Source organism: Heterodontus francisci, chromosome 10 (assembly GCF_036365525.1).
Source record: "Heterodontus francisci isolate sHetFra1 chromosome 10, sHetFra1.hap1, whole genome shotgun sequence".
NCBI lineage: Eukaryota > Metazoa > Chordata > Chondrichthyes > Heterodontiformes > Heterodontidae > Heterodontus > Heterodontus francisci.
The window spans coordinates 56072602-56144690 of record NC_090380.1 but is presented as its reverse complement, the minus strand read 5'-3'; positions in this window follow the sequence as shown (position 1 = coordinate 56144690).

The following is a 72089-nucleotide window of genomic DNA, read 5'->3' as shown; positions in this document are numbered from 1 at the left end:
ATATAAGTACTGTATTAAATTTGTAGCTTGACCAGTTAAACTACTGAAATTAAATACAAATTATCATTCAGTGATATTTCTAAAGTTGAAACCTAATTAGTTAAATTAAACACAATAAAGATGCCAGGGCAGATGATGTGTTGCGGTTACAGGGTGATCCACAGCAACTGCATCTGCTGTAAGTGTCTGCAGCACGAGAAACATCGGCTCAGAGTTGATGAGCTGGAGTTCGAGATTCGGACACTGCGATGCATCACCCCCAAAGTTCACAAACTTTAATCTTTAACCCTTCCCACAACCCCCGAGACCAATTAAATTAATTTTACCCCGCTCCCGCCCCCCCACACTGAAAGATTTACCAGTTCCCCCCTCCCCACCAGTGTTCCGCCTTACATCAATGGTCAGAGACCCGACAGTGCAGGAGTGCGGTCTGCTGGCTCCAATATGGCACCGGAATGGGTGGCCGGAGCGGTTAAGTATTTAATTCGTTAATTAGCATTTTTTAAATTATGTAAATTCGGCTCCCACTGCAAAGTGGAGCGGGGTGGGGGGGGGGGGGGGGTGTGGCCACAAGATCTCGCCACTGCCAATACAGGGCCGGGCCTTCCTGGTGTTGAGGCCCATTCCGGGCGTCTCCCAAAGCCATTTTCCGGGCCCCCCCCCCCCCTCCCTGCCACAGCCCCCGATGTCGGGTGGGTGGGTGGGGGGGTCAGTAAAATCCAGCCCGATAAGGCAATAGTGCAGGGTGGCGATACGTGTAATGATATCCAGAGTGTGACAGGAAGGGACAGAGCGTACAAACATAAGGGTACACCAGCAAATAAGGTCAGAGTAGGGAAAAATGATAAAAAGACATGAATCACAAAAAGCTATCATGCAGGTACAGCAAGTAATTAGGAAGGCAAATGGAATGTTGGCATTTATTGCAAGACAGATGGAGTATAAAAGTAGGGAAGTCTTGCTACAACTGTACAGGGCATTGGTGAGACCACACCTGGAGTACTGTGCATGGTTTTGGTCTCCATACTGAAGGAGGGATATACTTGCATTGGAAGCAGTTCAGAGCAGGATCACTAGACTGATTCCTGGGATGACAGGGTTGTCTTATGAGATAAGTTTGAGCAGGTTTGGCCTATACCCATTGCAGTTTAGAATAATGAGAGGTGATCTTATTGAAACATATGAGATTCTAAGGGGGTTTGACAGGGTAGTTGCTGAGAGGATGTTACCCCTCATGTGGGAACTTAGAACTAGGGAGCACAGTTTCAAACTAAGGGGTCTCCATTTTAAAATGGAGATGAGGAGGAATTTCTTCTCTCAGAGGGTTGTTAATTTTCGGAATTCTCTTTCCCAGAGAGCAGTGGAGGTTGGGTCATTGATTTTTGATGTACAAGAGAGTCAAGGGTTATGGGGGGGGGGGGGAAACAGGCAGGACAGTGGAGTTAAGGGCACAATCAGATCAGCCATGATCATATTGAATGGTGGAGCAGCCTCGAGGGACAGAATGGCCTACTCCTTCCTGCTCCTATTTCTTATGATCTTATGCACCAAAATGAACAATTGATAGGTGAAAGACTGCAACTTCATCTTATCATGACAAGTGAAAAGTTGATTTTTCATTAAAATTTCCAACCCACTAATAAAATCAAACTAACAAGTGGTTTACAGCTGTGTCATTCCTATGTTCGTAAGAATGAAAATCAATCATAAAATGCATGCAATACCATCATATTCAAATAGTGAACAAGTATAAATTTTAGAAAGTTTTTCATCCCCCGACAATGTGCAAAACTTATGGACCAAAGGCAAAGATGAAAAATCCATTATATGGATGAGGTTAGTACTCTAATGGAGACACTCAAGAAGATTTTGTTGGAGGAGGATGACGCCAACAACGCAAGAGGCAAATAGGATGGATACTATTGAATAAAGCATAAAAAAGATCCTGCATTTGTGGAGTTGATTTCCCATCCTTTGGTAGTTCCAAAATGCACCGCAGCCATTGAAATACTTTTGAATTGCAGCTGTAATGCAAAGAAATGTGGCAGCCGATTTACATGCAGCAAAGTCTCAATAGTCAGAAGTTAAATTAAAATAATCTCTATTTTTGTTGTTGGTAATCGAGGGATAATTGTTGGCCATGATACTGTGAGAACTCTCCTCCTCTTCAAATAGTGTCATCATATATTTTACATCCAAAGGGTAGACAGGGTTTAGCATTTCATCCAAAAGACAGCACCTCTGGCAATGCAGCATTCCTTCAGTACTGTACTGACGAATTAGCCTCGAGTATGTGTTCAAGTCTCAGAACCAGCTTGGACCCCCGACTTTTGATTCAGAGGCAAGAGTACAACCATTCAGTCAAGGTTGACACTTGATAATATAGCCTAATGTTTACTGATTCTGCTGCAGCATTCTTGTCAGTAGGTTTCACATGCTGTTTAATAATATAGCTAAATAGAACAGTTTAAATGTTCCCGCTATATATTCCGAATATCAACTGTGCTGTCAGAGAGACCTGAGGACATCTCTGGACTGATAAATTGCTGGATAAAGATCAATAGAAGCTAAATGTTCCCCCATAGAAAGGGCTGGAAAAATCAGAAGAGGTACTCTGGACCAAACTCATTGGGGCTGCTTGTACAACACTTGCAAAAGGCAAGAAACACATCATTTACTCACTCTTTCCTGCTGAAAACTCTGCTTAAAATACTGAGACAACCAAAACTGAGGAGAAACAATAGAACTGAACAAAAATAGAATTAAATCAATGAAGCGTCCCATCAATTCCCTCCTGTGCATTAGCAGTTTATAAGTACAGTAGTATACTCCGCTAATTTGCTCAACATTTGTCAACCACTCTACATTTGCAAGTACAGGAAGCTGGGATACAGAATCCATCAGAAACCCATGGGAGGCAGTGTGGAACTGCTGGCAGTAATGAAATTCAGGGCTGGTTAGCAACTCTGGTAGGGAAGTGTGAGTACTATGAAAGGCCTGGTATTTTGTAGCATCACAACAGCACATGAGATTTGGCAGCAGTCTGGGAAGGATCTTAGTTTAGAAGAGGTAGATGTAGGGATAAATCAAAGGTGGGCAGTGGTGGTGAGGGAACAAGGCTGCACACTGCACGGCTTCACCAAGTGGTGACTACAGCGCATCAGCAATGCTGATAAATTGCTGTGGCAACACCAGAGAATACACAGTGACCGTGACCATGGTAGCAAGAATGATAACTGCCACAGCCACACTAAAACATCACAAGGCCACCACAGTCACATTGGCTTAAAGTGGCTGCTGAGATAGCAACTACTGCACATACTGCCAAACCAGAACAACAGAAAGCACACAGCACTGCTGAATATAAGTTCAGAGGAGTAGCAACATTCTAGCCTGTGATATTTTTGAGAGGTTAAACCTTTGAGAGCAAACTTATTGAACAGATTTGTAGCAATACTTGGAGAATTCTGGGTAAGAAAACAATAATGTGGCTGAAAGTGATTGGAAATAAAGCCTGGCTACCTGACCTGAACCCGACCAAACCCGACTACGTGTCGGGCTCAGATGGGGTCGGGTCTATAATTCTGTACCCAGCATTCGGGCTCGGGTCAGGTCGGGATGGACTGTACTGTTTTGTTTTGTATGTTTTCTTTGTAAATTACGTTTTGATGCAATTTTTTTCTGTTTCAATAACATGTTTGATATTTTCGGGTCGGGCATGAAAAAAAATTAAAGGACTCAGGCTCCAGTCGGGTTTGGTTTGGCTGTGGTCGGGTCGGGCCCACGTCAGGTTTTAATTTTACACCCGAGCAGGCCTTAAATTGGATACTACTTTTGTGTGTATAGCTTGTTTTATGCACTTGCAATTTCCTCATTGGTGCATCTGAAAAAAAATTGACTTAATTGGTTGGTTCAATGTGGGTTGGTGTCATGTAATTGCTAGTTTTCCTCCTGTTCCTGATTGATAAATTAATCACGCTAATTCAGAAAATCTAACAGTTGGTGCTATTTCAGCCAGCCCTTTAATTATGATGTCCTTACTGTCGTAGTACAAGGGCACATGACTCACACTGAAGTATTAGAGACAAGGCAATATTTTTTGCAAGATCAAAGTAAATTCACAAGCTATTCATTGAAAAAAAATTGGACACATTATGTTTTTCTTGTACAATTAACATTAATTCAATACTTCTGCCACCATCACTTCAGCTACAGATGCCCTATTTATATAAATGTGTCACCTATTTCATCACAGCGTCTGATGTGTCTATTGGTAACAACATTTCAAGAAATATTTTGTTTTTGTCAACATTTGTTACAAAAAACTTTTATTGAGTATATACTGTCAAATCATATCAATATATATTGGCTGTGGAGTTGCTGAAAGCAACTGAAAATATTTTCTTATTAAACTTGTAGCAATCGTGTCACCAAAGTTAATTCATTGGCATAAAAATCAAACAGTAAAAACTCAAAGCCCACTGACAGTTGGCGTCTGAAGTAGTGCTCACTCTTGGGATAAAACTGCAAAAATAAAATCTGCCCTTAAATGCATGTATATACCAAAAATGAACATAGCACGTAATGGATTTAAGAAATAATTTTCAGAGTTCAAATGATTGTTGTAGCAAAATATATTAGTCTTTTATTTTCATTGTTCTTGTCACCTAAACCTCTCAATCTAATCACTGCTATGATCATTTCAAGCTATTATCCTCTGTTTTGTAATTTAATATCAAATTATCCTGAAAATCCTTCACTCTTGGACACAATTATTTGGCATGGGACGATGCAAGGTGACATTAGGTAAAACTACAAACCTTTAAATTGATTTTTCTACCTAACTGCTTAGCAAATATAATGGGAATAATGTCATCTTCTGCTGTGTAGTTTGGTGGCTACATTGCTCAATTTGCAAATAATGTGGTCATTATCAGTACATTCAAACAAATCTTCAATTTTAGTCAATTAAAAAACAGGAAACTACCCAACCAATTTCAAACGATAAAAATAATTTTCCAGTACATCCACATAACGCAGGCACAGAGCAAAGTGCAGCACTTAATCTGCCAAGCTTTTGTTTTAACCCAATTAAGTCGATTCGACAAATTACAAAGCTAATGAAACATGCAACCCAGAACACATGTGAAAAACACATTTTACCTAGCAACTAGGAAAACCTAGCATATGACGTAAGCAAGCATCAGCAGACATGCAGGATTCAGGAAGATTTCACTGTGTCATTTTACTGACATTCTTATCCAGCACCTTTTATGAAATTCAAATTATGATAGCCAAGCAGCAATTAGTTGATGGTATAATTAGTTGGTACATCAAATATCATATCAGAAATGTTGGGGAACACAGGGCTTAGTGAGAGAGAAGAACTGAAGGAAATCAGTATTAGTTTTAGTATTAGCATTACTGGTTAAGGAGAATATCACAGCTGTACTGCGGGAGGACACCTCGGAGGGGTCATGCAGCGAGGCAATATAGGTAGAGCTCAGGAATAGGAAGGGTGCAGTGACGATGTTGAGGGTTTACTACAGGCCTCCCAACAGCCAGCAGGAGGTAGAGGAGCAGATTTGTAGACAGATTTTGGAAAGATGTAAAAGCAACAGGGTTGTAGTGGTGGGTGATTTTAACTTCCCCTATATTGACTGGGACTCACTTAGTGCTCGGGGCTTGGATGGGGCAGAATTTGTAAGGAGCATTCAGGAGGGCTTCTTGAAACAATATGTAGATAGTCCAACTAGGGAAGGGGCCATACTGGACCTGGTATTGGGGAATGAGCCCGGCCAGGTGGTTGAAGTCTCAGTAGGGGTGCTTTTCGGGAAGATGACCATAAGTTTTAAGGTACTTGTGGATAAGGATAAGCGTAGTCCTCGGGTGAACATGCTAAATTGGGGGAAGGCTAATTATAACAATATTAGGCAGGAATGAAGAATTTAGATTGGGGGCGGCTGTTTGAGGGTAAATCAACATCTGACATGTGGGAGTCTTTCAAACGTCAGTTGATCAGAATCCAGGACAGGCATGTTCCTGTGAGGAAGAAGGATAAGTTTGGCAAGTTTCAGGAACTTTGGATAACGAGGGATATTGTGAGCCTAGTCAAAAAGAAAACGAAAGCATTCGTAAGGGCTAGAAGGCTGGGAACAGACGAAGCCCTTGAGGAATATAAAGAAAGTAGGAAGAAACTTAAGCAAGGAGTCAGGAGGGCTAAAAGGGGCCATGAAATGTCATTGACAAACAGGATTAAGGAGAATCCCAAGGCTTTTTATACGTATATAAAGAGCAAGAGGGTAGCCAGGGAAAGGGTTGGCCCACTCAAGAACAGAGGAGGGAATCTATGCGTGGAGCCAGAGGAAATGGGTGAGGTACTAAATGAGTACTTTGCATCAGTATTCACCAAAGAGAAGGACTTGGTGGATGATGAGTCTAGGGAACGGAGTGTAGATAGTCTGGGTCATGTCGTTATCAAAAAGGAGGAGGTGTTGGGAGTCTTACAAAGTATTAAGGTAGATAAGTCCCCAGGGCCTGATGGGATCTACCCCAGAATACTGAGGGAGGCAAAGCAAGAAATTGCTGGGGCCTTGACAGAAATCTTTGTATCCTCATTGGCTACAGGTGAGGTCCCAGAGGACTGGAGAATAGCCAATGTTGTTCCTTTGTTTAAGAAGGGTAGCAAGGATAATCCAGGAAATTATAGGCTGGTGAGCCTTACATCAGTGGTAGGGAAATTATTGGAGAGGATTCTTCGGGACAGGATTTACTCCCATTTGGAAACAAACAAACTTATTAGCGAAAGGCAGCATGGTTTTGTGAAGAGCAGGTCGTGTCTCACTAACTTGATTGAGTTTTTTGAGGAAGTGACGAAGATGATTGATGAAGGAAGGGCAGTGGATGTTGTCCACATGGACTTCAGTAAAGTCTTCGACAAGGTCCCTCATGACAGACTGGTACAAAAGGTGAAGTCACATGGGATCAGAGGTGAGCTGGCAATATGGATACAGAATTGGCTCGGTCATAGAAGACAGAGGGTAGCAGTGGAAGGGTGCTTTTCTGAATGGAGGGCTGTGACTAGTGGTGTTCCGCAGGGATCAGTGCTGGGACCTTTGCTGTTTGGAGTATATATAAATGATTTGGAGGAAAATGTAGCTGGTCTGATTAAGTTTGCGGACGATACAAAGGTTGGTGGAGTTGCGGATAGTGATGAGGATTGTCAGAGGATACAGCAGGATACAGATTGTTTGGAGACTTGGGCGGAGAAATGGCAGATGGAGTTTAATCCAGACAAATGTGAGGTAATGCACTTTGAAAGATCTAATACAGGTGGGAAGTATACAGTAAATGGCAGAACCCTCAGGAGTATTGACAGGCAGAGAGATCTGGGCGTACAGGTCCACAGGTCACTGAAAGTGGCAACACAGGTGGATAAGGTAGTCAAGAAGGCATACGGCTTGCTTGCCTTCATTGGTCAGGGCATCGAGTATAAAACTTGGCAAGTCATGCTGCAGCTGTACAGAACCTTAGTTCGGCCACACTTCGAATTTTGCGTGCAATTCTGGGCGCCACACTGCCAGAAGGACGTGGAGGCTTTGGAGAGGGTACAGAAGCGGTTTACCAGGATGTTGCCTGGTCTGGAGGGTATTAGCTATGAGGAGAGGTTGGATAAACTCGGATTGTTTTCACTGGAGCGACGGAGGTGGAGGGGCGACATGATAGAGGTTTACAAAGTTATGAGTGGCATGGACAGAGTGGATAGTCAGAAGCTTTTTCCCAGGGTGGAAGAGTCAGTTACTAGGGGACATAGGTTTAAGGTGCGAGGGGCAAAGTTTAGAGGGGACATGCGAGGCAAGTTGTTTACATAGAGGGTAGAAGCAGGTATGATAGTGACGTTTAAGAGGCATCTTGACAAATACATGAATAGGATGGGAATAGAGGGATACGGACCCCGGAAGTGCAGAAGGTTTTAGTTTAGATAGGCATCAAGATCGGCGCAGGCTTGGAGGGCCGAATGGCCTGTTCCTGTGCTGTACTGTTCTTTCTTCTTTTCATAGAGAAATGTTGTTGGGGAAATTGATGGGATTGGAAAAAGGCCAATAAATCCCCAGGGCCTGATGATATGCATCCCAGAGTACTTAAGGAAGTGGCCCTAGAAATATTGGATTCATTGGTGGTCATCTTCCAGGATTCTATAGATTTTGCAACAGTTCCTACAGATTGGAGGGTCGCTAATGTAACCCCACTATTTAAAAAGGGAGGCAGAGAGAAAGAAGGGAAGCCTGACGTCAGTAGTGGGCAAAATTCTGGAGTCCATTATCAAAGATTTTATAGCAGAGGACTTAGAGAACAGTGGTAGAATTGGGCAGAGTCAGCATGGATTTACAAAAGGGAAATCATGCTTCACAAATCTACTAGAATTCTTCGAGGATGTAACGAGTGGAGTTGATGATGGGGAGCCAGTGGATGTGGTTTATTTGGACATTGAGGCTTTCGACAAAGTCCCACATAAGAGATTAGCATGTAAAATTAAAGCGCATGGGATTGGGAGTAGTATATTGCGATGGATAGAAAATTGGTTGGTAGACAGGAAACAAAAATTAGGAATAAATTGGTCTTTTTCCGATTGGCAGGCAGTGACTAGTGGGGTACCACAGGGATCGGTGCTAGGACCCCAGCTATTCACAATATATATTAATGATTTCGATGAGGGAACTAAATGCAATATCTCCAAATTTGCGGATGACACAAAACTGGGTGGAAGGGTGAGTTGTGCTGAGAGGCTTCAGGGTAATTTGGACAAGTTGAGTGAGTGCGCTAATGCATGGCAGATGCAGTATAATGTGGATAAATGTAAGGTTATCCACTTTGGTCGCAAAAACAGGAAGGCAGATTATCTGAACGGCTATAAACTGAGAGGGGGGAATATGCAGCGAGACCTGGGTGTTCTCATACACCAGTCACTGGAGGTAAGCATGCAGGTCCAACAGATGGTAAAAAAGGCAAATGGTATGTTGGCCTTCATAGCGAGAGGATTAGAGTACAGGGGCTTGGATGTCTTGCTGCAATTATACATGGCCTTGGTGAGGCCACACATGGAATATTGTTCTTGCTATAGAGGGAGTGCAGCCAAGGTTTATCAGATTGATTCCTGGGATGGTGGGACCGACATATGAGGAGAGATTGAGTCGGTTAGGATTATATTCGCTGGAGTTCAGAAGAGGGAAGGGGGATCTCATAGAAATGTATAAAATTTTAACAGAACTTGACAAAGTAGATAAAAGCAAAATACTGCGGATGCTGGAAATCTGAAACAAAAACAAGAAATGCTGGATTCACTCAGCAGGTCTGGCAGCATCTGTGGAAAGAGAAGCAGAGTTAACGTTTCGGGTCAGTGACCCTTCTTCGGAACAAAATCTACTTCTCACTCTGTGATCTATTTGTGTGGGTGTGTGATTCTTGTGTGAATATGTGCATGAATGCTGAGTGAATCCAGCATTTCTTGGTGTTGACAAAGTAGATGCAGGAAGGATGTTCCCAATGGTGGGGGAGTCCAGAACCAGGGGTCATAGTCTAAGGATACAGGGTAAACCTTTCAGGACAGAGATGAGGAGAAATGTCTTCACCCAGAGAGCGGTGAGCCTGTGGAATTCGCTACCACAGAAAGCAGTTGAGGCCAAAACATTGTATGTTTTCAAGAAGGAGTTAGATATAGCTGTTGGGTCTAAAGGGATCAAAGGGTATGGGGCGAAAGCAGGAACAGGTTCCTGAGTTGGATGATCAGCCCTGATCATAATGAATGGTGGAGCAAGCTCAAAGGGCCGAATGGCCTACTCCTGCTCCTATTTTCTATGTCTCTGTCTATTTGCTGTGGCAGGAAGAGATAAAAGGGAATCACCAGCAGTTTCCAATCTTGGTTGTAACATGTCGGCATATGTAAAGGTCCAGGTGTTTTCCCACTGGGTAGGAAAATAGATACAGCTGTGAGGGGCAGGTCATGCCTCACAAGCCTTGTTGAATTCTTTGAGGATGTGACAAAACACATTGATGAAGGAAGAGCAGTGGATGTGGTGTATGTGGATTTTAGCAAGGTGTTTGATAAGGTTCCCCGTAGTAGGCTCATTCAGAAAGTAAGGAGGCATGGGATACAGGAAAAGTTGGCTGTCTGGATACAGAATTGGCTGGCCCATAGAAGACAGAGGGTGGTAGTAGATGGAAAGTATTCAGCATGGAGCTCGGTGACCAGTCGTGTTCTGCAGGGATCTGCTCTGGGACCTCTGCTCTTTGTGATTTTTATAAATGACTTGGATGAGGAAGTGGAAGGCTGGGTTAGTAAGTTTGCCGATGACACAAAGGTTGCTGGAGTTGTGGATAGTGTGGAGGGCTGTTGTAGGTTGCAACGGGACATTGACGGGATGCAGAGCTGGGCTGAGAAGTGGCAGATGGAGTTCAACCTGGAAAAGTGTGAAGTGATTAATCTTGGAAGGTCGAATTTGAATGCAGAATACAGACTTAAAGACAGGATTCTTGGCAGTGTGTAAGAACAGAGGGATCTTGGGGTACACGTCCATAGATCCCTCAGAGTTGCCACCCAAGTTGATAGGGTTGTTAAGAAGGCGTATGGGGTGTTGGCTTTCATTAACAGGGGGATTGAGTTTCAGAGCCGCGAGGTTATGCTGCAGCTCTATAAAGCCCTGGTTAGACCACACTTGGAATATTGTGTTCAGTTCTGGTCGCCTCGTTATCGGAAGGATGTGGCAGCTTTAGAGAGGGTGCAGAGGATATTTACCAGGATGCTGCCTGGACTGGAGGGCATGTCTTATGAAGATAGGTTGAGGGAGCTAGGGCTTTTCTCATTGGAGCGAAGAAGGATGAGAGGTGACTTGATAGAGGTGTACAAGATGATGAGAGGCATAGATAGAGTGGATAGCCAAAGACTCTTTCCCAGGGCAGAAAGGGCTATCACCAGGGGGCATAATTTTAAGGTGATTGGAGGAAGGTTTCGGGGAGATGTCAGAGGTAGGTTCTTTACACAGAGAGTGGTGGGTGCATGGAATGCACTGCCAGCGGTGGTAGTAGAAGCAGATACATTTGGGACATTTAAACGACTCCTGGATAGGTACATGGATGATAGTAGAATGAAGGGTATGCAGGTAGTTTGATCTTAGAGTAGGTTAAAGGGTCAGCACAACATCGTGGGCTGTACTGTTCTATGTTCTATGCATGCAAATGGTTCCAGAAAACAGGGAAGCAGTCACCTGGCTATTATTTCAGTCTTGGAATGGTACATGTGGCAATAGATGAACTAAAGAGGCAGGAGGGAATAGCTTAGAAACGGATAGCATCAGAGTATTTAAGTATGTAATGCAAAATTACAATATTTATTAAAATTGATAATGAAGATAGATAAGAAATGTCATAAAATTGAACAGTGATTATAAAAGACTTTGGGAATTTTAATGAGCCTTATCCACGCATGGCAGGAGAGGGTCACAGGTGGTGGGTGTTGCATTGGTAAAAATGTGAAACCTGACCCTAACCTCCATAAACGCACCTGTTTGCTGTTTCGCTCGAGTGGGTTTGGGGGCATTCGAGTAACTCAAAGTGGAGAGGTGGGTAGATTATAATATTTGAATGAGGTTTGAATTTAACAGTTACAGACCAGGTTTGCCAGAACAAGGTAAACAAGCAGCTGAAGGGAGATAGGAGGTGCCAGATCCAGAAGCTAAGCACTTTTCCAGCACTGTCTGTGGGCCAACAAGAGAAACAGTGCTTCCTCCAGTCCATCAAGCTAATCTTCTACCAAGATCTCTCCCTCCACTTGATTAGTCAATCATTCCCCCGCAATCTCTCCTTTGTAAACTAGCCTCCCCTGCCCCTTCCCACTCGACTGTTCCCAACTGTGGCCTTCTACCCTTGGCTTCCCCACCTCGTAGCCGATCAGCTTTCAATCTGCTCGCTGGCCAGTTAGGAAACGGAGTTTCAAAAAATTCTAATAATGTCTTGTTCTCAAATTTGGCAAGACTCCACCTTCCCATTGTTTCTGAGTTGCTCAGTCGCAGACACATGTGAAACTGAGACCCATTGATGACTAAATCCTATGTGTAATAGTGTGTACATTCACCTCAGGGGCAGTGTAAATATCTCCAAAGAATCTTCCAATGGGCTTCCTCTGATGGATATCAGCAGACTGCAAACATGGACCCAAAGTAAAACTTCAGGATTACCACACCCTGCCTCTGCTTTCAACAAAATAGTCATGCTTTTCTTGTGCTATTTTGAAATACATTTTATATGTTTTCTGTCCTTGCACTGGAATTACTATTCATTGCCCATAATAGTTTAGACACTTTATGATTAAAAATAAATATGTGTGTGCATCTGAGAGCGCAGGACGATTTTCACTTCAGATGAAATCATTAGTGGAGATGGCAAACAAGATCAGGAATTCACCTTGAAAGGACTTTTCTCAAAGCGATAATTCAAATCTCAATTGTTTGCTTATATTTAGCACTAAACTGCAACAGTAATAATATCAGCAAGACAGGAAATTGTCACTAAATCCTATCTTAGAATTATGTTGCTGGGGAACAGCAGCACACAGGTTTGCTGGATATGTCACCTTGCAGGCAGATGCACGGATGGATTTTGAGGTCCAGAATTGTGTTATAAATACTGCAGATATAACAGCTGTAACTTTAGTGAAACTACTAGGTTAATAGAAAACCATATTCCCTTTGCCAATAAAAACAGTAATTTTACAAACTCTGGCTGGGAACTTGTTGAGCTCCTGACGTTGGGTTCTGTGGCGGGAGTGGCCGAAAGACTGCAGCGGGAGCGCCCCGCCACAGAGCCCGACACTGGGATTGCCAGGCTCGATTTTCCTGACGGCGTTGAAGCTCTGTGGTGGCCTCCCCCCCACTCGGCGACGGACCCCAGCTTTAAATGCTTAAATAAAGGCAATGATTGAATTTAAATACCCTTCACCGTGATCTTCCATGCAACGGGCAGCAATCACACGCTTTCACTTTCCAATCCAGGGTAAGTGGGGAAGGGGGATACTTAGGAGTTTTAGTGTTGTGTGGTGGGGGGGGGGGGGTGAAACAGGGTCAACTTTCATTTCTAGGGTAGTGGGAGGGAAGGGTGATCTCTGCACTTTGTGCAGTTGTGGGGAGTGGTGGGGGAAGAGGTCAACTCAGCACTTTAAGTGTTTTGGTTGCAGGGGGGAAGAGGGCAAGTATGCAATATAAATGTTTTGAAGGGGGGGGAACGGGACGACAATTTAATTGCAGTGTAGCAGGGGGGATAGGGGGTTCAACTCCGCAGTCTCTGGGCAGGTCTGGCAGCCCTTTAAAAATGGCAGCAGCACCTGCACAGAGGCAGCTGACCCATTCACATGGTGTCGCTGAGGCCACCCTGCGTATTTAAATGAGCTGCTGCACACTATATCGCAGCAGCTTTGCAGCATGCGGCCTGTGCATGTGGGCCACCATTTTGTTCACCTGCCCCCGCTCCCGGCAGCGGGAGTATAAAATACAGCCCTTTGACTTTTTGAAAGTTCACCCTATTTGTGGATTTCTGAAAATTGGAAATGCCATCTTCACACTGGAGTTTGCTTTAGCAGCCAATAGAAATAGTGTGGTGTAAATGATGATTGTTCAAATCAAATATTGCTTCGGTGCATGTGTAAAAATCAGACTTCTCGGGCTGAATATAACCACAAATAAATTGTCATCCCTTTCCTCCCACAAAACACTTACATTGCATAGCTGCTCTCTTCCCTGTCCAAAACACTTAAACTGCCCAGTTGACCTCTCCCCCACAACCAGCTGCACAAAGTGCAAAGGTCACCCCTTCCTCCCCCTTCAACAATAGGGCTGGGATTTTACAAAGCTCCATACGTCGAGCTCTGTGGCGGGTCGGGGGTGGGGGGAGGCGGAAGATCGTGAGTGGCATATCTCAGTCCTCGTTGCTTTGTACTCAGATTGGTGGGCATCCAGGTGTTGATGCTGCAAGGTGAAAGCCCTCCATCTGCAGTGAATGGCTGCAGCTCTGTCATGGGGCATATGCCAGCCACATCTGACCCGCACAAGGGTCCAGAAGTGTGCCCACCTTACACTTGAATGGCAATGGTCCCAGAGGAGGCACGCAGCAAGAGGGATGAGCAGGTGGTCCTTCAAGTCAAGAACAGAAATGACTGTCCTATGTCTCTACTGGAGAAGAGGACCCAGAATGTCCACGAGAGGACACAGACTGGTGGCGATGTGCCAATCATTGCCATTCTCACTGCTGTGGAGGAGGAGGCATTGCTTTTTGCTGTTGAGGACAGAGGCTGGTCAGTTGCCGATGGTGAGGGTGGAGCACCTAGCCAGAAGGGTGAGTTCCCCAGAGTACGGGTAGAGGGGTGGGGGTGGAGGACTTCAAGCAATGAAGGTTGTTCCCGCTTTCAAACTCACAGACAAGTGGCCAGACTGCAGTCCAAGACATGTCCTTCCGTCCAGAGTCACACATACACAATCATTCTGTTTTCTGCTGCAAGTGAATCACAGCTGCTGTCGGGCGACGTATCTGGGGGACATCGGACCATTGCCGAGGAGGAGGAGGGGACCTCAGGTAGTGCAGCGACACATACTTTCCCTGCACCAAGCACCAGCTCAGATACAGTCACCTCGGTTGCGCTAATAGCACATTCAGATTCATGGTCACAACATGGTTCCAGCACCACACAAGTGCCAGACCAGCTGCCAGAGGCAGTACCAGCTGATGTCTTTGACACTCGGAGGACAGCGGGAGGCCAGGCCAGTGCGGAGCCCCATGCTGATGATGAGCCTCTAGGGTCATCCATTCGATGGCAGATGCTGCAGGTACAGCATGAGATGCGTGGCAATCTGGCGGAGTTACCAGAGACTATGCATGCGCCGGCTTTGAATTTGGAGGTCCTTCCAGACCATGAGCTCTGTACTTTCTGTCATCTGCGTGACTGTCTTCCTCCATTGACAGATTGATGACTGCTGTGGAGAACCAGCTCCAGAAGGCCACCCAGTGCCTGCTGGAGATGCACAGAGACTTGCACACCATCATAGTGTCAGTGAGCTCCACGTATCAGTGGCAATGCGAGAAAGGGACAAAGCACCTGGGGTCTCCTCCAGGTGCTCATCCCTCTCAGGCCACCAGGAAGACCCAAATGAACCTCGTGTTGGCAAAGATGCAACAGTAGTCTGCATTTGGGGGCTCCTCTCAGGGCACTTGCGATGCAACAGCAGATGTGAATGCCTGAAGTTAGATTGACATGTCAACCGCTGCCGGTACATGAACCTCAGGTCAGGAGAAACACCTCAGTGTTAGAGCCTCCCTTGCACCCAATTCCTGCAAACCTCCAACTGCTCCCCCAAAGCCCAGGTCGGTGCTTCCAGTGCACGCTGTTGCTTTTTGCTCCTCCCCCATTACCTGACTACAGCTGGTCACCAACACCCTCTCGCCCTTCTCAAACCATTCACCCTCCTCGCCTGAGGATGCCTCACGCTGAACAATTTCCTCAGCATCCAGGCACCCCCCCCCAACCCCTCTGCATCACCAGGTTATGTAAGGTGCAGCAGACAATGACAATGCAAGATACCCTTGCTCGCGAATAATGAAGGGCACCACCTGAGTGGTCCAGGCGCCTAAATGTCATCATCAGAAGACCTATAGTCTGTTCAATGGTGACTCTGGTTGTCTCATGGCTCGCATTGCACCGTTCCTCTGCTTCATTCCATGGGTTCATCACAGGTGTCAGCCATCTCTTCAGCGGGTAACCCCTGTCACCAAGTATCCATCCTTGCAGGGACTCGGGGGGTTGAAAAGCATTGGTATGTGGGAGTTCCGGAGAATGAATGCATCGTGACTGCTTCCTGGATAATGAGCACACACCTGCATTATACTTTTACGGTGGTAACAGACAAGTTGCACATTCATCGAGTGAAATCCCTTTCGATTAATGAAAGCCCCTGGCTGGCCTGCAGGAGCTCTGATGGCCACATATGTACAGTCAATTACTCCTTGGACCATGGGGAACCCAGCAATGGCGCTGAAGCCTCTGGCTCTCTTGGCCTAACTGGCCGAATCAGTCTTGAATTTGATGAACTGGTTGACCTGCCTGAATATGGCAGCAGTTACCACCCTTATGCAGTGCTGCGCAGATGATTGTGAGATTCCGCATGTTTCCTGTAGAATCCTGGAATGAGCCTGATGCAAAGAAGTTCAGAGCGACTGTGACCTTTACCGCCACCGGCATTGGATGGCTACCCACGCAGTTGGAGCTGACCTCCGCTGCCATCATCTCACACAGAGATATCTGTCTCTCGGGACAGGCGCAGTCTTCTAAGGCACTGACGCTCTGACATCTAGAGGAAGCTCAACCGCTGCGGGTATACCCTGTCTACTGGGTAGACTCGGCTCCTCACAGGTCTTTGCTCCTACTGCACTCTGTGACCTTTCTGCCCCTCCCCCTTTACCAGGCTGCAGCTGACCAGCAGGTCGCTGATTTCCTTGGACACCTGTCCCTTCTTGTGCCATTCTCTTCCTCATTGGAGGACCCTCCTCCAGAGTGGGTAATGCCCATGGCAGCAACATCCCAAAGATGTATTGGGGACAGCTTTTTGCTGCCTCCTGCAAGGACAGGCAATCGCAACCCCCCCCCCCACTCCCCTACCCAGGATAAATCACAGAGGCTATGGCCCTACCAGGAGTATTACTCACTCAAGTGAGCCCTGGTGAGTTAGCAATAACAGCCCCAACCTTGGAATTTGCTGCTAAATAAAACACACAAAACAGAAAATTCCAGTACCTCTAACTCCTTGAGTGAAAGAGTGTTTGCAGCTCATTTAAAGCTACCGGGTCTGCGACCCCTGCACCCACCCACCCCTCCCCCACCCCCCCCCATGTGATCCATGCGCAGAACATAAAATGGCTATCAATTGGCTTTTTAATCACTTCAATTGGCCATCAATTGCCTTAACTCAAACGGCGAGCGGCCTCCCCATCTCACCTGCTGTCTGACGAGCATAAAATGGCGATCTGGCATCATGACATCGGGGACCCATTTGGACGTCATCATCTGCCATTTTTCGCCGCAGCTGCCTCCGAGGACACCCGATTTGAGAAGGTAAAGTTCTGGCTACTGCCTTTATTTAAATATCTAAAATTGCGTCCTGTCGCCAAGTGGTAGGAGGGGAGCTGCCATGGAGCCTTGCCACAGCTGGGAAGATCAGGCCCGGCAATCATGACGTCGGGCTCCGTGTAGGGGCTGCTGCCGCTGTGATCTGTCGAAATGGGATGTTCTCTCTCCTCCAAACCCGCCGGGAGGGTAGAGCATAAAATTCCCCCCATAATGTTTTCAAAGGCAACATTTTTTCTTCGATGTGCTAAACAAAAAGTTTTTCAGAAATTTCCACCACTATTTTCAATTGATGATGGAATGTAATCTAAAAGTGACCATTTTGCAGGTCCTGCCAATGACATTTTGCAACCAATCAAGAGTTGTGCAAAAAAAGGCCACCAGGGATTGGACCCTCAGATTCCCCTCTGGTCCTCCTTTACCTAATGACAGCAATTGCCACATTGCAGCTCATACAGCATAATGTGCTGGTAAACTACAATACAATAAACTACAATCCAGTAAGTTGAGAGCAGAGGTGAAAAAGAAATTCAGAGAGAACATGAAAATAGAACGGCAGTCAACATAAAAGAGAACCTAAAGATCATCAATTGGCATGTAAATAGTAAGCGGGTAGTATGAGGTGGAGCGGGGCCTATTAGGGACAAAGAGGGTAATATATGCTTAGAGGCGCAGGGCAAGGCTAATATACTTAATGAATACTTTGTATCTGCGTTTACTAAGGAATCTGGCAAAATAAATCGCAAGAAGTGGAGAGAGTAGAGGCAATGGATAGGATAAAAATTGAGAGGGGGGAGATACTAAAAATGCTTAGGGTCAATAAGTCATCTGGTCCTGATGGCTTGCATCCCAGGTTGCAAACAGAAGTTGGGGGTGGGGGGGGGGGGGGGGGGTGGTTGGTGGGTGGAGACAGCGGAAGGGCTTGCCACAATTTTTCAATCTTCTCTAGATACGGGGGAGGTACCAGAGGATTGGAGAGTGGCAAATGAGACACCCTTATTCAAGAAAAGGTGCAAGGACAGCCCAAGCAACTCCATGCCATTTATTTTAACATCAGTGGTGTGTAAGGTTTCAGAAACAATAATTAGGGGGAAAAAATCAGACACTTGGAGTGTCAAGTTAATTCAAGAGAGCCAGCATGAATTTGTAAAAGGGAGATCATGCATAACTAATCTAACTGAATTTTTTGATGAAGTAACAGAGAAGGTCGATGAAAGGAATGCAGTGAATGCTGATGTGGATTTTAAGAAATTTTTTGGATCAAGTACCACATAAAAGGCTGGTTAACAAAATTGAGGCTCATGGAATAGGAAGGTCAGTGTCCAATTGGATAAAAATAATTGGCCTAAGGACAGAAAACAGCAAGTGGTAGTAAATGGTTGTTTTTCAGACTGGAGGATGCTAGACAGTGGTGTTCCCCAAGGGTCAGTGCTGAGACCACTGTGTTTTCTGCCAAATATAAATGACTTGGATCTTGAAATACAGAGTAGAATTTCAAAGTTTTGCAATGACACCAAACTTGGAAGTGCAGCAAATAGCGAGGAGATGAACCACCTGCAACAGGTGGCAGAGGCTAGTAGAATGGGCAGACATGTGGCAGATGGAATTTAACACAGATAAATGTGAGGTGATGCATTTTGGCAGAAAGAATAGGGACAGGCAATATATACTTAATTGCACAGTTCTAAAGTGGGATCTGGGGTCCACATGCATTGATCTTTGAAGGTGGCTGGACATATTGGGAGAGTGGTAAGTAAAGCATATGGTATCTTGGACTTCATAAATAGAGACATAAAGTACAAAAGCAGGGAGGTTATGCTGAACCTTTATAAAACTGGTTAGGCCCCAACTAGAGTATTGCGTCCAGTTCTGGTCACCACATTTGAGGAAGCCTGAGAGGGTCCTTGAGAGGGTGCAGAGGAGATTTACCAGAATGATTCCAGGGATGGGGTATTTTAATTACAAGGTTGGAAAAGCTGGGGTTGCTCTCCTTCGAGCAAAGGAGATTGACGGGAGATTTAATAGATGTGTACAAGATTATGACAGGCTGAGATAAGTTAGACAAGGAAAAACTGTTCCATTAACTAATGGTACAAGGACCAGGGGACACAGATAGAAGGTTTTGGGCAAGAGATGCAGGGGGAATATGAGGAAGAACATTTTTATGGGTGGTAGTGACCGGGAACGCACTGCCCACAAGGATGGTGAAAGCGGAGACAATCAATGACTTCAAAAGGAAATTGGATGTCCACTTGAAGGAAATAAACTTGCAGGGTTACGGGAATTGAGTGGGGAAGGGGACTAGCTGGATAGCACCGTGACAGCCAGCATGGATCCGATGGGCTGAATGGCCTTCTGCTGTCCCCTAATGTATTCTATGACAATACCATCTTTAATTTATTTTTAATCTCATTTGTAGTTTTCTTAAACTTAGAATTAAGTCTTGCAGATTTCAACAGGCTTTTGCAATGCTAAGTTCGTAAAAGAACCCAAGGAAAATTTATTGAGGTAACTACTGTCCTGATGTAAACTGCTTCCCTTGAGGACTTGAGTTGCTAACAAAATTGATGTACATTTATAATGCAACAGAAAGAAGTGCGGCAAATTAACCTTGCTTGGTAATTATGCATAACTACAAGCCTGTGGTGTAAATGTTTTGCTGCACTCAGCACTACAGTACTGTAGCTAATCAATAGAATAGTATTTTAACAGCAGCCAAATGTTTCCCAAGCCTGTTTGGCCTGGGGATTTTGAGGGCAGTTTGTTGCTTTGAATTGCACATACAAATCACACATAGTGGAGGGAAATGAGAAATTGTGGAAACAGGAGGAGATGGTTTGACAGGAAATAATATATGCAAACTAGAAAACCTGAATTGACACATTTTCTTCCATATCAATTCAAAAACAGCTAGTTGTCCCATATTAATTAGTCACTCACATGTCAGGAAAGCTAGTTATTCCAACAGTACACAAATCCTCATGCAAATCAGAAAAACTGTCAATTTTACAGTGGTTGGACTCAAGCAAATTATAGAAGCTACGCATTCTGCATTACTCAGACCCTAAAGCAAGTCAAATCTTTCTGGCACAAAGCATTGAATAATCAAGGTGGCTGATGTTTCAGTACTTGTGAATAATGAAACTCAATATTGAGAAATTGGATTTTGTAACATTCATAAAATGAAGAGAAAGATGGCAGCAGATAAGTAGAAAACAAACATGCAAACCAAAAATGTTAAAACAAATGTTTATTTCATCTGTATGGCATTCTTCTGTCTGCTACTTTAACACAAGCATAACCAGGTTAATGCCTCTGCTAAAATAGGAGACTGAAGAACCTCACATGAATACATTGAGCATTTAAAAAAATTAGTATTCATTCATGGGATATGGGTGTAGCGGGCAAGGCCAGAATTTATTGCCCTCAAAGTTTTTATGGCCTGGGGACCATAAAATGTGGGCCGGATTGCCAGGCCAGGCGGAGGCAGGTTCGCCACTAACTTTTCAGTCGGTGGACGGCTCCTGTCTGCCAAGGGTAAAATTCATCCCTTAGTATTTTGCGTAGTTGTACCCCAGATCCTTTTGCTCCTCTACCCCAATTACAATCTGATTATCCAAGCAGTATGTGGTCACCTTATTTTTCCTACCAAAATGCAACACCTCACATGTATCTAAATTGCCAACTGGACAGCAATTCTGCAAATTATTGAAGTTTAGCTGTTTTTTTTAAATCAAATTCTTCCTCATTTTTAACTATGGGCAATTTGATGATATCTGAAAAATTTGAAATAACATTTCTGCTCCCTGACTCCAAATCGTTAATATAAATTGTGAACAGTGATCCCAGCACCGATCCCTGTGGAAAACCACTTCCCACTTTTTGCCAGTCTGAGTAGCTACTCTTAACCTCTATCGGTTTTCCATTTTGTACCCAGCTTGCAATCCATTCTGCTGCTGACTCCACATGTTCTGACCTTAGTCATGAATCCACAAGCGGCACCTCATCACAGGCCTTTTGAAAATCCAAATATATTACATCTGTTACATTACCCTTATCGACCCATCATTACTTCTTATAAGAATTCACTAAGGTTGGTTAAGCATGACCTTCCTTTTGAAATTCATGCTGACTACTATATTTTTGGTTTCAAAATGTTTTTCTATTACATCTTTGAGTGAAAATGCCATATCTTTCCTACAAGTTATTTTTCAAGAAAAAAACATATGTTTCCATTTTATTCATTCCCTTCCGTGTCATAAATACTTAACACTTATTGTTTTGAGGGAGCATAATCTATAATGCACAGAGAGTTGTTCTTATTTCCTCCCAGATCCTTTTCCTACTCTTCAGTTACATTCTGGGATTTTTTATTTCAATTTTCATGTTTGATGACACAAAGATTTTGACTTCTAGGATAATCAAAATTAACATAAATAATACATACAAACTCTGCCCTCCCCCAATTAGTATTCTGGGAAGTAGAAACTCATCTGGTGTAATGACAGGTTATTTAAAAAATGCTTTCAGCTAGCAGAATTTGAAGCTTATTTTATTAAAGGAATAGCAATATCAAAGTCAACAAATTCAACTCTATTCTCAAATAACCCTCATATAGTGCAATTAATTTAGAAAGTTGAATCTGGTTTGTTACTCACTGCTTACTGAGCTTAACACTTTGCAAGACTTTTCCTTTCATATTTTACGATTGCCTTATGTTGATCAGCAGTCCGCACAATTTGCAAGTCAACTGTCAAAATGTTAAGCTCCTGAATAACCAACAACGGTGTGCAATTTGCTTTCTTAACATCAACAGTGTAATATTAGCATTTTGCATGTAATCATCCCAGCAAGAAGTCCTATGACAATAATGAAGATTAGAGAACAGATACCTCATAAAATTAATCACTGTAATTGCTGTGGGCTCAGACTAACATGGAAACGTTGTACTGAGGTGCAAACAGACAAGTCCGAATAGTCCCATAAACTAGTTCACATTCCATCAACTGTGATTCAAAAAGTGATGCTCAATTCTGCATTTGAGCTCTTGCATACTGGTGGTAAGGATTCAACTCATACCACTTGGGAAAGAGTTATCAGCTCGGAGCATTCAGTACAATCTTTCTATTGGTATTCTATGTGGACATTTTGGACTGATACAGAAGTGGAAGTGCGCTTGTGCTCCTGATATAAACACAGAAATTACTTAAGCAGTAATCAATTCAACCATGGTGCCTACATTACATCAATAGAGATTTACAAGCCATCCTCACACAGCCCATTATTCCTAATGACTTTGCACTGTACAGAGCCCAGGAAAAAGAGATGGACTGTTTCTGCATCAATCCAAATAGCTGACTAATAATATGCCACTAATATTCTGTGTGTATCTTCATGGATTGATACAACGTAGACAACTTTTCTTGAGTATGAAAGTAGTAAAAGAGTTGCAGTCAGCCAGAAAGGAGTGATTACTATGATTTTATTTAAATTCAGAAAATTGTACGAAGGAGGAAAGATGGAGAGATGTAAAATTTGCATAATTTACAGTAATGTTAAGAGCGAGTTAAAGCAAGATACTGTGTGAATACATCAATAGCTGAATGCCAGAGGAGAGCTGGGAATAGATGTCCTTGACATTAAGGCAGAACTGATTGAATACTGCTAACTATGACTATTACTCCCCGGGCATTGTTTTTTTTTCTAATCTTATGTACACATCAATCTTTTCTACCTCCTCCCTCTCCTCTCAAAGATTAGAAATTTGAAACTTCCATTCTGTTTTTAATCTTGCCAAAATACTGACCACATTCTACCTAAACTTTTCTCCATCTCCACAGCTTGGCGCTTAGGACCTGACATGATAAGGTTTTGTTATAGAATGCAATTTTCATTGTGTTTTTTTTGTGTTAATCAAGTATTTCTGCAGTCCTGTGGGAAATTAGAGAAGTTGTTTGTATCTGGGCTTGTGACCAAGTTATGACAAATCTATGTATACTACTCCCACAATCGATATAAAATAAGCCTTTTCTGGAAATTGATTGTGTATTTACAAACCCAACTGCTGAAGAACAGCTGATCCAGATATCAGTTTCTTTCAAAAATTCTAAAATACAGCAAATTGAGAAATTGTTGGGCATTTTGAAGCTTACCGTCTCCAGGAGTTGCTGCTTAATTTTTCACACATCACCACACCATACTACCAATAATTAGCAATTTGATGAGGGTTAAATTATTTCTTCACTTGCACCAAAAATAACAGCAATATAATATTGTGCACTGATGGTTTAGTTGGAACTCCAGCATGCTTATGCATTGGTGATTCTCATTTTGTTTTGGAACTTGGGAGGAATAGTTGTCTACTGCACTCTCAGATTGAAGTGCTTCCCAACCTTAAATGAAAAGTAATGACTCTTGCAACAAAACATTTGATTCCCACCTGTACTTAGCATCAATGATCTAAAACTCACGGGAGTGAATCAGGTGAGCACAGAAGCAGTCATGAGAGCTTCCCCACACAGGCCTGGGGTTAATATTGTAGTTGAGTGACATGGTGAGAACCTGATCTGCATACTTAAATAAGGACCCCACCAGTTTCGGATAGCTGTCCTGGGTGTCTGCGATGTAAAATTGTAGTTGACAGGACCAAGCAGGTTAAAATTCCCCAAAACATGACATTGGATTATATGCATAATGATACCTTTCAAGAACTGTAACACTTGATAGAAACTTCAGTGATGAAGTACTATGATGTGACGAAGACAATGAGGATTAGTTTCCATACTTTCAGTTTGGAAATGGTTTCAGTGTTACTAATGAGCACCAACCAATAATGTAAGCTTCATCAGCATTTACTTCATTCAGTGCAGGTATGCCCAAAGGGAGAAGGAACCTGCATTTATAATATTGAGGGACGAAAATTTCCACCAACATGTTGTCTTCAACTTTGTAACATGAAACTGCTTCGTGAAACCAGACCAATTTTTTTTTTATTCGTTCATGGGACGTGGGGGCATTGCTGGCTAGGCTAGCATTTATTGCCCACCCCTAATTGCCCTTGAACTGAGTGGCCTTTTCAGAGGGCATTTTAAGAGTCAACCATATTGCTGTGGATCTCGAATCACATGTAGACCAGACCAGGTAAGGACGGCAGATTTCCTTCCCGAAAGGACATTAGTGAACCAGATGGGTTTTTACAACAATCGACAATGGTTCCATGGTCACCCTAGACGAGCTTTAATTCCATATTTATTAATTGAATTCAAATTTCACCATCTGCCGTGGTGGGATTCGAACCCACGCCCCCAGAGCATTAGCCTGGGCCTCTGGTCTACCAGTCCAGTGACATTACCACTACGCCACCACCTCTCCATGACAGGGCATGTTACTGAAGTTGGAAAAATTTGAAAGTAGAATACAAGGTACAGAGGTTTATGTAGCTGATTATGTAGCCAAAATATCTACCTGAACCAACACGCACCAGATCTGGAGGCTCGCGTTAATGTTGTACCTGAAAAAACGCAGCACTGAATATGTTGCACTCCCTGAGTATGACACTGAAATGTTTGCCTAGATTACTTGATGAAAGCCTGAAGTAGGCCAGAATGCTAAATCTTCCGACTCAGAGGAAAGGTTGCTATCAATGAGCCAAGCTAATATGTTAATCCAGTGGCCAATAAGAGCATATACCATTCCAATCAAAATATGGCAGATTTTCATTCAAATCAATATTTCATAACTATAGACCACAGTTCAATTTTTTTCTCCTCACTAAGTTATCAGAATTTCAAATGTCATTTCACATCACAAGAAGAAATTTGCAAGATACTAAAACTCAGATAACGCAGTTTTAGCTAATGAACTCCATTTTTCAATACAGCATTGAGAAAATGCAGCAAAGCTTATGGATTCAAACATGCAAAATACACACAATCAAATAAGAAAGCTGTTCAAATTGCAAAAAACCTGAAGAAGTCAAAAGAGCAAAATGCACATCTAGTCCAGCTTGATTGTAACACCTGGAGATGGAACAGAATTGCTGAAGTGCCATACAACAGAAAGATCACTTGCCACTTCAGCGAGCACTCAAAGCAAAAGTCATCAAAGGAGCATTGCAACAACTCAAGCACAACAAACATAAGCACAAAATGTACTATAACCAAGGATCACAGCTTCTAAATAAAATGGCTACCAAGAAAGGCAGAGTGCCTCGACTCAAGTAAAATGACTGGAAACTTGCAATCCCCTGTTCAACAGTGACCAGTCACAATTATATGCCCTGGCATCAAGTTGAGAAGGAACAGATGAGATCACTAAGTATCTGTGAGGTACAATATGAGGAGAACTGATTTAAGAAATTTGAAACATCAGAGCAACAAACTAAATGTGAAATTAGCAAGAGGAAATCAGGACCGAAAACCTGAATAAAAAAAACAATGCGGATTAGATTCAGGGCTGAATTTTACCATCCCCCTCGATACCACAGGGTCGTGGCACGGGAGCTGGTAAAATTCTGCGGGGAGAGGCCCGCCTCGACCCATGACGTCGAGAAGGGCCCGCTGCATATTACTGGTGAGGCAACCGCCGCCTGGCGGCGGGCCCTTCCTCTGCACATTTAAATTAACATTAATGATATTTAAATAAACTTAGCTGTAGGCGGCAGCCGTCCCACCACCGATTTAACAGCCGCCGTTCATGCTTTGCGCATCTTCGGAACTCTGTATGGAGTTCCGCGGCAAGAACCTGGTGGGGAGGAGGGAGGAATACATTTGCAGGGCTGGAGGGGTAGGGGAGTGGGGAAAGCTATTTTTATTGGATGTGGGGATGGTGGGAAGGGGTTGAAAGGCAAAAGTTAGAAGGGAGGGGGAGTTTTGGGTATTGAAAAAGGCAAATGTTTGTCATATTGGGCAATGAAATGACCATTGGGGGGGGTTGGGGAAGGGCCTACATATCTTTATTATTTGTTCATAAAAAAATTCTGATTTTAATTTTTAAAGTTACAATTAATTGAAAGGGCTTAAAGCCCGTTAAAAATGGCGCCGGCGCCTACACATTGGCGCCCAATACCGTGGCGGTTGCCCCCTCTACGTTATCGCAGGATGCATGCCGCCATCAGAGTGCGCTGCCGCGAACTGCGGCGCACTCAAAATTCAGCCCGTAGTGTTTACTGCGGACAATAAAAAATAAACTTTCACTTACAGCTGTGCTTATTTGAAGTTTGAGATGAAAAAATGTCCTGTTTAGTGGAAAGAAAAGAAAATTTAATGATATGTCTGAAGTTTAAAAAGTCACCGAATGATCAGGGATGGGATTGATATTTAAAAAAAAATACCAAGTTCTCCCAGATGGGAGCTGACATTTTGAAGTAAAGTTCGAGACATGCTGCAGTCTCCTGAGTGGAGCTGTTAAAACATTTCATATGTACACCTGGATGGATTCAAAGCCAAGAATAACAATTTCTGATCGGTTCATTATGTTTTTACTCTGAGTTCTTACTGCTCCTGCTTGGTATCTGAATTTTTCATCTTGTGCAAAGCACTTTAAAATGTTTTTCAATGTTAAAGGTTTCTATACATGTCAGCTTTTATGCACATTGGTCACTCACATTTTTGGAATGTAAAGATTAGGTCTAACCTAAACCATAGAACCGTAGAAAAATTACGGCACAGAAGGAGGCCATTCAGCTCGGCGTGTCTGTGCCGGCCAAAAAAACTAGCCACCCAATCTAATCCACATTCCAGCACCTGGTCCATAGCCTTGCCAGTTACAGCACTTCAGGTGCATGTCCAGGTACCTTATAAAAGAATTGACAGTTTCTGCCTCCACCACCATTCCTGGCAGTGAATTCCAGACACCTACCACTCTCTGGGTGAAAACGTTTTTCCGCATGTCCCCTCTAATCCTTCTACCAATCACCTTAAATCTGTGCCCCCTGGTAATTGGCCTCTCCGCTAGGGGAAACAGGTCCTTCCTGTCCACTCTATCTCGGCCCCTCACAATTTTGTACACCTCTATTAAGTCACCCTTCAGCCTCCTCTGTTCTAAGGAAAGCAACCCTAGCCTATCCAACCTTTCCTCATAGCTGCAACTTTCAAGCCCTGGCAACATTCTTGTAAGTCTCCTCTCTGTACTCTCTCCAGAGCAATTATGTCCTTTCTGTAATGTGCTGACTAGAACATTATGCAATACTCCAACTGTGGCCTAACCAGCATTATATACAGTTCCAGCATTACATCCCTACTTTTGAATTGTATACCTCGGCCAATAAAAGAAAGCATTCCATATCCCTTCTTCACCTTCAGGGACCTGTGGACATGAACTCCAAGGTCTCTCACTTCTTCTACCCCTCTCAATATCCTCCCGCTTATTGTGTATTCCCTCGCTTTATTTGCTCTCCCCAAATGCATTACCTCACACTTTTCTGGATTGAATTCCATTTACCACTCTTCCGCCCACTCAACCAAACCATTGATCTCTTTCTGGAGTCTAAGGCTATCCTCATCAACTACATGGCCAATTTTTGTGTCATCAGCAAATTTCCTAATCATGCCTCCCACATTTAAGTCCAAATCATTAGTACATACCATAGCAGCAAGGGACCCAACACTGAGCCCTGTGGAATGCCACTGGGAACAGCTTTCCATTCACAAAAACATCTGTTGACTACTACCCTTTGTTTCCTGGCCACGAGCCAATTCTGGATCCAACCTGTCACACTCCCCTGTATCCCATGGGCTTTCATTTTACTGACTGGTCTGCCATGTGGGACCTTGTCAAATGTCTTACTAAAATCCATGTAGACCACATCCACTGCACTATCCTCATCAATCCTTCTGGTTACTTCCACAAAAAACTCAATTAAGTTTGTAATTCATGACCTTCCCTTAACAAATCCCTGATTAATCCGTGCCTTTCTAAGTGGCAGTTGATCCTGTCCCTCAGAATAGATTCTAACAATTTACCCACCACCAAGGTCAGACTGACCGACCTATAAATATTTGGCCTATAACTCGCACTCTTTTTAAACAATGGTACAACGTTCGCAGACCTCCAATTGCCTGGTACCTCTTCTGTACCTAGTGAGGATTTGAAGATGATCCTCAGCGCATCCGCTATTTCCTTCCTGGTTTCCTTTAACAACCTGGGATGCAACCCATTGTGCCTTGGCAATTTATCCACTTTCAAGGATGTCAGACCCTCTAGTACTTCCTTTCTCATTATGCTTACCATATCTAATATTTCACACTCCTCTTCAACTACAATGTCTACATTAACCTTCTTCTTTGTGAAGACAGAGACAAAAACTCATTAAGAACCCTGCCCACATCTTCAGCATCCACGCATAAGTTCCCTTGTACATCTCTGATAGGCCCTACCCTTTCCTTAGTTATCCTCTTGCTCTTAATATACTGATAAAACATCTTTGGGTTTTCCTTGATTTTACCAGCCAATAATTTTTCATGTCCTCTTTGCTTTTCTAATTTCCTTTTTTACTTCACCCCTGCACTTTCTATACTCCTCGAGGCTTTCTAAAGTATTAAGATTTTTGTGATGGTCATAAGCTTTCTTTTTCTGCTTTAACTTACTCTGTATGCTTCTAGATAACCAGGGTAAACAAACATGATATAAAACCTACATTGAATTACTGCAGGAATATCAACTTACAAATATATCTTTGCTACAGTTAAGTTCTATGCCTTTCCTGTGGAGGGTGTTGCTCCTCATTGACACTGGACCCAAAATTTAAGAGCTGTGCCCTCATTGTCAGTTACTGCCTTCATTGTGCTCAGGTACCCCTCCATCCGCCACCCCACCCCCCCATAATTGTGTTTGGCAGCCTTGCCCCCTCCTGTTATGCCAGGAGAGTGATGACCTCCTGCACTGCCCAAGCACTTACTGACCACTCTCTCCGTGACCTCTGCTGACCCGATAGCATCTGTGTGCCAAAAGCTGTGACCGCCCCCCCCCCCTCTGCACTGTTCACCCTTTCATGGGGCTCACCTAATTCCCTGGGGCTACCATGACTGACTCACCACTGCATGTCTGCTTTCATTCACCTGGTCTGCCATAGACAGCCCGTGTGACCCATCAAAATCAGAACATGTCCCTAAATGAGTCCATAATGAGCTCTTTAACAATGTTAATTGGCACTGTTAATGGATTGATCGGGATCTCGAGGTGGCCCTCTCCACGCACTGGTGAAATTCGCTGATGCCAGAATCTGCAACGGGAAACTGGCATGCCAGCCGACACCAGTATTTTCGTCCTGTTCCCCCATCCGTTCCGCCCCTAGTGGAACCTGAAAATTCAGCCCCATGTCTCAGCTGAAGATTGCTTAGTTCAAATTAACTGTAAAGTATGTCACTGCAACTTGATCTGGCAATCTTGCCACTTCATTGCTTTGAGGTCAAAATTGGAAAAACTTGATTGCAAGTAGCAGAAATTATTCAGTCCCAGGTGATTGCTCAGTGACAATGCTAATTCCAAAGCTATAAGTAATCTTTTAAAATCAGCATCAGATTACTGATTGAAACAGCAAAATGATATAAAACATGCTAAACTCAGTAAATCTTAACATATCTACTGAATTAAAACATTTAAGTGGAATTACAACTGGGAGAAACAGGCTGTCTGTGAGGGGAATTATACATTGCAGATACTGTGCACCCACTGAGAATACATTTTTTAAAACTTTAAAATGATAAATTTGTGGCATATAGTGTTTCCCCGAAACATTAAGGAAACTAGACATTCAGAATGATTTTGGAAAGACATCTAAAACTATAAGGATAGCCAGATTTGTTATTTTTCTACACATACATTTTTGCAAAGCAATCGTGACTACAATTTGTCATTTAGTGTTGTGAAAATCCACAGAATATCTATTGGGCAAAGGAGGAGAAAGGGGTTGTAACTTTTCACCCTCAAGTCTGGTGAGATTTCATCACAAATCAGTTGCATAATTCCCTCAAGTGCTATTTTCAGAAGGTGGTTTCCAAAAAATCACAACCTTGAGTACAAGTTGCTGATAATCATTTGAGCTTCTGCCCGCAGAGGTTTCACGATGCTGACGGTCATTCTCGGCCCCATCTTCCATTCACATTAATTTTGTCATGAACATGATCAGTAAAGTGATGGAAGGTGTCATCAACAGTGCCATCAAGCGGCACTTGCTTAGCAATAACCTGCTCAGTGACTCTCAGTTTGGGTTCCGCCAGGGCCACTCAGCTCCTGACCTCAATACAGCCTTGGTTCAAACATGGACAAAAGAGTTGAACTCAAGAGGTGAGGTGAGAGTGATTGCCCTTGAAATCAAGGCAGCATTTAACCGAGTATGGCATCAAGGAGCCCCAGCAAAACTGAGGTCAATGGGAATCAGGGGGAAAACCCTCCGCTGGCTGGAGTCATACCTAGCGCAAAGGAAGATGGTTGTGGTTATTGGAGGTCAATCATCTGAGCTCCAGGACATCACTGCAGGAGTTCCTCAGGGTAGTGTCCCAGGCCCAACTATCTTCAGCTGCTTCATCAATGACCCTCCTTCAATCACAAGGTCAGAAGTGGGAATGTTCGCTGATGATTGCACAATGTTCAGCACCATTCGTGACTCCTCAGATACTGAAGCAGTCGGTGTAGAAATGCAGCAAGACCTGGACAATATCCAGGCTTGGGCTGATAAGTGGCAAGTAACATTCGCGCCACACAAGTGCCAGGCAATGACCATCTCCAACGAGAGAGAATCTAACCATCTCCCCTTGACATTCAACGGCATTACCATCGCTGAATCCCCCACTGTCAACATCCTAGGGGCTACCACTGACCAGAAACTGAACTGGAGTAGCCATATAAATACTGTGGCTACAAGAGCAGGTCAGAGGCGAGGAATCCTGCGGCGAGTAACTCACCTCCTGACTCCCCAAAATCTGTCCACCATCTACAAGGCACAAGTCAGGAGTGTGATGGAATACTCTCCACTTGCCTGGATGGGTGCAGCTCCAGCAACACTCAAGAAGCTCGACACCATCCAGGACAAAGCAGCCCGCTTAATTGGCACACCATCTACAAACATTCACTCCCTTCACCACCGACGCACAGTGGCAGCAGTATGTACCATCTACTAGGTGCACTGCAACAATGCATCAAGGCTCCTTAGACAGCACCTTCCAAACCTGCGACCTCTACCAACTAGAAGGATAAGGGCAGCAAATGCATGGGAACACCACCACCTGCAATTTCCCCTCCAAGTCACACACCATCCTGACTTGGAACTATATCGCCGTTCCTTCACTGTCTCTGGGTCAAAATCCTGGAACTCCCTTCCTAACAGCACTGTGGGTATACCTACCCCAAATGGACTGCAGCGGTTCAAGAAGGCAGCTCACCACCACCTTCTCAAGGGCAATTAGGGATGGGCAATAAATGCTGGCCTGACCAGTGATGCCCACATCCCATGAATGAATAAATAAAAAAAAAATGATTTTAACTGTTACTGGAGTGAAGAAAGGACTGGTTAAACAGATCAGCCGTGGCTGGAAAATACATTTGCATATTAACAGAGAGTGTTTGGAAGAGCAAACAGCCGGATTTTTCAATTTGTACAGACAGTTTGGGAAAAAAGCAGAATGCTCCTGGACTGAGAAACTCTCTCCTGGCAGGCTCGTCACAGCCTCTCCTGTCTCCCTGCTCCCATCTCTTTCTCACAGGCCTTTGAATCCACTGAAGACACATGAATCCCAAGAGAGAAAAGTCTCCTACAGAGAACAAGGTTTAAGAAGAATACTGGGCCCCAACGAAAAGCAAGATCTACCTACAATCAAGGACTCTACAGTAAACTCGAAGACCCACAACACCAACTCTTCAGATATTGCCTCAAACTTTTCCATTTTATTTCTCTTGCTCTTTTCTGTCTCCATTTGCATGTGTGTATCGCGTATGCATGCTAGCGTGGGCATGTCGTGTATCCATAGGCGTCAACCAACTTTGAGTTTAAGTGTAATAAATTTCAACATTTCTTCTTTAAACTAATGAAAGCCTGTTTGTGCTGGTTTCTTTGCCTTATAATTGGAAAGTGGTGAACAAGGATTCACCAAGGGGGAGCTAAAAACAATGTATTTAAAATTAAACCCTGTTATGGTAAGACCAGGTGAAGGCTGAGACAAACCCCTGGACACATTTCTCACCTGTCTTTAACACTGATGTTGTACTGAGAGGGCACAAGGGCTCCTCTGAAGATGGAATGAAGACCTCAGTTTAAAGTTTGAACCAACATTTTGGCCCAGATTTTGCAGTAAGAGCAATAGTGAGGCTATCCTCACTTCACTGTTATTAAGGACAACTTTGGCATTCGCATATGTGTAGTCAAACATGTAAATCAGGAAGTTACTGTCTAATTTGCCTGGCTCTTCACAAGCTTCACGAAACCAGTACCCTACCAAGAGATTAACCATTCAAACACATGGAAGGACGTGAAATTGCAGTATTCACCCACAAGATAACCACTAAACACACCAGGAAAAGGTAGGGCTTGTCCATTCAAGTGTAAGTGATTTTTTAATAGCATGATAAATCATAATTACTACCAAACAATCTCTCATGGCTCTGAAAATTTACTTTTACAAGTATTCCTTCAGAATTTAATCATTGTTGAAGATTTAAAAAAATATATACTTTAGAACTTAATATTTGTTTCTTTTATTGCTGTCTCTTAATCCCATCTTTCTTTCCCTCTCTGTACATTAATTAAATATTCTAAATTATACTTCCTGGTTTAAACTATTTGTGCTGCACTTTAAGAGACAGTTGCCGAAGTAGGTGGCAGATGTAAAAAAAAATGCCGCTCACCCGCCGGTGCCATTTTTAAAGGGCCTACAGCCCTCAATGGAAATTTAAAAATTAAAGGGCCTGGTAAGTTAGATTTCCACAAAACACAATTAAATGATCTTTAAATGCATCCCCCCCATGACATTTCCAGACATTTGTGCCCTTTCCCCCCCAGAATTCAAATATTGTGAATTTGACCTTCCCCCTGCCCACCCCTCCACCAAAATTTAGCAACTTTGCCCTTTACCCCTCCCCATCACCCCCTCCCGGACAAATCCGCATCATTGTTACCCCGCTCCAGCACAGAGAAAAAAATACTCCTCCCCCCTCCCCACAGGCGTCGCACCTCATTTCCCCAAATGGGGATTCGAAGGCCGAATGAAGATCGGTGCGGTGATTAAGGAGGCGATGGGACCCTCATTAAATCAGGTATGTAAATTAGTTTACATACTGAAACTGGGGTCCCATCGCCAAGGTGGCCGCCACAAGCCCTTGCCACTGCCAAGATTGGCATGGGCCTGCTGCTGTTGGGGTCGATGGTCGGCCTCCGCCGCACCGATCTTCATTGCCCCCCCCTGCCGTTGGGAATGATGGTGGAGGGGCTTTAAAATCCAGCTCCTTGGCTCAGTAAGGATTCTTCAATTTGATTGGTTGAAAAGACATGCTTATCCTGTTCATACAGATCCCAGATCCCCTGTAGAGGACTGAAATGGATCCCTAATTACTACAGGTTGCCATGCAAAAGCCTATAAGGCGGCTGTGGGCAGTTCTGATGAAGGGTCACTAATCTGAAACATTAACTCTGCTTCTCTTTCCATAGATGCTGCCAGACCTGATAAGTATTTCCACCATTTCTTGTTCTTATTTCAGATTTCCAGCATCTGCAGTATTTTGCTTTTATTTTAGTGAAAAATGACCTTCTTGTTACAACAGTTTATGATTCTATGAAATACAATTTGCCGAAAGCAATGTCCCTTTAAAAATGAAGGCTAGGAATTAAAATAAACATAAATGGATACAGGAAAGTGAGCAGCGTGTTACATTGTATTAGAGTTGGTGATCAGCACTACATTCACTTAGATAAAGTAATCAACAATAACAGCGTGAAGTACAAATTAGGGTTCACTTTTAATTTCTTACTAAGTACAACAGGATTATGGTAATTATTTAAATTTCCATTAACTGTAATTTTCATTGTAAAAGACTTTATATTACTGTTCCCCTTCTACCCTTCAACAGACACACCAATGAAATACCATGAATCATATCTTCGTGAACAATACACATTCCTTTGAGATTTTTGACCTTTGGACCAATACCAAGAACTTATCAAAAACAATAAATGTGTGTCAAGCTAGTTGGACAGTGGACATGTAAAGTCACTCAAAATTATGACTGCTGAAGTGCGCAACATGAACCCTCTCCCTTTGCAATTGATTACTATTCTGTTGCTTTTGCAATTCCTACCACAACATTAGTAAAATCTTGATACCAAGCCTCTTGAAAATCATTGAAAAGATCACGCTACCAGCACTGTTAGCGATATTAAAATATTAACGCAGTTTACATTACAAAAAATCCATCCATATAATTAGTACATTTTGGTGTCAAAGGTCTTTTCAAAACTTCTTATGCTAGATTACTTTGGCCTTCACGGCTTGGATGACTAATGGATGAGGATCAACTGCCCATCCCTCCAAGACTGTCCAATCCTTGCCATGAGATCCAGCTAAGTTTTCAGTAACACGCTCGGAAAATGAATAGCAAACCCTGGACTCTGGAAACGGGGCACAGGGGAGGAGTGTGCACTGTATACATCTGCTATTAACTCAAGCAGCACACAATATTTGAGTTGCCTGATCACTTTAATTGGGCAGGCATGCAACTAGTGTTGGCTGCAGACCTATCAGGTATTGAATATCAGGCAATTCTGAAGGCAGCCAGCATCTCTTAAAGGGGAGCTGCATTGTGGCTGTAGATACCAAAGAAGGAAATAATTGAAACAAGTGCCGAGAAATCACCAAGGTCCTTTGATGCTACTTTGGAAGCCTCCTTACAGGCAGGTGTTAATATATCAGCAATGCAACACTCACTGGAGCCATGTGGCACATCTGCTGTGTTATTTTAATAGGCACATTTCAGGAAGTGTGAGGCTTTTGGCCAAGTAAATTCTATTTACTTGACAACAATTGGATGCTGTGGCTTTAAAGGACACCGCTTCACTTTAGCAGCAGATAATACATGGTGAACTACAGGGTACAGCCACCTGTCCTTAAACAGTGCTTGATACAAATCATACTACAAAAACAGTATGTCAGCTTATCAAATGACTTATCGGGCTGAATTTTACCCTCGGACGGGAGCTGTCCACCGACCAAAAAGTCAGTGGCGATCACGCCTCTACCTGGCCTAGGGATCCAGTCCGTATTTTACAGTCCCCAGGCCCAAAATAGGTCTGAGGCGGGACTTCCATCTCATTGAGGCAGGAAGTCCCACCTAATGGAGCTGCCGGCCAATCATCAGCTCTTAGCCCCAGCAGTGCCACGGGGAGCAGCGGTCATTGCTATGACTGGAGCCCAGTTTCGTGAAGAAGAGGAAGGATGGCCCCGGGGAAAAAATAAGTTTTAGGGGCCTCACTGGGGGTGATTGGTCGGGCCCCGGCAAGGCAAGGGTGGTCAATTTGGGGTGAGGGACGTGTTAGGTGTTGGGGGTGGTTGGGGCATCGGGGGCAGCTTTTGTCAGGTGGCTTTTCTCAGATCTGGGCCGCCCAACTGGCCAAGGGTAAAATCCCCGTGGTGGCGGGAACTAGCCACTTAAGGGCCCTGATTGGCCTGGAGCGGGCAGGCCGTTTCCCGCCGCCCTGCATAAAATAGCAGTGGAGGCGGAAGCGGGTCGAGCAGGGCCCCCCAAGCCTCCCACTCCATTTTACCCCCCCCCCACCATCCCACTCTTTTGGGGAGGGGGCATAAAATTCCAGCCATTGTACGCAATGTCACAGATTGTTAGATGCAAAACAATCTCTAAAATAACAAGTGAGTAATTTACTGTTGATTTTCCTTTCACAGACTTTTCAAATCAGTTGTCAATCTCCCAAAATCACCTTCCAATGAATCGCAGAATGTACTGTTAAAGAATTATCTTCTTACTGACCTAAGAACATGCCCAATTACACCAACAGTGTATCCTGAAAAGGACACATCTTCCCTTTAATGAGACTAGTGTACTATATAATACACCTATTATAATGCAGAGTATCATTTGAGCAATACCATGCGAGACCCCACTACTATTTTTGTTAAAAAGTGCATTCACACACTTGTCCCTTTTTACATTTCAAATATCACAAACTGTTCAATGGATATTTCTGCGTCATTCTAGTGTGAAGAAACAAAGGCAGGATCATTAAATGTTATGTCAAATAATGGGTTCTAAGATTCCCACAACTTTTGATAATTTTGAAGAATACCGCGAGTGACTTGTTTATCTTTTGTACCTTGCATATACAGCTGATGTACTCCAGACTTTATACTTCTTCTTAAAAGATTGTTTTCCAATTTTAACATTTGAGACTGACATTTACACACAATTACATCTGTCTGATTGTCCTGAGCAGTTCAGAATGATCTATAATTACTTCGAGTTCTCTATTTACAACAATTGTCTTAAAAGGACATGGGGAGATTTGCAGCTCACAATCACAACCATGCTCTAAACTGGATCCACTAGATGTGTGAAGATAGGAGAATCCCATTTGCAACAATTTTACAAATCTAGCAGAAAATAATTTAGAGTTGAGATCATATGCCGTGGACTTCAGTGTTTCCAGTCTTGCATATCCTGCAGGATACTCCTGGCTTTTCAAGTAATGATCACATGAACATCTTTCAGAAACGTGCTTGTAATTCTTCCGAGTCTTTTATAGATCTAAACATCCTGTAAAATTAAATTGACAGAATTGCTTCTCTTCCCCATGAAAAAATACCTTTATTATAGTCGTGACAGATCCTCATCATTTTAGTCCCAATTTGTTGTGCCTTTTCATATGCCCTACTTTCCCGGCACAGTAGCGCAGTGGTTAGCACCGCAGCCTCACAGCTCCAGTGACCCGGGTTCAATTCTGGGTACTGCCTGTGTGGAGTTTGCAAGTTCTCCCTGTGTCTGCGCGGGTTTTCTCCGGGTGCTCCGGTTTCCTCCCACAGCCAAAAGACTTGCAGGTTGGTAGGAAAATTGGCCATTACAAATTGCCCCTAGTATAGGTAGGTGGTAGGGAAATATAGGGACAGGTGGGGATGTGGTAGGGATATGGGATTAGTGTAGGATTAGTGTAAATGGGTGGTTCATGGTCGGCACAGACTCGGTGGGCCGAAGGGCCTGTTTCAGTGCTGTATCTCTAAATAAATAAAGAAAATAAATATCCCTTTTAAACACCATTTGATTCTGCAGGTTGTCACATATTGATAGAGAATCATGATATACTTTTCAAAATTATTGGTTTGCTTCTATTCTGTTTAATACTTTCATATTTTTCTCAACCCTTTTTGCAGCATTCTTCAATTAATCTACTTTTAACATCAAAATATTAACACTGGGTCACAGCTGCTACACAGGAATGCTATTGCTTCATACTCTTCGCCCTTCTAAGAATCACCTCTGTTTAAAAGCAAGTGCAGCTTTATCTGCTAATCCATGCACTACAATCTGATCCTTTCCATGAGCTCTTGTACACCACAGGACTACCACTGAACGTTAAGTGAAAATTCAGCTTTTTGCTTCCCTTTTGTATAATAGTGTGAAAGATTTGCAACCCTGAAAAAGCTCGTCACACACAAGATTCTGATGAATGTGGTTGCAAATTGGTCATTTTTAAACAATAAGACAACACAGCTACATCTTAATGTTGCAAAGCATTTTATTATCAAGGTAAAAAAATACCATGGCAACTGTGATGTGATTGGGTATTTAAATAGGCTAGTTGATTTATGTATTGTATTTTGTATTTGAACTTTGCATTGTCCTGTATGTCCAAAACACAGTACTGTAGGGAATGCAGAGACAGAAGAGCAAAGTGATGTGAAAAATAATCCCGAAATATGCAAGAAACAGATGGGAAACTGGATTTCCAGCAAATTTGGGGATGTGGTGTTCCTGCCTTATTACAAATACTTGTGAAGGACAAGAATGTGCATTTGCACAATTGGAAAACAACACAAAATATTCACACTTGCTTGAAAGTGCACTCTGCCAAATTCTACTGCTTATACTACAGTGCTGATTTAATGTTAAGAGCAAAATTGTTCTACAGCTATTCAGGCTACAGAATTCTTGAGCTCAACAAGCAACCTTTTAAAATGATAATGTCTATAGTGGCATATTTATAATGTTTTTGTTTAAATTTGTACTAGTTAGACAAAGAACAAAATAATGGTAGAAAATCTACAGCAGGTCAGCGAGCACTATGGAGAAATAAGGCACATTATTATGTAAGTCGGGGCTCTGCCTGAGCTACAACTAATGATGGCAAAGTTAAATATCTCTTCATTCCTTTTTCCTTTTTTTAGTATCTATATTAAATTTAAACTCGAATGCTGATAATTCCATGTTAGAGAACCAGCTCAGGGGACTTACTGAGCCTGACTGTGTGAGGCAGCTGAAAATGCAACTGCACAACCACAGTCAATTAATTAGCTTGAGATATTTTATCTGTTCCGGCATACTTTTCAGCTAATTAGCTTGTCCAAGACAGTTCTCTCCAAAATTGTTGCGCAGCCACTTGAATGTAGTGGTGTCGTGTGGTGGACAAAATATAGTGTGTGATCTCTACATTAGCATTCTGTATTGGATTATAATCCATGGCTAATAACATTGCATTTTATAAAAATGTACACAAATGTTCTGTTTTGTTTAGATTGCTAAATAAATGATACAAGAAAAAAAGACACGCATATATAGTGTCTTTCACAACCTTGGGCCATCCCAAATGCTTTCCGGCCAATTGAATACTTTTGAAGTGTAGTTACTGTTGTATTGTTGGAAACCTGGCAGCCAATTTGCTCACATCAAGCTCGCACAAACAGTAATGTGATAATGACCAGATTTTTTTTTTAAAGTGGACTGTGGTACAGAAAATTCCAGACCAGCTAGTTCTTGCTTTCATTTATGAAGGTACTGTTACACATATTTAATTAAATTTAAATTAAATTACATATTTAATAACATTTTAAAATGGTGTACTGCAGTAGACTGGTGGATAACTAACGTTCAACCTATATTTAAGAATGGAGATAGAGCATGTCTGAAGAACTATAGACTAGTCCACTTAACATTGGTGTAAGAAAAATAGTGGAATTTCTGCTAAAGAACTAAAAAAAAATCCAGAAACCAAAAAATAAGGAATAATCAGCATGAATTTTAAAAAAGAAAGTCTTGCTTGAACAACCTCACTGAACTCTTTGCAGAGGGAACAGATAGAGTAGTAAAGGATAATGCAATAGATGTAATTTATCTAGATTTCCAAAAGGCTTTTGGTAAGGTGCCACAAAAAAGACTAAGGTATAAGGTTAGGGAATGCGGAGACAGGGGATATGTAGCAGAATGGATAGTTACCTGGCTGCAAAACAGAAAGCAGAGAGTCGGGGTAAAGGGCAGCTATTCGAGTGACAGAAGGTGGAAAGTGGCATCCCTAGGGTATCAGTGCTGGGACCACTGTTGTTCGCAATTTATATGAATGATTTAGACTTTAGAATCAAAAACACAATTTTTAAATGCTTGTACTTTCGCTGTTCTGGGCAACACTTGTCCTTGCCCTACTATATGCCCGAGGCAGGTTACTCTGGCTTTTGCAAATTCACTTCTGGCAATTGTAATTTTCTAAACAGAACTTCTAGATGTTCCAAGTGGTCCTTCCAAGTGTCACTGTATACCAGCACATCATCACGATAAACCACACAGTTAGGAACACTGGCTATCACTTGATTCATTAGTCTCGAAAAGGTGGCTGGGGCATTTCTTTGCCCGAATGGCATCACTCGGCATTGGAAGAGATCATCTGGTGTGACAAAGGCTGATATTTATTTAGCTCAGAGTGTTGAAGGAACACCTGTGTCAGTACATCTTGAACAAATCTATTATTGTAAGAAGTGTGGCACAGTCCACTCTGTCAATACAGTCTTCCAAGCAAGGAATTTGGTAGGAGTCGGCCTTTGTTACTACATTAACCTTTCTGTAGTCTATGCAGAATCTAGTAGAACCATCAAGTTTAGGCTGTAATACCACTAGGGAACTCCAGCTGCTTTGACTGGGTTCAATTAAGTGGTTTTCCAGCATGTATTGGATTTCTGCTTTTACCTGGGCCTGTTTCTCTGGACTTAAGTGATAAGGATGCTGTTTTATAGGAAAGGATTCCCCTACATCCACATCATGAGTGGCTAAGGTTGTACATCCTGGTTTGTCCCTACAGATTCTTTTAAATACTGTGAATAGCCTTGTTGGGTCTCCGCGTTGTTATGCATCTAAATTGGAAAGCATAGTGTCCAATCTCCCTAACAATTCAGTATTAGCTAACTGGATAGTAGGAGGTTCAATTTGAGAATTGTCGAGGTCTCCTTCTGCCTCATCTTCACTATCCCTTTCATCCTTCACTGTCCCTACTACCTGACATACCTGTGCTTGCTTATCCTCCTCCCAGCGATGAATTTGTTTCATATTGATATGACACAGCTGATTTTTTTTCTGGCGATCTGGGTGTTAATCAAATAATTTACTTTACCAATTGTCTTGACCACTTTATATGGACCACTGAACCATGCTTTTAGCAGTTCACCCTGTGAAGGCAGTAATATTACCACCTCATCCCCTGGTTGAAATGTTCGGGTCTTGGCATGCTTATCTGCCCATTTCTTCATGTTTGCTTGGGAAGCTTTAAGGTGTTTCTGAGCCATTTTGCAGGCTCTCATGTGCCATTCCTGGAACACGGATACATAATCCGAAACAGAAGATTCATCCCTCTGTTCTAAAAACCTTTCTTTAATTAGGTTTAGAGGACCTCTTAGCTCATGTCCATAAACTAATTCAAAAGGACTAAAACCGGTAGACACATTAGGTGAAACCCTAGTGGCAAACAAAATATATTCTAGCTCTTTATCCCAATCATGGGGAAATTCATGACAGTATGCCCTGATCATCATTTTGAGGGTCTGATGGTACCTTTCTAAAGTCCCTTGTGTCTGTGGGTGGCAGGCTGAAGACTTTAACTGTGTTATACCCAAAACCAATAACTTGCTGAAAAATCTTATACATAAAATTGGAACCTTGATCCAACTGAATCTCAATCGGTAATCCATATCTAAACTGGGTTAACTTCTCTACCACTACCTTAGCATAAAGTGTTCTCAAGGGAATGGCCTCTGGGACCCGAGTAGCCATATCCATGATAGGGAGTATATATTGGTATCCTGCTTTTATTTTTGGTAAAGCTCCTACACAGTCTACCAACACCATACTAAATGGTTCCCCAAAAACTGGCATGGGAATCAGAGGTGCCGGTTTTATGGCAGGTTGTGGTTCTCCCACAATCTGGCACCTATGGCTTGTTTTACAAAACTGCACCATATCCTCGGAAAGACCTGGCCAGTAAAAATGTCGATTTATACGTGATTGGGTCTTCAGGATCCCCACATGTCCTGCTATAGGAATTTCATGCGCTATCCTTAATATTTTCCAGTGATACCACTATCTAGTGAACAACCGTCCATTCATCATCCGCAGGTCTGTGAGGAGGTCGCCACGTCCTCATCAGAATCCCATTTTTAATATAGTAGCCTTCTGAAACTCCTTTTTGCCTCAGCTTCTGTTAGAGCTGATTGTGACACTTTATTTAACTCTGGATTGGCTTGCTGAGCCTTGATCAGAGAAGACTTACTAAACATTTCCTTTGGATTATCCAAATCCCCAAAGAAAGTTTCAGATATTCGACTATCTGACTGTGGTGCCAATTTTACCTCCGACAATGGAACTTGTTTAGCCATTGCTCGGGTCACTATACATGAAGGAAAAATTCCTGGAACCTTTTCCTGCAACTGCTCTGTTTCTTCAACTCCACTTGGTTTTTCCATGACTACTGGAGAAGCTTTGCTCCGGTCAAATAATTTCCCAGGAGGTCAATTCTGTCTGCAGGCAAACTATGGACAACTCCTACAGTTACTATTCCAGACATTTGGTCACACTCTAGGTGCACCCGATATAAAGGTATATACACCCCACCAATACCATTCACTAAAATCTTGGCATTCAGTGCGCTCTCTGGGAGAAAATTTATGCCTTTTCCCAGCAAATGAGTTTGGGTGGTTCCTGTATCCCTAAGTATAACAATAGGTTTACCTGCCTCACTTGAGGGATAAGGCATTACTTTTCCTTTTGACAAGAATTCCCCATAATTCTCGGATATCTTACTCATGACTCCCGCACTCACTGCAGTTTTTGTACTTGGTCTTACAGCTGCAGGCAGAGATACAGCCTGATCTGTCATACTCTTGGTCAGGGCCTCTTTCTCAACATTGGCTTTGTGTACCCCAATCAGTTCCATGGGTTTACTCCGCAACTTCCAGCATTCTGCACAAAGATGTCCCACCCTGTGGCAATGGTAACACTTAGGCTTGTGGACCTCAGTTCCATCCTCAACATCTTCCTTTCTGGCCCGAGGAGGAGATCCCAGGGCATTCCCAGCTGTCCCTTCTTCTCCCCATCTACTTGCCTTCCTTTCACCCTCCCACCTTCTATCCTTCTCGAGTTTGTGGGGGTGACAGACAAAGGGTTTGGGCTTATAGACCTTATAGACAAGCTTGTAATCATCAGCGATTTCTGCTGCCTGTCTGGCTGCTGAAACTTTCTGGTTCTCTACATGGGTTGTTACTAACGGAGGGAGCGAATTTTTAAATTCCTCCAGGAGAATTAGATCCCCAAGGTTCCCATACGTGGCCTCTACTTTTAGTGCCCGCATCCAATGATCAAAATTAATCTCTTTTACCCTCTCAAATTTTATGTTTGTCTACCCAGAATGTCTCCAGAGGTTCCGAAATTTCTGCTGGTAAGCTTCAGGGACCAACGCGTAGCGCCGAGAATCGCCTTTTTTGCAACTCAATCTGAAGAAGCCTTCTCAGAAAGCATGGCATAAATTTCATGAGCTCTGCCCATCAACCTGCTCTGCATAAGCAATGTCCAGCTTTCATTTGGCCACTTCATCTGTCTGGCTATCTTTTCAAAAGAAATGAAAAACGCCTCTACGTCCCTTTCCTCAAATTTCGGAAGGGCTTTCATAAATGTAAGTCGCTCTCCACTGGGTCCTGGGCTGGAGTCAGATCTTTCCTCATCAGAATTTTCCTTGGAGCCAAGGCCACTCTTTTGGCTTAATTCCAGCTTTTTAACTTCAAATTCCCTTTCTTCTCTTTCTCTTTGAAATGCTCGCTCTTTTGCCCTTTCCTCTCTGTCAATTTCAATATTTTTCATGGTCAATTCTCTTTCCTGTTTAAGCTTAAGTTTTTCCAATTCTATTGCTTTTTCATTTTCTTTGTCAAATTCAAACTGCCTCATCTGTAACTGAATTCAACAAATTCAACTAATTCAACTGCACTACCCTCTGGTTTGCCTTCTTCTTCTTCCAAATTGCAAATGCTGCATATCACTTCAATTATGTCTGCTTTCTTAGTTCCTGGTTTTAACTCTAATGCCAAATGGTCTGCCAAATACTTTAGTCTAACCTTGGTTAAGTTTCTCAAATCACTCAGGGATATATCCTCCTTCCCCAGAAAGGTCGTAGCAACTAACAAAGACATGCTGGTAGTGGAAACTTTACTCTAATGCACAAGAAATCTGGTTATTTTTTACTTTTCCTCTATTCATTTATTACTACCTCACTTACAATTGCATGTCACGGCATTGGGGTATCCCGGACAGAGCCCCCAATTATATGTTGCAACCGAGGTGGGAGGAGTGCACTGTTTTTTTTAATTCCACTTCCCCATAGGTCACAACATATATTTAAATGTTTACCCAGTTATCGATACAATCAGTAACAGACTCCATTTTTCATCCCAGAATAAAATACACAAACCAGATTTCTGTAATAAACAAAATTATCAGTTTATTATAAAACAAGGCTTCACCATTAACAAAGCAAAGCATTAACATAGATTGAGATATGAATGTTCCCTTTTTACCTTAGCCCCTCACACAAACACACACAGGTTAACCGAAAAAGAGAGATTTTCTTTTTAGAGCTCTGTTACAAAAAGAGACAAAAAAGAATACTTTGGCCAAATACTTGCTAATTCTTGAAGAAAAAAAAAAGATACGGAAAGGTGTCAGAGGTCCTTTTTTGGTTTGGCCTCCCAAATACCTGCAAATGGCTGTCACTGGGATCTTTCTCTGGAGCAATTCGTTCAGGCAGCATGAGTATTTATCCGGCAGGTTTTTCCAGCGACTCAGGAGAAATGCGGCAACAGGGATTTCAAACAGGCCTTTCAGGACGAATGTAGCATCAATTTCTGTATTTCTTACACTCGCTTCAAAGCGCTTCTCAAGAGACAGAAAAACTGTCAGGCATTTCAAAGACATAGAATAGGCTGAGCTAGGGTTTTGTTCTTCAGGTTGATTTTTAAAACTCTAACTGACTGTCCAAAGTGAAACCAAAAACAATGTCACAACAGTCAAGCCTCCTGACCCCTATAAATCTTGTCCTGTCACTTCTCCGTAAACATCACCCCCAAGTCAAAAACTCCTGCTGGGTAATTATCTGAGGATAGGTGACTTCCAGTAAGGGCTGTTTACAAACCAAGTCCAAAAGACCTTACAGTGACCTCCTTTAAAAGAAAACACAAAGTCCAGCATCTATGGAATTATTTTTTCAGTTTTAAAACACAGGTCCTCAAAATTTAACAAAAAATGGAAGTACTTTTGTAACATGGGTAGAGTTGCAAAGCGATTGGGAATACAAACACACAAATCACAGAAAGTAACAATGCAAGTGAATAAGATCATGATGTAAAAGCAAACCAAGTAGTAGGGTTTATTTCTAGAAGTATAGAATTGAAAAATAAAGGAGTTATGCTAAACTTGTATTGAATCTTGATCAGATCACCCTTGGAGTACTGTGTATAGTTCTGGTGACCAAATTATAAAAATGATAGAGGCACTGGAAGGGTGCAAAAAAGATTTACAAGAATATCAGAAATGCAAAGTTATACTTATCAGGAAAGGATGAACAGCCTGTGTCTCTTTTCTCTTGAAAAGATAAGGCTGTGGGGTGACCTAATAGTGGTCTTTAAAATTATGAAAGGTTTTGATGGAGTAGACAGACAGTGTGTTTCCACTTGTGGAAGAGCAAAACGAGAAACCATTACCGTTCATCAGAACCGTGAAAGATCATCGACCTGAAACATTAACTGTGCTTCTCTCTCCACAGATGCTGCCTGCCCTGAGTATTTCCGTTCACTCGAACTCAGTTTATGTACAGGAAACATTCTATTATTTTGCTGCTGCATTTCCAAAGAAAACATACACTTAATTTTTTTTAACAAGCTTTTGGCAGATTGTATTGCTTCTTAGCTGTGCTGTATAATTTTCTACACTGTAAAATCTACTGAATGCTACTTCACTAATACTATAAGTAAACATAACGTGGTTGTGGCAAATTAAGTGCTTGCATCTCAAGGGTACTTGGAATTATACAAAAGCTCGGAAACAGTAAAAATAGCATTTCAGTAAAAGCTTAATTTTTTATAGTTATTTATTACTGTTCTTTTTAGCCTTTCCATAGTTGAGATGGTAGGTGGAATATGCCTCAGGTCTCTGTAAATGGTGCAACATAACTGGTTTAAGAGTTGTGTGAATATGACCCAGAATGATATGCCTTCCACATTCTCTCTCTTGCCAAATGATAAGGCCTCTTACCTTTACTTGCTGACGGTAAATTCCTGCATTGAATATAGAGTAGTGCCTGACCAATGCATGGCACAGTATGCGAGAGAAAAGCCGTACATCACTGCCTTGTCTTGTTCATAAAATAGTTTTCGTTCAGCTACAATATAAGCCTCAGTTCTTCACTTACTGATTAACTAGTTGCAGGTTACAATATTTAAGTCATAACTTTTTGGATGCAGGTTTCACTCATATTAAATTGAAATGAAACTTCAGGGTTAAAATTTGACTTGAGGTAGAAGAAAGTGTGCAATAGCGAATCAGCAGCACCTTTATACTTCACTTCTTTTCTACTGGAGAGTCCTATGATTTTGCAATAAAATAAAATTATAGCATTGATCACCTATGTGATATCATATTTTAATCATTTTCTCAGCTATATTTCAGCAACAAAATGATATGTTCCAATTTTGAAACCTCGCAAAGGTAGGATAGAGATAATAAATGTCAGTTTAGCTCTTTAGTGCATTACTGTGAGAGCTAAAAGACCAGTTTCTACTCCTGTTTATTAATGAATAATATTGTCAGAGTACATGATTCCTGATGGCCCGGATATATATAAAACATATGAGTGATTAGGAAATTTTGTGGAAATTAATTAGAGTTGAAGAGTCAGCATTACAAAGGGAAGCAAACCAATCGGCAATCAGAGCAGATTCATACAGAAAAGAATTTAAAACTGATACCTCTGTAAATCTTGTGATACATTTTATTTTAGCAAAGTCACACAAGAGCTTATTTGCTTAGAACTGTATTTTGTTCTGAACGATAAGTTGTTTTTTTCTGCGAAGTATGCGTACATTGCTTATGGAACCCAATACAGCAGCTTTAAAAAATGTTAACATCTTAATTTGTCAATCACAGCAATTGCAAAATATTACACATAAGATAATTAAAATGTGCAATTTTTGTGCAAACTATACAATTAACTAACTTTTCATTTGGGTGACAAGTAATCCTGATGGTTGTTTGGTAATATGCAAATCAACAGGATAAATGAATCACAAGACAATATGCATCAACCAATTTGCTAACACAAATAAGTATGAAAACTTGCCAAGCTCTGCCACTTCACATTCACTTTCCCAAGAAAACACAGTAAAAAAGGCAGCAAATTGTTCGTGTGTCCTTTGTCATCTGTGGTGTGAACCTGTCAGTGCTTGTACTAGGTATTTCTGTCTTGCATGACAAAAATTTCCAATAATAATGGCCGTTCCAGTTCTGCCCCGAGATCGTGTTAACATTTCATATAAATTACATGCATTTTTGCACACTTGTCACTCTTCTCTTGTATCTTCAAGAAATATTTTACATTGTGCAAATATAACTTAAGGATTTAATGGAAACTCCACCAACAGAGGGTGCTATGGCATAGAGTAAATGCAGCTGAATATTGCTGGTAGGTCTGATTGATTGTTTTTGCATTTTTTGCTTTCAGTGCTGAAGGTTTTATGGAGGAATTACTCTGTCTCATTTCGTCTGCAATTTTGATTGTTGCAAATTTCATGATTTTTTTGGACAAAATCTGCTCGTCTTTACTTCCCTATTCTTCGAATCATTTGGTTCATCTTTAAATAGAATCAAAAATCAATCCATTTTTCTCTTCTGATCATGTGTTCCCATCTTGCCTTTTATTTTGTCACCACCCTGTCCAGCTTCCTTCGCTTCTGAATGTAATGACGACTTGTTGGGATGCAGCTACACCATTGATGCTTGTCCTACAGTACTTTGCCCAAGTAACTATTCATTGCAAATAAGCTTGGCCCAGTCTTACAGTTCACACATCAGCCCTTCCAACAGGGTTACTGAGGAAATGATCAGTAGCGGGAACCTTGGCAGATTTTCTCCTCTCCAACCCAGAAGCATTGAGGTCAAATAAAGTACCCAGCCATGTTTTGAAAGAGATTAACAGTGGCAGCACAGACTGGGGATCAAATCTGTGACTCTTTCATCTGTATAGATGAGTTAGTCACTGCATCAACAAACTGAATCACAGAGAGATGTTTCTTCCCTGTTTATACTCTGTTTGATCTCACCTTCTCTACTCCAAATGTCACTAATTATCCCGGTAGGCAAACATAATTACATTAACGTGTTGGATCTAAGTAGAGCTGAGTGGTTTGGATCCTTGTGGAGAGACAAATAAACTGAGATTTGCCAGGTTAGGAGCAGATATATATATGAATAAGCACACCCAGACACACATACAATACATACTAAATTTAGCACATATAACATGTGCTTCATTTAAAACATAGTTGTAACTACCTACAATGCCTGCAACTCATGGGTGGAACTGTGATGTGTATTTTCTACGTTCAAGGAGTCACCACACAATAACTCAGTGAAAGTATATCATTGTCCAATCTGGCCACGGGCTTCTCACCAATTCCTCCTTTTTTTGGTTTTTTTAATCCACCATTTTTCTTCCCAGTAACAGAATTTTCTGATGTCCAAAACAATGAATTGTATTAGAAAAATCACAAATTTCACAATAACTGTATCCACTGAATTGTCTTTTGTATTTTTGAATGCATGACCTAAAGGCCTCAGCACAAGAGCTATTAATTCATGAGCTGAGTTTAGTCATAGAGTCAGTCATTAATGCACAGAAGGAGGCCATTCGGCCTATCATGTCTATGCCAGCTCACCACGGAGCTATTAGTCAGTCCCACTACCCGGCTCAGTTCCCGTAGTCCTGCAAGTCTATTTTTCACAGGTGGCCATCCAACCTCCTCTTTGATCGCCTTCGCTTCCACCACCCTTGCGGGCAGCGATTTCCAGGTCATTACCATTCGCTGCATAAAGAAGAACCTCTTCATATTTCCCCTGCATCTTTTGCCCAAAACTTTCAATCTGTGTTCAATCTGTTGTCAAGAAAATCCCATATGTCAAATCAGAAATATTAATTTAATTGGTTGGAAACTTACATTAGACTTCTAATGGAAAAAAACCCTCCAGTAACTTTTTAAAAACTAGCAGGCTAGCTGGCCACTACAATTTGCATCGGAAATACCAGGAAAATGAACTGCAGAAAGAAGTCTGAGAAGCCCTTGACCCAAAACAATGGCTTGGTCTAAGTAATTGAATTACTTCGGATTGCTTCATTAGCACGACAATCAAGGCCATCCTGACACATTGACTTTGAAAGAGCAAACCCCTCTGAGTGTAAATATTGGCCTCCTGGAATCTGTGGAGCCAATTCTGAACCTTGTGTCTCATTAAAAACAAAGAGAACCATGTGACCATCTATCCATCTCTGAAAAAACAGAAGTTTTCTCACACAGAAGATAGGCAGTAACTGAGACTGCAGCAGCAGAGAAAGCTGCATGCTTCCCTTTCTCTCTCCTTTTCTCCCCCCAAAAAACATCAAGTTTGAAAACTGTCTGTGACTGCGACAGACGGCTACAGCCAGCGACCAGGGAAAGAAAGCCAACGACAATTCTGTCTTCAAGAAAATCCTGAGCAAAACAGGCCAACCAAAGTGCATTTTGACCAACAAGGACTTCAGGAATACAGCTTCAGCCGAGGACTACTGGATCATCCACTTCACAAACTGTGTATTTAAGTTCCATTTATTCTGGACTTGAATCCAACCACCAAATCTATTTTTCCCTCTGTAAACTATTTATGTGTGTGAGATTCTCATGTGAATGTGAATGTGTGAGTGAACGTGAATTTTTAGTATTTTTAAATTGGGATTAAAGTGTTAAGTGTAATAAACTTAACTCTTCCCTGTTTAAACTCAAGAAAACCTGTCCGATTGGTTCTTTCACAATCACAGTAAAGGTAACAGGTAAAACACTCATGGAGGTGATAAGAAAAACCACAGTTTAAAAAGGATTAAACCCTGTTGCAGTCAGATAAGAGGAAGGGCGACTGTGACCCCCTCCTCACTTGGTCGTAACACTGTGGACTGTACTCTTTGACCAGTGCATATTCACTTCATCACCAAGGCTGCCTAATTCCACCTGCATAACATTGTTCAACTATGACCCTGTGTCAGCTCATCTGCTGCTGAAACCCTCATTCATGCCTTTGTTACCTCCAGACTTGACTATTTCAATGACATCCTGTCAACCACCCTACATAAACTTGTACACAACCAAAACTCTGCTACCCAGATGTTAACGCACACCAAGGCAGGAATTTTATGCTCTCGCCCATGGCAGATTTGGAGGCGGGGCGAGCATATCATTGGGTGGAATGATCGGTGGGGGGGGGATCCCCACCACCTTCCTGTCTCCACCAAAATGAAGTCTGGGGCAGGAAGGCATGTGAATGGCCCTTCTGCTACACTGCAAATTGAGGCTCTTAACCCAATTAAGGGCCTTATCCAGCCACCACAATTAACCATGTGGCGGGCAGCCCTGTCGCGGCATGGGAAGCAGAGCACGAGAAACCATGTGGATTGCTTGCTGGATCCAACGGTTGGGGATGGAGGGATTTCCTCATTAAAATGCACTTAGTGCCTGAACAAGGGACCCGGCATCAGGGAATGGGGTGGGGGTGGGGGGGCGCTGAGAGCCACCCCCCTGCCCTTGCTACCAACCCCATAAACACCCCTCCCCCACAACCCTCACCCCATGAGACTCCTCCTGCCTTGACCTACCTGTGGCCCGGATCTAGTGCTGCTCCTGGGCCTTGGGTAGGCACTCCCTGCTCAGTTAAAGAGCTGCCAGCATCTGAATGGCCGGCAGCTACAGAGAACGGGGCTTCTGTCGCCAGGTTCCTTGGTCCCCGAGAAAGGTCCGCAGTTATCCTCTTAAGTGCCTAATTGGCACTAGACTTGGTGGGCCTCCTACAGAAGAGGCAATGTGGGATTCTCAGCTTTGCTTTTTCCGGACATTGAGACCCCCATTGCCCAGATAAAATTCCGGCCCAAGTCTCACTCACCCATCATTCCTGTGCCTGCTGACCTACACTGACTCCTGGTCCGACAACACCTCTGTTTTGAAATCCTCATCCTTGTTTCAAATCTTTCCATCGCCTTGCCCCTCCCTTTCTCTGTAACCTCCTCCTGGCCTACAAACCTTTAAGATCTCCGCTGTAAAAGATGCAAAAAAATCCCAAGAATACTTCAAAGTCAAGAGGTAAATGGGAGGGAGGAACTTAAAAAAAGAACATGGAGACATAATATAAAACAAAGGGTACAATTCTAAAGTGGGTGCAGGAGCAGAAGAACCTGGGTGTATATGCGCATAAGTCATTGAAGGTGGCAGGACTGGTTGAGAGAGCGGTTAATAAAGCATACAGTATTCTGGGCTTTAAATAGGGCCACAGAGTACAAGAGCAAGGAAGTTATGTTGAACTTGTATAAGACACTAATTCGGCCTCAACTGGGGTATTGCGCCAGTTCTGGGCATCGCACTTTAGGAAGGATGTGAAGACATTTGAGACAGTGCAGAAAAGATTCACAAAAATGATTCCAGGGATCAGGAACTTCATTTACGAAGATAGATTGGAAAAGTTGGGGTGGTTTTTCACGTTTTTCTTGAAGAGAAGGCTGAGAGGAGATTTGATAGAGGTGTTCAAAATCATGAGGGATCTGGACAAAGTATATAGGGAAAAGCTGTTCCCACTCATGAAAGGATCAAGACAAGAGGGCGCAGATTTAAGGTAATTGGCAAAAGAAGCAATGGTGACATGAGGAAAAACTTTTTCACGCAGCGAATGTTTAGGATCTGGAATGCACTGCCAGAGAGTATGGTGGAGGCAGGTTCAATCAGGACATACAAAAGGGAAGTGGATAATTATCTGAAAAGGAAGACTGTGCATGGCTACAGGGAGAAGGCGAGTGAATGGCACTAAGTGAATTGCTAAATGAGCCAGTGCAGACACAACAGACCGAATGGCCTCCTTCTATGCTGTAACAATTAAATGAAAATTCCCTAGATTCTGGAAAGGTCCCAGCGAATTGGAAAATCGCAAATGTAATACCCTCTGTTCAAGAAAGAAGGGAGACAGAAAGCAGGAAACTATAGGCCAGTTAGCCTAACATCTGTCATCAGGAAAATGCTACAATCAATTATTAAGGAGGTACGAGCAGGACGTTTAGAAAATGATAATACCATCAGGTAGAGTTAACATGGTTTTGTGAAAGGAAAATCATGTTTGATGAATTTATTACAATTCTTTGAGGAAGTAACAAGCAAGGTGGATAAAGGGGAACATGTAGATGTCATGTACTTGGATTTCCAAAAGGCATTCGATAAGGTGCCACATCAAAGGTTACTGCACAAAATAAGTGTAGGGGTAACATATTAGCATGGATAGAGGATTGGTTAGCTAATAGGATGCAGAGAGTAGGAATAAATGTGTCATTTTTGGGTTGGCAAGCTGTTTCTAGTGGCCTCAACTATTTACAATCTATATCAATGACTTGAATGAAGGGACCGAATGTATGGTTGCTAAATTTGCTGATGACACAAAGACAGGTAGGAAAGCAAGCTGACAAGAGGCCTCGACATCGGGATCCGTGGCAAGCGGAGGGGTGCATGAAGATTTCCCCGGATGAGGCCCGCCACGGACCTCGACGCTGGCAGGGCCCATCCCGATATTGCCAGCAGCGGTGAGGCCTCGCTGCGGCACCCCGCCCCCCACCCCTGTCGCTTGGTGATGTGACCGTAATTTAAATATTTAAGTTAATTTACTTATCTGCATTAATGACTTTCCCGTCGCCTACTGAATGGCCACCATGATCTTCATCCTGGGGGCCGGCATTGTGGCACCTTCAGATCCCTGTCCAGGGAAACGAGGCGCATCACTGGTAGGGAGGAAGGAGGAGGTAAGTTTTTCAGTGCGGGGAGTGGGGGAACGGAATCACATGAACGTCATGGGCGTAGGGGATGGTGGGAAGGGTTATAGTTTAAAGTTTGTGCAGTTTGTTGTGGGGGGGGGGGGGTGCGGGGAGAAGGTCAGATAGTAAAGGTAAGTGTTTTTGGTGGGGGGAGGGCAAATAATTAATTTGTTATTGTGGGTTGCAAGAGGGGCAAAAGGGAGATTTTTTAAAATACCATTTCACTTTAAGTATTTAAATTTACCGGTAGGGCTAACAGATCTTTAAAAATTAGCAAATGGAATGTTAGCGTTTATTGCAAGGGAAATCGCGTATAAAAGTAGGGAAATGTTGCTGCAGCTGTATGGGGCCTTATTTGGACCACATTTGGAGTACTGTGTACAGTTTTAGTCTCCTTACTTAAGAAAGGATATAACTGCATTAGAAGCAGTTCAGAGAAGGTTCACTCAACTGATTCTTGGGATGAAGGGGTTATCTTTTGAGGAAAAGCTGGGCTTATACTCACTGGAGTTTAGAAGAATGAGAGGTAATCTCATTGAGACATACAAGATCCTGAGGGGACTTGACAGGGTGGATGCTGAGAGGATGTTTCCCCTTGTGGGTGAGTCTAGAACTAGGGGACACAATTTAAAAATTAGGGGTCTCCCATTTAAGACTGAGATGGGGAGAAACTTTTTCTCTCAGAGGGTCGTTAGTCTGTTGAATTCTCTTCCTCAGAGAGCAGTGGAGGCTGAGTCATTGAAAATATTCACGACTGAGTTAGATTTTTGATTGACAAGGGAATCAAGGCTTATGGGGGCTGACAGGAAAATGGAGTTGAGGCCACAATCACATCAGCCTTGATCTTATCAAATGTGGCTAAATGGCCCACTCCTGCTCCTCATTCTTGTGTTCTTTCCCCACTACACCTACGACTCAACTAATGAGCTCTGGCTATTTCTCTCAAGTTTTAATGTTAGTTTTTACCTATATTGAAGTAAATATGACAAATAAGAACAGAGAAACAAGTGAAGAGTCCAAGGGAGAGATAAAACAAAAGGATAAAGAGACACAAAAGCAGAAGTAGTAAAATAGAGAATCAGCAACTCATAAACATCAGAGACGGTAGTGAATGACAATATTCACCAATTTACTGTGTGCAATTCTCTGCCTAACCCTTCCCCCCAGCTCTTTACCTCTTTCTCTTTAAGTTCCTGCTTAAAATCCATCTCTTTTCATGTCTCTTAGCATCTTATTTGACTCAGCATCCATGTTTAAAGATTGCTCTTCTATGAAACACTATGAGATGTTTTTCTATGTTGAAGGCACTTTATAAGTCCAAGTGGTTACTATTGTTTTACACTATTTGAGATGTTTCTGCTGATCTGCTGTAAAGATGATGGATGTTCCTATGTTTTTGTTAATAGCTGCCTCGAACTTTTAAATATATTTTTGGTTGTGCCCCATTTTCCAACATTTCCTATGCCAGGAAGCAAAAACAAACAGGGGCAGTTATGTTAGCACAATTTTTTGGAAATGTTAATGAATATACCATTTTAATATGGCTGTTGTGGTTGCAAAACCTCAGCTGTGATCCTTAGCAGTGAGTGGCAACAGGCAATCCAACACTGGATTTTATTAAGAAACTACAATCCTATCTTCACCCATCATCTGTGCACCTTCCAGCACAGAGCACTGTATAGAGACTGGGATTGGGAATCTTGCCCAATTTTGCCATTTGTACTCCAGAGGCACTGCAGTCAATTTAACAGCTCCACTATTATATGTGGGAAGGGAATGAGGAAAGCAGGACAGCGAAGTGGATAGAAGAGGGGAGGGGTAAATGAGGGAAGGGAGGAGAGAGGATGAGGAGATACATAAGGTGGGTAAGAGAGCAGGGAACAGGAAGCAGGTGACAGGTGGAAGAGATGGGGCCATGGGGGAGGTAAGGATAGAAGAGAATGAGGATGGAGACTGTGGGCCAAGAAAAATCTTGCTCAGTGGGGATGGATCGGTTGGACAGACCACTATGGGTGGTTAGCAGCGGGCTTGTAATTATTTTCCTGTGCAGTGAGGATGGGATCACAGTCCCACAAAGCTGCTCAATGCAAGTCAGGTGCTCGGGTCAAATGCTGCGTGGCTGGTATGTAACAAGAAAATTCAATGCGGGGGATGCCACATAATGGGCCTGTGGTCAGCTGCCATACTAGGCAAGTGGGCAAAGGAAGTTATGCTCTTGGGATTGCCCCAGCTGGAGCTAACAGGGGTGTGAATTGACTGTTTTGTTCACTGACTCATAGGGATGGAAGGCTGGTGTTTGCATGCTATGTGAAAAGGCAGATTTTGGAAGCATTTGGGATGATTACAATGAGATCTGTAAAGCTGCAAAATGATGGCAATTTTCAAAAAATGCACTTTTATATTTTAATACCTTTACTTATCAAGCCAACTTGGCAGCTGGTTCAGACCACTGAGACTCAAAACAGTTTTATTCCACAGCCAAGCTCAATGGCCAGAGCCTGCAAATACATGCAAACTTTATCAAGCTCACTTGATAAGAACCCTCATCATAGAATGTATTAGCTACTGTGTCAGCAGCTGATGTTCCAGGACACTTAACATTTTATAGCCCGATCACAAAATCACCTACAGGTGTAACATGTACTGCAGTTGGTAGGCTATGACCCATTCAGCAGTTCTAATATATAGTGGAGAATACTTACTTTCCTTCCCTTCCCATGTTAGCTGATATTATTAACGGTTCTCTCTCCTCAGGCACTGTCCCTCTCCTTCAAATCTGTTGTCAACACCCTTCTCAAAAAAGCCCACCATCCTTGCAAGCTACCACCCCATCTCCAACCTCCCTTTCCTCTTCAAGGTCCTTGACCATGTTGTCACCTCCCAACTCTGTGCCCATCTCTCCCAGAAGTTCATGTTTAAATCCCTCCAATCAGCTGTCTGCCCGACGCTGTATCAAAACAGCTCTTTATCAAAGGCACAAATGACATACTTTGTGACTGTGACAAAGGTAAACTATCCCTCCTCATCCTTCTTAACATGTCTGCATCCTCTAACATGTTTGACCACACCATCCTCTTCCAACGTCTCTCCACCATTGTCCAGCTGGGTGGATTTCCACCCCTTTCCCTGGCAATTGTCTGAGGCCGAACCTGACTGTTCACAACCTTTGTGTCATACTTGACTCCAGATGAGCTTCCAACCACATATTCACGCAATCACTAAAACTGACTATTCACATCTCCATAACAGCACCTGATTCTGCCCCGCCTCAGCTCATCTGCTGCTGAAACCCTCATCCATGTCTTTGCTAGCTCTAGACTTGACTATTACAACACATTCCTGGCCAGTCTCCCACATTCTACTTTCCATAAACTTGAGGTCATCCAAAACTTTGCTGCCCATGTCCTTACTTCTACCAAGTTCCGTTCACCTATTACCCTTGTGCTTGCTGACCTACTTTGGATTTTAGTTAAGCAATACCTCAATTTAAAAATTCTCCACATAGTTTTCAAATCCCTCCATGGCCGAGACACTCCATAACTCCGTAATCTCCTCTAGGTCCACAAACCTCTGAGATATCTGCACTCCTCTAATTCTGGCCTTTTGAGCATCTCTGATTTTAATTGCTCCACCATTGGTAGCCATGCTTTCAGCTGCCAAGGCCCTAAGCTTGGAATTCTCTCCCTAAACCTCTCCAACTCTCTACCTTCCTTTCTTTAAGATGCTCTTTAAAACTTCTCCCTTTAACCAAGTTTTTAGTGATCTTCTCTAATATTTCATTGTATAGCTCAGTGTCAAAATTTGCTTTTTAGTGCTCCTATGGAGTGCCTTGGGACTTTTCACTCCATTAAAGGTGCAATATAAATACAAGTTGTTGCTGCTGTTGAAGATTCAAGTTGTTATGTATACAGGTTAAATGAAACTAAGTTTAAGCTTTAATTTAAGTTGCAACGGAATTTATGTACTCAAACGACGTAATTAAAACAATATCATGATAAGGTGCTGCACAAAAGGTTAATACACGAGGTAAGATCACATGGAGTTAGGGGAAATTTATTAGCTTGGATAGAGGATTGGCTAACCAACAGAAAACAGAGAGTTGGGATAAATGGATCCTTTTCTGATTGGCAAGATGTAATTAGTGGGGTGCCACAGGGTTCGGTCCTCGGGTCCCAACTATTTACAATCTATATTAATGATTTGGATGCAGGGATAGAAGGTACTATAGCCAGATTTGCAGATGACACTAAAATAGGTGGGATAGTAAGTTGCAATAAAGAAATTTACAAATGGATATGGATAGGTTAGGTGACATGGGCCAAAATTTGGTAGATGGAGTTTAACGTGGTGGATAAGTGTGAGGTTATCCATTTTGGTCGGAAGAATAGAAAGGCAAATTATCTAAATGGAGCAAAACTTCAGAGTGCTTCGTTGCAGAGGGATCTGGGTGTCCTTGTGCATGAATCACAGAAAACTAGTATGCAGGTGCAGCAGGTAACAAGGAAGGCAAATTGAATTTTGGCATTTATTGCTAAAGGAATAGAGTATAAAAGTAGGGAAGTGTTGCTGCAACTGTACAAGGCATTAGTGAGACCGCACCTGGAGTATTGCGTACAGTTTTGGTCCCCTTACTTGAGGAGGGATGTAGTTGCATTGGAGGCAGTTCAGAGGAGGTTCACTAGATTGATTCCAGAGATGGGGGATTTGTCTTATGAAGAGAGATTGAGCAGTTTAGGCCTTTACTCTCTGGAGTTTAGGAGATCTAATTGAGATATACATGATGATTAAGGGGGTTGACAAAGTAGACATAGAGAGGATGTTTCCTCTGGTGGGGCAATCTAGATTGAGAGGTCATAGTTTTAGGATAAGGGGTAGCAGATTTAAAAGAGAGATGAGGAGAAATTACTTCACTCAAAGGGTCGTGAGTCTGTGGAATTCACTACCCCAGAGTGCGGTAGATGCCGGGACATTGAGTAAATTTGAGGAGATAGACAGATTTTTTAATTAGTAATGGGTTGAAGGGTTATGGAGAACGGGCAGGAAAGTGGAGTTGAGGCTGAGATGAGATCAGCCACGATCGCATTGAATGGCGGAGCAGGCTCAAGGGGCTGAATTGCCTACTCCTGCTCCTAGTTCTTATGATGTCAAACAGTTCTCTGATTTTATTCTGTAAGATTTAGCACTAGAAATGTACAGAAGAGAATGCAATGATGTAGTGCAGTGGTACTCCAACACCCCATCCCATCAATTGATAAGCGACCATACGAATTAGGAGCAGAAGTAGGCTATTCAGCCCCTCGTGCCTGTTCCACCATTCAATAAGATCATGGCTGATCTGTTCCTGACTTGAATTCCACACTCCCATCTATCCCCGATAATCTTTGATTCTCTTGCCTAACAGGAATCTATCGACCTCCGCCTTAAAAATATTCAATGACCCCGTCTCCACCACCTTCTAAGGACGAGAAAGTCGCACAACCCTCAGAGAAAACATTTCTCCTCATCTCTGTTATAAAAGAATGACTCTGAATTTTAAAACAGTGCCCCCTAGTTCTGGACGCACCCACAAAAGGAAGCATCCTTTCCACATCCACCTTGTCAAGACCATTCTGGATCTTATAGACTTCAATCAAGTCTCCCCTCACTCTTCTAAACTCCAGTGAAAACAAGCCCAGTCTGTCCAACCTTTCCTCATAAGACAACCCGTTCATTCCAGGTACCAATCCAGTAAACCTCCTCTGAACCGCCTCCAACGCATTCACATCCTTCCTTAAATAAGGAGACCAAAACTGTACACAGTATTTGAGATGTAGTTTCACCAATGCCCTGTATAACTGAAGCATAACATCTTTTTATTTTCAATTCCTCTCGTAATAAAGGATAACATTCCATTCACCTTATTTATTACTTGCTGTACCTGCATATTAACTTTTTGTGACTCATGCACGAGAACAACTTGATCCTTCTGCACCTCAAAATTCTGCAGTTGTTCTCTGCTTAAGTAATACTCTGCTTTTTTATTCTTCCTGTTAAAGTGAACAACTTCACATTTTCCCACATTATACTCCATCTGCCAGATTTTTGCCCCCTCATTCAACCTATCAATATCGGTCTGCAAGCTCCTTATGTTCTCTTCACAACTACCTCTCTTTGTGTCATCTGCACATTTAGCTACCATGCTATCGCTCCCCTCATCTAAGTCATTGATATAAATTGTAAAAAGCTGAGGCCCAGCACAGACTCCTGCGGGACTCCACTCGTCACATCCTGCCAATCAGAAAAGGACCCATTTATGCATGCACTCTGTTTTCTGCCAGCCAGCCATCCTTCTATCCATGCTAATATGTTACCCACTACACCATGAGCTCCTACTTTGCACAATAACCTTTTATGTGGCACCTTGTCAAATGCCTTCTGAAAATCCAAGTAGAGTACGTCAACAGGCTCCCCTTTATCCACAGTGCATGTTACTCCTTCAAAGAACTCCAACAAATTGGTTAAACATGATTTCCTTTCACAAAACCATGCTGACTATTCCCGATTACCTCGGGTTTTACTAACTGCCCAGCTATAGCCTCCTTAATGATCAATTCTAACACCTTCCCCATGACAGACGTCAAGCTAACTGCCCTATCGTGTCTTGCCCATGATTTTGTCTAGTGGTCCACAGGTATTTCACCATTATAGGAAGATAAACTGGAGTGAAAGTTAACCTGGATAGACCTTTTGTATACCTTTTATAGGCTGTTGGCTCTGGAGCAGAATTGCCAGATGCTTGTGAGGAAATCACTTGCCTGACCAATCAGAATGGTGTAGGTGACACTGAAGCTAAACACTAGAAAAAAAAAATTCAATGTAATATTGGGACAAAGCAAAGTAGCAAAAAAAAAATCCAAGGCTTGGGCCAGATTTTGTTGTGAGGCGAATGATGATTGCTATTGTTTATCCATAATTGGTAAAGCAAATTCAGGCAAGCAGCAGATGCACGGTTAAACACAGAATCCAAAAGGTCTGATGAAGGGTCACTGACCTAAAACATCAACTCTGTTTCTCTCTCCACAGAAGCTGCCAGACCTGCTGAGTATTTCCAGCATTTTCTGTTTTTATTTCAGATTTCTAGCATTGCTGTATTTTGCTTTTGAAATCCAAAACTTGCTGTCCAAGATGTGTCGCTCTGCCTTATCTTCACAAAACAGCATCTCACTGTCTGCCTCACAATTGAAATGCACTGAATGGTGTGACGTTGCTGTTTTTGGGTGGTAGATATGAAATAAACTCACCTCAAAGTTATGTCTTGTACACTCCAGTCGAAGCACCGTTTTAAGAATGTGATGTGTGTTAATTACTGTCAGCTAACCTCTCTGGTCACTGAAAATTAACTATTACAAGTGTGGAGTCTCATTCCTTCTGGTACTAATTGGAGATTTAAAAAATGTTCAATTTTAAATTAAAAATTTATTTTTATCTCTCTCGCAATCCAATCTTTCTTTCCCACTCTGTGGAGGGATGTTTATACTCTCCCCATGGCAGGTTTGGAGGTGGGGAGAGCATAAAATTGGGTGGGATGGTGGTGGGAGGTAGAAGGGACCCGCCTCTGCCAAAATTTAGTCTGGGGTGGGAAGGCCTTTAAAACGTCTTCCCGTCTTGCCATCAATTGAGGCCCTTAACTGAGCAGTTAACCCCAATTAAGGGCCTCTTCCCACTGCAGCCGCAATTAGCCATGCGGCGGGCAGCCTTGTCGCCACACGGGAAACATGCCACGGAAAACTGTAAGGAGGTGGGGGGGGGGGGTTCCCTCGTTCAAAGGCATTTAGTGCCTGAAAGAGGAACCCGGCATTGGGAAGGGCAGGGGGTGGGGCCTGCTGAGGGCCAAACCCCTGCCCTTGCTGCTGACCCTCTCACCCACCCACCTCCCCCCCCACACCCCACGAGACTCCTCCTGCCCTGACCTACCTGAGGCTTGGCGCCAGGGATGCTCCTTGGCTTCCAGGACAGTCACCTCTGACAGCTGCCACCTCATCTGTGGTGGCGCAGCAGCTGCCGGCACCTCTGATTGGTTGGCAGCTCTCCAAGGGCGGAACTTTTGGCGATGGGGTCATAGATCCTATTGAAGGCCCGCCGCTATCCACTTAATTGCCTGATTGGCACTAAATGCAGTGGGCCTTCCAGAAAAGAGGCGACACGAGCATCTCGCGTCGGTTTCTCACTACGTTGCAACCCCCATTGCCAAGATAAAATTCCCCCCCTCTATTTCTCTTTCTGTACCTGACATTGAATTCACCCCCTCTAATTTACACTTCCTTCTCTGTCCTTGAGCTGGTAATTTCACAATCTTTTAATCTGATTGGCTAAGGAGAAAAACAGTTGTTTGCCCTGATCACTAGGTTGCAGAGGCCAGGTTTCCTTTGCTGCGACGTTATCTGCTCTCACTTTCAGCAACTTGCCATGCAAAAAATTCTAGAAAACCTTAACGTGCAAGGGTACGTCTAAGTAACAGCAGGCACCATTTGATTCGTTCCGACAGCAAATTGTGGCTGAAGATGTTCAAAAAACATGATCAACTTTCTGTGAACTTCAAAAGGCATTTAGCCATCCAACGTTTGATTAGACAGCTCCAATGTGTCATGTGTCATTACCACCGTGCTGATAGGGATAGATTCAGAACAGATCTAGCAGCTCAAAACTGGGCATCCATGAGGCCTGTGTCCCATCAGCAGCAGCAGAATTATATTCAACCACAATCTGTAACCTCATCACCCAATATATTCCTCACTCTACCATTACCTTCAAGCCAGGTGATAAACCCTGGTTCAACGAGGAGTGTAGGAGAGCATGCCTGCAGCAGCAACAGGCAAGTCTTAAAAAAAAGAGGTTCCAATCTGGTGAAGCTACAACACAGGATCACATGCATGCTAAATAGCGGAAGCACAGCAGGCAATAGAAAGAGCTAACCGATCACACAACCAACAGATCAGATCAAAGCTCTGCAGTCCTGCCACATGCAGTCGTGAATGGTGGTGGACAATTAAACAACTAACCAGAGGAGGCGGTTCAAAAAACATCCCCATTCTGAATGATAGCAGTGCCCAGCACGTCAGTGCAAAAGACAAGGCGAACACATTTACAACTATCGTCAGCCAGAAGTGCCGTGATCCATCTCTGCTTCCTCCTGAGGTCCCATCATTATAGATGCCAGTATTCAGCCAATTTGATGCACTCCACATGATATCAAGAAATGGCTGAAGGCACTGGATACAGCAAAGGCTATGTCCCCTGACAACATCCTGGCTATCGTACTGAAGACTTGTGCTCCAGAACTAGTCACATCGCTAGTCAAGCTGTTCAAGTACAGCTACAACACTGGCATCTACCCAACAATGTAAAAAAATGCCCAGGTATGTCCTATCCACAAAAAGCATCACAATGCAATCAGGCCAAATAACATTTCAATTATTAGCAAAATGATGGAAGGTAATGTTATCAAGCAGCACTTACTCAACAATAACCTGCCAGGGACACTCAGCTCCAGACCTCATTACAGCCTTGGTCCAAACATGGACAAAAGAGCTGAATTCCAGAGGAGAGGCAAGAGTGACTGCCGTTAACATCAATGCAACATTCTCTACTGGTTGAAGTCATACCTAGCACAAAGGATGATGATTATGGTTGTTGGAAGCTAATCATCTCAGCCTGAGGACATTGCTACATGAGTTCCTCAGGGTAGTGTCCTAAGCCCAGCAGTCCATGCCATATGCAGCAAGACCTGGACAACATTCAGGCTTGGGGTGATAAGTGACAAGTAACATTTGTGCCATACAAGTGCCAAGCAATGACAATCTCCAACAAGAGAGAATCTAAACAACCCCCCTTGAATTTCAACAACATTACCTTTACTTAATGCCCCACCAACTCGCCTTCTGATTCCTCAAAGCCTGTTCACAATCTACAAGGCACATCAGGAATGTGATGGAATACTCGCCACCTGCCTGGATGACTGCAGCTCTGACAACAGTCAAGAAGCTCGACACCATCCAAGACAAAACAGGCCGCTTGATTGGCACTTCATCCGCCACCATTAGCATTCATTCCCTCCACCACTGACGCCCAGTGGCGGCAGTCTATATCATGTACAAGATGTACTTCAGCAACTTGCCAAGGCTCTTTTGACAGCATCTTCCATCTAAGAACGCTACCATCTAGAAGGACAAGGGCAGCAGACACATGGGAACATCACCATCTGCAAGTTCCCTGCCAAGTCACACATCAACTTGACTTCCTTCACTGTCGCTGGGTCAACATCCCGGAACACCCATCCTAACAGCATTGTGGGTGTACCTACATACCTACACCACATGGACTGCAGCGGTTCAAGAAGGCAGCTCAGCCCCACCTTCTCAAGGGCAATTAGGGATGGGCAATAAATGCTGGCCTTGTCAGTGCTGCTCACATCTCATGAGTGAATTTAAAACTAATGGCGTTTCTGAAATTAAAATTACTGTACTGAAACAAAAAACTTTTTTTTAATAAAGGCTAACCTTCTTTCATGGGAAATGTTGATGGACCATCTGTGAAATATTTTCAACCTCTGGTACTCTTCAGAATGAATTCCAAGTCTTTGCTAGAATGAGATGCTTCTCCAGAGGGAAAAGGAAACAAATAAATAAATATATATATTTTAAGAAAAAACAATCGATCAGCCCTCTTACCAGTTAATTTAATAGTGTTCCAGGACATGGTTAACCGTCTGCCCTCTCAATCTAGACAGGATGTCAGGTTGGAATGAGATGTGAAAAAAAATATGAACTGACCCGAAAGCATATGATATATCATATAGACTGTTTTCTCTCATCAACAATGATCCTTTTGTCAAGAGGTCTGACCAAAAGATGCAAATGTAATGCTGATCTTTATAACAAGTAAAGCGGTGGTTTCTCACAAGCCTATTTTTAATTATTTTACAGTACAATCCATCCTTTCTGAACAATTGCAAGCCATAAAACATCAGAAATGTAAGCACACATTAATTCCACTGCCAAAAACAAGGCTTTTCAAATGTCACGAAGATTAATGGCAGGTAATTGTTGACTGGATGCAGAAAAATTTCTCATTTGGGGGCTGACTAGCAAACTATTGCAACCTTGTCATTTGGCTGACAGAATCATGTTTACAAATTATCATATCTTTATAAAGCCAGTTCTGAAAAGGTAATTACAAGCTGGACAACCCCATCTGCCAACACAACTTGCTGGGTACCAGAGCCAAGATTCTATTTACAAAGTTACAACATTTTCAGTTAATACAGTCCTTGGTTTAAACTTTTTGTCCACCAGAGTAAACCCACAGTGCAGTACTGTTTGAGAGCTTAAAAATGATGGACAACTTTTGATGGGCTTCTAATGAAAGAAGTTAAAATAATTCCTATCGTGTGTTGCTGTCGGAGTATTTTCGAATGTTGTGAGGTCCTTCAATAGTTCAGCGGTTGGGTTGTGAGGTTTCACAACCACAGTAATAGCTTAAATCTTCAAGTTACTTACATGAGTAAAGCAAGTATCAATAACTTGTAGGGATCAGTGCCATTTCACTATCCCATTTATTGGTACTTGCATGAAATTTACTCAAAAGCACACTCTTTTGAGACTGATTTCATTAGTTAATTATGAAGAGGAAATCTATTTTCCCCATCCTAGTCCATTCATCCAGAATGACCCTAAAGCTCCCCAAATGAAGCATCCAATCAACTCTTGAATGATTCAGGATTTTTGCCTCCAGTAGTCTATGCAGAAGTCGATATGATTTGAAGACCTCTGTAATGGCAGTCCTAAATTTGCCTTATACTAATTTAAATCTGTCCTTCTCTTTCAATTTTATTTATGGCATGCCTATTATCTTGTACACCTCAGATCACTCCTTTCAAAACTGAAAGACTCAAGTTTCTTTCTTCAAAGCTCAGACCTCTAAGACTACGGACCAGTCTTGTGGTTGTCCTTTGTACTGCATACAACTTTCACATTAAAAAAAAAATCATTCTTGGACTATGGGTGTCATTGACAATGCCAACATTTATTGTCCATCCCTAATTTCCCTCCAAAAGGTAGTGGTGTACTATCCTCTTGAATTGCACACAGTCTGTGTGCTGAACGTGCTCCCACAGTGCTGTTGCAGGGAGTCCAAGAATTTTGACTCAGCAATGATGAAAGAATGGCAATATATGTCCAACTGGATGGTGTGTGATTTGGAAGGGATCTTGAAGGTGATGGAGTTCTCATGCACCCACTGCTATTGTCCTTCTCGGTGGTGGAGGGTGTAGGGTTAGGAGCTGCTGTTGAACAAGCCTTGGCAAATTGCCGCAGTGCATACCGCAGATAGTACACACTGTAGCTATATTGTATCAAAGGTGATGGAGGGAGTGTTTAAGCCAGTGGATGGGTTGCCAATCAAGGGGTGCTTTGTCCTGAGAAGTTTTGAGAGTTGCTGGAGCTGCAGCCATCCAGGGAAATGGAGATAATTCCAACACATTCCTGACTTGTGCCTTGTAGATGGATGAAGCTTTGGGGAATGAGATAATTTACTCATCGCATGTGACCCTCAGGATTATGATGGTGGGGGACCTGGCAATGGTAATGGCATTGAATGTCATGGGGGGATGGTTATGCTCTCTTGTTGGACATGGTCACTGCCTGATGTGTGTATGGTGCAAATGTTACTATTAGCCGAAGCCTGGATGTTGTCAAGGTCTTACTGCATGCAGGCATGAACTACTTCATATCTGAACAATTGTGAACACTGTGCAATCATCAGTAACCAGCCACACTTTTCACCATAGGATAGAGGGATGGTCATTGATAAAGCAGTTTCAGATAGTTGGGCCTAGGATGTGGCCCCGAGGAACTCCTGCAGTGATGTCCTGGTGCTGTGTTATTGGCCTCCATCTTCCTTTGTGCCAGATAATGACTCCAGCCACTGGACAGCTTTCCTTCTGATTTCAATTGACTTCAGTTTTGTTTGGGCTCCATAGTGTCACGCTCATCAAATGCTGATTTTATGTCATGGGCAGTCACTCTCACTTCAATCTGGAATTCAATTTGTATCCATATTTGTTTGCACCAATGGTGCCGTGAGGTCTGGAACACAATGATTCTGGTGGAACCCAAACTGAGCATCAGTGAACAGGTTATTTGTGAGTACCTGCACTTGACAGCACTGTTGACAATGGCTACCACTGATGTGCTTATGATTGAGAGTAGACTGTTGAGGTGGTAATTGCCAAAGTTGAATTTCCCCTGCTTCAAGGCAGCACTTGATCGAGTGTGATTCACTTGGACAATTCTCATATTGTTGGGGAGATTCCAGTATTGTAGCTGTACTGGACCAGCTTTGTTAAGGGTGCAGCTAGTTCTGGAGGACACATTTTCAGCACTACAGCCAGGATATAATCATAGCCTATAGACTTTGCTGTGTCCAGTGCTTTCAGCCATTGCAAGCTGTCACATGGAGTGAATCAAATTGGCTGAAGACTGGCACCTGTGATGGTGGGAACCTCAGGAAGAGGCCGATGATTGTGACCTAAGGAGGAGGCAGGAAGCATCGATACTTCTGGCTGAAGATGATTCCGAACACTTAGGCCTCGCCTTTTTCACTACTGTACTGGGCTCCACCATCATTGAGGATGGGGATGTTTATAGAATCTCCTTCTCATGTTAGTTGCTTAATTGCCCATCACTGTTCACAAGCGGGTATGGCAAGACCGCAGAGCTTTGACGTAATCCCTTGGTTCTAGTCTTAGTTAGCTCTGTCGTAGCGTGCTGTTTCCACTGTTTGGCAGGTGTGTGTGCTGCAGCTTCAACAGGGGAGGGCTGGAAAATGCCTCTGGCAGAGGCACGCCAAGGGCCTCGATACCATGAAAGCCCGGCCCGAAATTACCGACGGCGGCAAGGCCTCGTGGCGACCCACACCCCCCTGGCGCTCGGCGATGGGAGCCCCATTCAAATATTTAAATTTATTTCAATAAGCAAATTGATTACTTAGCCGCTCCCACTGTCCATCCCGGTGCGATATTGGTGCCGGTGGCCTGCACTCCTGTGCCTATGGATCCCCGACCGGGGATCTGAGGCGGAACTGATGGGGAGGGGGTAGCAGGTAAGTTTCTCAGCGCAGGAGGAGGGGGAGCAGTGTCAGAATAATTTCTTTGGTCCATGGGGGTGGTGTGAACGGGTAAAGTTTAAAGTTGATGGACTTTGATGGGGTGGAGGGAGCACAAGGTAAGTGTTTTTGTGGGGGAGGTGGGTGGGAGGAGAGGGTAAGCAATTACTTCGATGCTTATTCAGGGGGGTGGGAGAGGGTCAGGATCCCTTTTTTAAAATTTTTAAATTCAGTATTACTTTAAATATATAAATTGCAATGTAGGGCTCGAAGCCCTCTAAAAATGGCGTCAGCAACTGGGCAAAGGCGGGGGGCAGTCCACCCCAGCCACTTAAATGAGCCACTGCGTTTAATATCGCGGTGGCTCCGTGACCTGAGGGCGGCACAGGCGGATCACTATTGTTTACGTCAGCGGTGCAAATGTAAAATTTGGCCCTGCTGTATTTTACTTAGTTATTTGAGGTTTAGAAGAATAACTTTTTTTAAATCAACCTAAATAAATATGTAAAATAACTAAAATTACCATCCCTAATTATATGTTTATATATGAAAATAGAGTGAAATTTCTCCTAGAGAATGATTTTTAAATGAGTACATAAAACAGGAAATCCCATTTTGTCTTCATGCTTATCTAGATAATAATCACAGCACTTCAAAAAAGTATCTTATTAGATTAAGAACTTTGAGAGATGACATGGGAGATTCTACATAATATAGCCATTTTTGCTAAAGTTACTGGCTTAATTTGTTTTGAATTATTGGCAAAACATTAGTCTTCTGAAATTAGACTTAATTGCTATAATTAATAATGGGACCTTTGCATCATGTGTATTCTAGCATCCAGTGTTTCAAGAATCATTTATGTGAGTTTGCAGTTATGTTGGAAAGTTTTTTAGCAACTCAATTTCAATATGTAAAGTGGATACAATGAAACAACATGCTAATCTTATATTTGTATGGAGAGAATAATGATTAGCTGGAAGCTGTTACAATCTCATTGAGTGCTTCTGGTCATATAATACAGTGCAAGCAGATAGCTCAAGCTATTTATAACAGGCATGTGAACTCAGATGAAATTTTAAATTTGATCTGACTTCAGATAATATATATCTCATAATATACACAGTGAACTTCTTGGAATGGTTTTGGTAAAATCTCTTTTTAGCTAATAGTAACTCTCAATGTGGACAATGACTACCCCCATGCCTTTGTATTATAGACAGTACAGTAACAGTTGTGACACACTCAAATTTACTAATCAATGTGCAACTGCTTAGCACTCTATATAGTTCAGCATACCCAGCTGCAAGGCTTCACCCTTATAAAGGACATGAAACAAGCAGAGGATCTACTGATCTGAATATATACTACGGTCTATACAGGATCAAATAGTTATTCAAATGTACTTCATCATTTGTCTCCCAAAATTAGATCAATGAGAAACCTTCCAAGTTTAATACTCTACATACAAAGTAAACAGGCTTAAATAATTGGAAAAATTACATTTTGTAATTAACATAATGTGTGCATGTTAATTAGATTGGATTAGCATACTTAATTCAAGCAAGGTGCCTTATAGCTCACCCTTTCAAAGTTTTACGGGTATAAGACTTCATTATATTTTTGAGTGTCTCAGTCTTCACAAGGTTAAAAGATATTTACAACACCTGAAACATTAAAATCCATGGAATAAAGTTTCCGATGTGAAGAACTCAACATTAGCATGTTCAATACAAGCCTATCACTTCAATACTCTGCAACAATGGAAAATGAATCTCTTGGTTGCCTTCTTGTACTTCTGGAGAAAATTGAATTTTGATGCAATCATTTTATACCTCTAGAAAGATTATGCTGAAAGCTGTAAAGGGATTGCAGTACATTAAATCCTTTAATGTTGCATCATTTGAAGAGCAAAGCTGGTTAGGAATAGCACAAGAATATTTAGCTACAATAACAGCACTTTGGTGGCGAATACTATGTACAGCTACATCAGTTCAATTGCCATAATGGAGCTAATCAGTGAGCTGGTGTTGTTCTCCTGTGAAGTGATGCTTAGTTTTGAGTAATGCTCTCTTTCTTTCACCTTCTTTCAAACTTCATACTTTGGAAAAAGAAATAGAGCAAGGGTTCCCCATAGGCATGTCACTCAATAATGAAAAGAGCAACGAAGATACAACGCCAGCAAGACTTCAAATGTTCTTACGATGTCAACTGCACAGAAGGGATCTTTACTGCAACTGAGCATTATTTTTCACGAGAGTTGCAGAAATTTCCAGAGTTGGGGAAAGAAAATCTTGAATCTTTGTCACAATTGCATATCCTCCCCTTTGCACTGCTTAATTTCTAACCATGCATCCCCTCATCTTAATCTGTAAAAATGTCTTCAAACCATTTTGACATCTGCTAAAATACTTACAAAGATTTGCCAGATTAACCGCAGAGAGAATGCTTATAGAAGGCCCAATAGGGGCTCTAGAAACATAAAAGCTACAGATCCAAGCATCATCCAGTGAAACTGTGTTCTCTGTGAAATGAAAATTAAACCCCTGGTGTTTGGACAGATAAAATTTCTTTTAATAAAAATCTTTCCACTTAAAACAAGACCAAAATAAAAATCTTCATTCAAGGAAGGGACACTAAGACTAATTTGCACCTCTTAAGCTAAATGCTAGAAGTGCAAATTGTTATATCCAAAACAAAATGTGTACTGTTAACTTTAATGAGCTATTGTAATACTCCCTTCCACTGTTGCAATTTTTGATTGAAAACTGCACATAGCAAAATCAGCAAACTTTTGAACAAATTTTCACTGAATAAAAACAATCGCAAATTGAACAATGTCACATACTTGTGACGTGGTAACATTGCTAATTCTTTATTTTCGTTTCTTTTAATTCAGAAACTTGAATACATTTATGTATTGTGAAGTCACCAGGTTTCAAAGAGCTCCACATTATCTTAAACCTTGACTTCCATGAAGCTTATAAGCAGTCTGGGAACAATGACAAGAGGCTAATTGCTGTTTTATTTGGGAGTTATTGCCAGTAATAAGGCAAATAACTAGCATCTGTTGGCAAAACCCAGATGCGGACCAGTTATTTGTGCTAATTAACCTTCCTGTGTTTCTCTGATTAATAGCAAAAAAAAAAGCAATCTACACAAGGGACAGTTAGACACCTATTAAGTGCTTTACCAACTCTAATAATTGAAGAAAAAAAACAATGGTGGCTGCTGAAATAGCTGGGGCGAAACAGGCGATAATATGAGAACTACCCAGTTAGGACAGCATGACCATCTGCCTTCTGTAGGTATGAATGTGCTCAACAACAAATATTCAGGTCAACAAGTTATACAATAACTAAGCCCTGTTGACTTCATCCACGGAAAGGTGACTGGAGTGTGCCTGAACATAGTGTCTGAAAGCAGAACCATCAAGGAGATACGGAAGAAACCAAGTGACAGCAATAAGGCCTCCACATTGTACAGTATCATGTTGATCAGCCAGTGAAGTAGAAAAGTCCTGGTGCTATAGCCACAGCTCACTAACATGTAATGGCTTCAGAAAGAAAAAAGATGATAGCTGAGCCCATGGTCATATATGGGAAGGCACTGCAATGGTAAAATTGGTGAGGCCAGCTAAACTTTTAATTTCTTTTAATTATGCACAATTCTAAGTGATAAAAAGGAATCATGTGAGCAGTTGCTGATTAAACAGCACATTCCTAAATATAGACCCATAGGAGTACAGAAGATGGCCATTTGCCGAAAGCAGTTTTAAGCTAATTTCACTGCCCTACTCTCTCCGCAGAAGCCTGCATCTTCCTCTGCTTCACAAGTTTATGTGCTCTTTCCTTAAAAGATACAAAGGTTTTTGTACAAGCACTTCTGTGGTGAGGCATTCCATGCTCTTAACAGCAAAAAGTAGCCTGTGTCCCACAATATGCATTGTAATGATCCTACCACATTGTTTGTTGATGGCCAAGGTTATATGTAATGTCAAAATACAGACCTGGTACCAAGTACAGCAGAACCAGAGAAGGGACCAGAAGTTGAGTTGATTTTTTTCCCCAGGTTTTCTTCTTGGTAGTGAGGAGCGCCTCTGAAATCCAGATAGAAACCAGGAGCATCCCATGCCCCAGGCTTCCCTTCCCCTCTGACAACTGCAATTGCCTCCACCCCTCTTCCTGATTCACTTAGTGCCAGGGACACGTGGTGAGCTTGTCCTGTTCCTGCCTGCTGGCCTCATGTCATTGATGCTGGGAATCAGGCCTGGTCAATTTAAATGAGACACAGGTGTTAAAATGGCCCAGGGCACATATTAGCTCCACACTCACCACTTGCCATGAGTTAAATTCTGGACTTGAGTCATGGTAGCTCTCATGACATCAATCATTAATGTGGAGGATGCACAGGTTGATCCTGAGTTATATCCTTTTCTGTTTTTGTATGGCATGGCTTGGTGTGAGGGAGCCTGAATGTGCATGTGTTCAACTTATGGTGCTTGGCAGCCTTGGGAAACTTATTACCAAGTTTTGCCACCTGCTTCTCTATTGCTGCAGTTAAATTTCAAAAAGTACATACTGCATGTATTAGCACAGCATGTGACATTGTGGAGGCACTGGTACCCCAAAGGATGATTCAATCTGGTCAGTTCATAATGGCAACTTGGGAAGACCCCGAAACATAAAACAAGTATTTCAGAACTACAGACATGGTTCTACTCTCAGTGGTTAGGGTATCACAAGATGGTACAACTCAACAACATCTATAAAGTCCCTTTAACAAAGTAAAATATTGTGCCGAGGTAACCACCATGTCTATAGGCAATGATCTGTAGTTGCTCCTGATACAGTAGATATATTCCCATGGGTATCTGATACATATGTCCCATGCAGTTTGGGTTCCATGTCAGCCTTCTGCACTCTACTCTTATACATCAGCGATAAAGCAAACACTGGCGATACTGCTCATCGTTTAACCTTCAGGATTTGCTCTACACAGGTTATAGCTTAAAGTACACAAGGTGTAATTTACCCCACAGATTTCTTGCATAACACCTGGGGGATAACTGTTGAACAAACTATTACCAGAAGTGCACATTGCTGCACAATATCTGGTCAAGACCCTCCCTCACATTCAGTCATTCTAGGCAGCAGTCTAAGAGACCACAGCCAATATGACGGGCCTTGCAATCACTACAGGTCCTGA